The sequence below is a fragment of the Pelodiscus sinensis genome, chromosome 12 (assembly GCF_049634645.1).
Source record: "Pelodiscus sinensis isolate JC-2024 chromosome 12, ASM4963464v1, whole genome shotgun sequence".
Lineage (NCBI taxonomy): Eukaryota > Metazoa > Chordata > Testudines > Trionychidae > Pelodiscus > Pelodiscus sinensis.
Genome location: NC_134722.1, coordinates 22,018,171 through 22,090,259, shown reverse-complemented (window position 1 = coordinate 22,090,259; position 72,089 = coordinate 22,018,171). Strand labels below are relative to the sequence as shown.

General features: G+C 43.6%; 1 long non-coding RNA gene across 1 annotated transcript; it reads left to right on the top strand.

Annotated features, from left to right (window-relative positions):
* The first annotated feature begins 25,547 nt into the window (after nt 1-25,547).
* On the top strand, nt 25,548-57,601 carry LOC142831149 (uncharacterized). Its single transcript, XR_012906813.1, has 2 exons — nt 25,548-25,747; nt 57,029-57,601. It is a non-coding gene; the product is annotated as an uncharacterized LOC142831149 (long non-coding RNA).
* The last annotated feature ends 14,488 nt before the right edge of the window (nt 57,602-72,089 follow it).

Here is a 72,089-nt window from a genome sequence, read left to right as displayed (position 1 = left end):
GGTGACTTTGATCATGCTAGTAAGTAATATATTTACTACGTTATTGTAGGCTAGATCCTCTATCCTTGTGTGAATTCTGCCTTTCTTCACTGATGGTGGCAAAACTAATCAGGATTTAACCCAGTGAATATAAAAGTGAACATAACTTAATACTTACTAAACCATTACATAGAATCACATCATTATGAAATGGAGATACAAAACACATAATACCATTAAACAATAGGGAAAGTCTATCATAACAGGCCACCAAAACTGGTTCTTTGCTTCAGCACCTATAAATCTAGCTAATAGTGTGATGCCTTTTCCTGAAGTATGTCTAGCTGTCATCCCAAAATAAGGGTCGGGGCTCATGCCTAGTGCTGACTTTGGTAGCTTGTTAATATTTCCTTATGCAGAAATTCTACTTAAATTCTAACATGCTTTCAAATGAGTTGCCATCTGTTACCTTAAGAGTATCCCAGTGCCAGAGGGCAAGGGACTCACTGGTATCAGATAGTGAGTTTCTGCTTCCCCCAATTCACTTACTTCACAATTGTTATCCAATAAGTGTCATGTTAAGGTATCATTGGAAAAACACCCACAGAAATGTGAAGTCTGGGAAGCGGGTAAACAGGTTTTTCTCTAAACAAAGGAAAAACTGACACTTCCACCAGGCACAGTCATAGACAAGTGGCCATTTACTGGCATATTGTAGAGTGCAGGAAGAGATTAATTTGTATTATAGAAAGTACTGGCATGGAAAAAATCCTCTCCCTCAAAGTCCGTGCCACCTTTTCTCATAACGGGGGGCACTGGACTTTATGGATACATATCAAATGTATACTGGACTAGAAAAGAGAGGGGCAAAGAACCCAAGTGATCTTTCACCTAAAAAGACATAGGAATCAAGCAGTTTGGACTTTGTGAGAGATTCTGACCAAGAGAGTGTTCAGCCGTCTTGCTGGAAGCAGTTGTGGTAAGATGCTTGTCTTGAACCAAGACTGTAGTTTTGTTCAGTCTTAATCACTAGAAAGGGTTTTCCACTTACATTTGTTTGTAACTTTCTGATTTGAACTCAATTAAAACTTCTCTCCTTTTGCTTAAATAAACTTATTTTAATTTCATTCCAACCCATTGCTGTGTTTGACATGAAGTGATTATTAACTATGGTTAAAGCACCCAGCTGTTGTGTTTTTGTCTTTTTAATGGAGCAATGGACCTTGTTACTTCTCTCTGAATATGTCAGGAGAGGGCTGGACGTTTCAAGGCAGATGGTTTGGCGAAAATGTGTTGGAGTCTCCTGGCTAGTAGAAACCAAGACTGGTATAGACCAGAGTGTAGCTGTAGTGTAACAAGCAGGCTGCTGAAGTCAGAATTGCTGAGGGTTGGTCAATACTCAACAGACACTCCATGCATGCTTGTATGTTGGCTGGGAGTGTCCAGACAGGGAACTACAGCAGCAGGACCTTTAAAAGCACTCTGGATTATAGGGCAAACAGTGGCACAATGTCTCACTGCGCTTGATTGACCCCAAAATGTGATATCATCCCAAAGAACTTATTGTCAAATATGGGTCAACTTTGCTTTCTAGATTTTATTTGCCTTCATGTATTCTGGCTGCTTGCTGAATTATTCCCCTACTTTCCTTCCCTATGCACATGCAGGCCCCATTAGAACCCACTATACACACTCCTGTGAGAAGGGAGATGAGGCCCTATTTGAATGTTTTCTAAGCTTGCTCCTTATAGTGTCTATGCTGAAAAAGCAGTCAAGTTGCAGGTCTGTAGTTTTCTGAGTCCTTTTTTTTTCCTTTTCCTACTTCTAGGTTATCCTTCTGCTGCAGTATCTTGGTCATAACTCCCCAATAACAAAACAGCTACAGAGTGTAACATTAACAACTCATAGCTGCATGGCACTGAACAATTCAATGTTCAATGCACTGTAGTGCCTGCAGTGTCTTCTACTATAGGAGGTGATTACCATAGTGATAAATGCTGTCCTTTAAATGATAAATATATCTATGCCAATACAACAGGAAGTACATAATGTAAGAGCCCTACATGGCTTGCGACTATGCATATGTGTAAGTGGTTTGTTAATTTAATGCTTTTCCATAAGATGCACAAATATATATTTCTGCTGCAAAAATGGCCATTTTCTTCCCATCCTCAGTTTGCCAAATGTTGTCTGCTTGAAGGTTAGTAGAGGCTTTTGAAGCAGGGAAAGGCAATCATGGGAAAGTGTGCATGGGGAGAAACATAGTCTGAACAAAGATTACAGGTGCACGCAGAGTCACATCATTACCATATAGTGTTTGTATTGCCGTAGATGCCCTAGTCACTGTCCAGTCATTGTATTAGGTGCTGTACAACTGAAGAACAAAAAGAATGCCCTTGTCCCAAAGTGCTTACAATCTAAATAAACTGAATATTAAGAGAGCTGCAAATATTGTATATACATAGAAAATGAGGGAGGTTTTCAAGAACCTGAAGGAATGTGGCACATTGCATATGACCAAGGGATGTGGAATATTAAAATCTTTATCCTGGATTGGATGCTAAGAAATACTCTTCATTACATTATAGTTATTGTTTGTTGCAATACCCCATTATATTGATTGTTGCATACCCCATTATAGTTATTGTTTGTTGCCAGGACTATAGTTACACATATCAGGCCCACCCATTACTTGGGATAATCTTTTGCTGCAGGGTCAGCCCATTTGTTTATCTTTTAGACTATCATGTTTGATACGAATGTTTTAAAATCCAGGAGACGAACAGAGAAAACCAGAGTTCCTCCCTGACAATGATTTTCCTTTTTCCTGACTGCAATGGGTTATGACAGCATCTACTTCTGCTTTTCAACATGCATGCTCACAATACTGCTATTTTCAAGCCAATGACTTCACACTGGGCCAATGTGGGTAACTTGAGGCAAAGCCAAAATAAGACCTTATGTTGTGCTAGTAATTCATCCCTTCCATGCTCTGGTTCACATCTTGCAAGAAAGGAGTTAATTGAAGCTTTAGAATGTTTTGGGGTATTAGATATTCTCTGCTAGAGGTGGAAGGGGAGAAAAGGTTTCAAGTCAGGTTCTGCTGTCATTGGAATACACCTGAATGCCTCACACAAAGGCGAGCACTCTGCAGCGATCTTGAATTCTGAAAGTGCAAAGACTAGCGTTGTACTCTGTCTCTATGACTGTGGTACAAGAGGTAGGGTGAAAAGTTCCTTGAGTCCTCTCTTTCACTTGTGCACCTACCGAGCAACCAAGCAGTCACTCTCATTGTTCATTTTGCTACGTTATCTTTTCAGTTATCTTCCGCAAGGGGAGCCAACAGTTGTTCACATCGCCAGGAACATCAGCAGAACTGACACCAAGCTTGCAAACTTCCCATGTGGTACCTGTTTTGTGGATAGAGAACTTCAATCTCCAGGTGTACCAGTCAGGCACTGAATTAACCTGACTTCATGGGGGGATGGAATGGGAGTGGTGGGATATAGGAGAAAGAAGCTATGTCCATAAGAACATAAGAATGGCCATACGGGTCAGACCAAAGGTCCATCTAGCCCAGTATCTTGTCTGCCAACAGTGGCCAATACCAGATGCCCCAGGGGGAGGGAACACAACAGGTAATCCTCATGTGATCCCTCCTCTGTCACCTATTTCCAGACAAACAAAGACTAAGGACACCATTCCTATCCATTCTGGCTAATAAGTATTGATGGACCTAACCTCCATGAACGTATCTAGTTCTTTTTTGAACCCTGTTAAAGTCCTGGTCTTCACAACATCTTCTGGCAAGGAGTTCCAGAGGTTGACTGTGCTCTGCATGAAGAAAAACTTCCTTTTGTTTGCTTTAAACCAGCTACCTATCTGGTGACTCCCTAGTTCTTATGTTATGGGAACAAGTAAATATCTTTTCCTTATTCACTTTCTCCATACCTCTATGATATACCCCTTTAGGGTACGACATCTACACTCTGGCGCTATTTCAGTATACTTCCCCAAAATAGAGTATTACGCGTCTGTTATTTTGAAAGATACATTCGCTATTCCAACATCCCTGTAAACCTTGTTCCACGAAGATTAGGGGACATTTCAGAATAGCAGTTTATTTCAAAATTACTTGAAATAAGATATGCAATTTGCATATCTCAAATTATGTAGATTATTTTGAGCTATGGATGCAGTGTAGATGCACCCTGAGGGTACGTCTAAACTACATGGCTCTGTCAATGGAGCCATGTAGATTTGTTTTTTTGGCAAAGGGAAATGAAGCCATGATTTAAATAATCGCGGCTTCATTTAAATTTACATGGCTGCTGAGCTGAGCCGACAAACAGCTGATCAGCTGTTTGTTGGCTCAGCGCGCTAGTCTGGACGTTCCCCTGCCGACATGAAAGCCTTTTATCGACATCCCCTGTAAGCCTCATCCTACGAGGCATAAGGGGGATGTCGATAAAAGGCTTTCAGGTCAGCGTGGAGCGTCCAGACTAGCGCGCTGAGCCAACAAACAGCTGATCAGCTGTTTGTCGGCTCAGCGTGGCAGCCATGTAAATTTAAATGAAGCCGCGATTATTTAAATCGCGACTTCATTTCCCTTTGCCTATCTGTCTAATCTACATGCCTCCGTCGACGGAGGCATGTAGTCTAGACACACCCCGAAACTCCTCTTTTCTAAGATGAAAAGTCCAAGTCTTTTTAATCTCTCTTCATATGGCAGCCATTCCGAACCTCTAATCATTTTTGTTGCCCATTTCTGAGCCTTTTCCAATGCCACTATATCCTTTTAGATCAGGCGACCACATCTGTACGCAGTATTCAAGATGTGGGCGTACCATTGTTTTATATAGAGGCAATAAGATGTTCCCTGTCTTATTATCTACCCCTTTTATAATGATTCCTAACATTCTTTTTGCTTTTTTGACTGCCACTTCACACTGAGTGAATGTTTTCAGAGAACTATCCACAGTGACTCTAAGATCTCACTCTAGAGTTGTTGTAGCTGAATTAGTCCCCATCATTGTGTATATATAGTTGGGATTATTTCTTCTAATGTACATTACTTCGCATTTATCAACATTAAAATTCATTTGCCATTTTTGTTGCCCAATCTGTAAGGCTGAGATTCTGGTCAGTTGGGCAGTACTTGAACAGAGTTAGCAAGCGAAATCCTATAATCTTCCATGACCTCCTCCCCTTCCTCCCAGAGTACGAGACAAGTGAAACAAGAGGCTTTAGAGCAATCTGACTCACTAGATGAGTTCATTTTTCATAAAGGGAGCATGAAAAGGCCACCTCACTGTTGACCGCACTTTGGTAAAGCAGTTCCAGGGTTTTAGTTCCTCAGTAACAACAACAATAAATTCAAGATTGCAATAACAGTTAAAAAGATGAGACCAGTGGCTTGAGTCACAAGTCTGGCTGCAGAGACTGCTGATCCCAACCCGGGATTGGCACTGGAGAAGAATAGGCCATAACATCCCTAATCCCTGGGGCTTCTGCCAAAGGGAAATAGTTCTAACTTATTGACAAGGCTCCATTGGATCCCCATTGACTGAGGTTGTCTGGGGTGAATTGAATTAATGAGGCTCTTGGGTGACTTCTTGGCCTTATCCACTTTCTATGCAGAGCTGATCACACTGGATTGAGGATCCTACCTAGCTCCTTTGTAAGTAGACTTGTCACCACTGGAGGCTGGGAACAAAGTTAATCTGCCCCCATGTGTCAAATCCTACTTCCTTTCTCCCACCCTATGTCTTGTCTGTTTAGGCCCTGATCTTTCACATACTGATCATGGCCATATTGTCACTTTAAAGAGTTGCCATGGCTATGTATTAATTTTAGAAGTGAAGACAAAGCCCAAGTACTATACCAGTTGCTACATTCATTGTTCCCTCCTCTCTCAGCTCCTTTGCTCTTTCTCCTCTATCTGTGATAGGTGTGATGCTACAGCAGAGGTAAGTTGTTCCTGCTCTCACCTCTTCCTCTGCTATTAGTGAGATGGAATCTGAAGTCAGAGGAAGAGAGTGGAGAAAATGATTCCCCTATAAGAAGCTATCCCATAACCAGCTCTCTGGTGAGTAATGGCATTGCAACATCAAACAAAGAGCAAGTGTGTGGGAATAGGCACAAGGAAACATAGGCCTCACTAGGTGTGTATATTTATCTATACACATATATTTATAAGCACATTTTAATTTCTCATCATCTATCTTTTTTTATATACGCACTGGCATGTACATTGTATGTATATGCAATATATTTCTTCTAAGACCTCCATTTTGTTTTGCAAACTCCAAACTACGTTCAGGGGGAGTGGGTCCAGCCACCCCAGTTTCCAGCTCTCCCTAACTACACTGACATAACTTCTTGTAGAGGTGGAGTTGTTATGTTGGTGTAATATGGCACTTATGTCAGCTGGAGCAAGGCTATAGTGTAGAGAAGGGCACAATTAGGTGGATGTAAGCTGCCTGAGATTGACCTAACTATGTAGTGTACAACAGGCCTGAGTAATATGTATCACTAATAGCTGGATCCAATTTATAAGGAGCTAGAAGCAAACAATGGTGTGGAAATTAGATAAATAATTTCTGTTGAAATAGTTAATGATTAGTTATGACACAATCTCTCAAAGCAATCCAAGGCTCAGAGGGAGACTAAAGAATCCCATTCACTGACTGAGTATGATATAATACAAAGCCAAGTTGCCTCATCTTTCTATTCATATATAGAGGACACTATATACCAAGGGCTCAATGGGACTGTGACAATTTTCAGAGGCTGAGAACTTGCTGCAAGCAGTGTTTAAAATGTTTTCTGTATGTTTAAACCAAAAACGTTCCTCCCTAGGGAGATTATCTGTGCTTATTGCAAACATACACTGTTGTCATATGGCCTGTCCTAAAATTAAGGCAAGCTAATGTTCAGGCTTTATGGCCATGTCTGGAGCCATGAGGTAGTCAGACATTATGGCAAACTCTGTTTATAGGATGACTACATACAATTACACACAGAAAAGGAAAGGAGGAGAGACTGACAGAGGAAGATATGACAGGAAGAGCATGTGGTCCACACGACCGCACTTCCAGAGTCCTTGATGTCAGCTTGCTGCAGGCAATGCTGGCAGCAGAATAATTTTCATTCTGAATGATTTATGGCTGTGTTTAAAAACTTCTCCTTTACCATTCAGTGATCCAGAACTCAACTGTGTGCTTCCACTGCTGCTTTTCCAAGGGCCAGTCTTATTTGTAAAAAATTTGTTATCTTGGCAATAATAATAATAATTAATAATAAAATTTCATTTTCAAAAGGCTTTGCAAATATTAACTGACCAATCCATGTGACGCTACTTTGAAGTAGATATTACTGCCCCTATTTTCCACATGTAAGTGATCTCCCCAAAAATGGTGTTTCCAAGTCTTAGGATTTTAATTCTTAAAGCACCAGCTCCCGGTAGCACAAAATCATCAGAGAATCTCAGATTTCTGCTTTTCTGTACATAAGTTTCTAGTTTTCCTATTTGTGAAGAAAAGCCTGCCAGTAACCCACGTGCACCACGAGGCCCAGAAAACAGGAAGACAAATAAAAAGAATTCCAGTTTTACTATTTAAAGATACCTCATGATCATAGCTGTCTGGTAGCCTAGGTGGGGGAAGTCTTTGCCTTCCCAAACCACCAGGCTCAGCCATGCCCACACTCCACCCCTAGAATGCCTGCTATAGGCATTCTGGTGGCGGAGTGTTGCTGCCCCCAGTATCCACCCTCCCTGTGATCCTGACTCCTCCATCTGCAGGTGCTCCAGAGAGGCGGGGGAGCCGTGCCGCATGCAAGCACCCTCTCACCTCTCTTCCCCTTTTTGTTGCTCTGGGGGGAGGCTGGAGTGCACTCAGTGCACTGCTCCACATCCTCCCCTCTCTTGGAGGGGTGGGGCCTCAGATGAGAGGGCAGGGCTGTAGGTGGGGTTGGGGGCCTGTCTTTCCCCAGCTGCACCAACTGCCCAGTCTCATGATTTTAATGCCAATCTCAACATTTTGGGGGCTGGCTCATGATTTTTAAATGCTCAGAAGATTCTGGCTGCCAGAAATATACTGCACCCTCTAGATTATGTTGCTTGATATTAACGAGTGATGCTTACCTTAATGCTTTAACACAAGAACATCCTAGCTGCCGTGCTCAGAAGACCATGGGCCATCTTGCCCAGTATTTTGTCTCCAACAGTGGCCCATAGCAAAACTTCAGGGGAAATGTGCAGAACATGGCAGTTATTGGGTGACTACCATCTTCAGGTAGTCAAAGATTTATGGTTGCCCTGAGCATGAGGCTGTGACTCTGACCATTGTGGCTTCTAATCTTTGAAGACCTTATCCTTCATGACCTTAGCCAAAGACTTCTGGCCATCACAACATCCCATGACAATGAGTTATACCAGCTTGCTGTGCATTGTGTGAAAAAAAACCCCTTTTGTTTGTATTAAGCCTGCTTCCTACTCATTTCAATGAGTGATTCCTGGTTTTTGTTTTGTGTGAAAGTGTAATTGGCACTTCTCTAGTCACTATTTCCACACCATTCATTACTGTATAGATCTCTATCATATTTCCTTTTAGTTGTCTCTTTGCTAGCTTAACAGCCTTTTTTTAAAGGTATAGAAGCTATTCCATACCCCAGTTCACCTGTGTTGATCTTCCTTTAATTTTTTCCAGTTTCACTATATCCTGTTTGAGATGGAAATGACCAGAAATTGACACAATAGTCAAGATGTGGGCACAACATGGATTTATGATTTTTTTTTCTTTTATTTCTATCACTTTCTTAGTAATTCTTAAGATACTGTTAGTCTTTTTGATCGCTGCTGTGCATTGAGCAGAAATTTTCAGAGAGCTATCATGGTGATTCCAAGATCTCAATCTTGGGAGTGAAGGGTTGGTAACAGTATTTAAAACCCATCATTGTATAAATATAATTAGGATTATTTTTTTCAATGCTGAATTCCATCTGCCATTGTATTATTCAGCCACCCAGTTTTGTGAGATCTCTTTGTATCTCCTTATAGTCTGCTTTGGGCTTCACTATCTTGAATAATTTTGTGCCATCTGCAAAGTTTGTCACTTCACTGTTTACTCCCTTTTCAAGATCATTATTGATTATGTTGAACAGCATAGATCGCAGTACAAATCATTGGTGGACCCCACTGTTCATCTCTCTCCATTCTGAACACTGACCATTTATTCCTACAAATTGTTTCCTATCTTTCAAACTGATCCATGAGAGATCTATTGCTATTATTCCATGGCTACTTAATTTATTACGAGCCCTTTGGCAAGGCACCTTGTCAAAGGCTTTATGACAATCCAAGTACACAGTGTTGATCCCTCTGATCCACATGCTTGTTGATGCTATCAAAAGAATTCTACTAGATCAGTGAGACATGGCTTCTTTTACATGGAACCAGATCATGGAGCCATGTTGACTCTTCCACAAAAGAATTTGTTTATGTGTTTATTTGTTTGTGTTTGTTTATTTGTTTATGTGTCTGATAATATTGTTCTTTACTGTAGCTCCATACCATAACAAAATTATAACAAAAGTATAACAAAATTAAATGATGTTGCATCATAAAAGTAGGACGAGGAAGTGAGCAAACACAACAAAACTCCCTTTCTCCCATCCTTTGTCTCTTAGGCCCAGATCATGCCTGTGCTTGATTTTACACATTGTGAGTAGTCCCATTACTCAAAAAAGTGTAACGTTAAGCACACGCCTAAGTTTGTACGGGAGCAGAGCTTTAGACTGGAAGCTCTTGGGGAAAGGGACTGTCTTTTACTATGTGTTTGTAGAGTTTTACCACAATAGGCAGTAATCTCAACTAGTGTCTCTTGGTGCTAATATAACACAAATAATTAAAAACAAGTGCTCAAATTTGCAATGGTAATAATGTGCTAAAAATAATTAAGAAAACTTGAAAAGCTTACAGTGGGAGCTTCTTTCTTGTGAACCAATTGTTCTGAGCTTGGAAATGGAAAAGCACACTGAAAAGCAGTCTTCTTGAGTTTACTCTTTGCATTTTTTGTTCCTTTCTTTATTATTTGTTATTCTTACCTGTTCAATTTCCCCATTCATGGCTGGAAGGCGGGTAGGGAACTGAAAAGGCCTAACAGACAGGAAAATGTTTAAATGCTTCCTCTTAATTTTTCTTGATTGCATAAGTAACTGGGGGCTGAAAAGTGGTCTTTTTGTATCATAGAATCATAGGGTTGGAAGAGACCACAGGAGGTCATCAAGTCCAATCCCTGCCCAAAGCAGGACCAACCCCAACTAAATCAGGGCTGTATCGAGCTAGGACTTAAAATCTCTAGGGATGGAGATTCCACTGCCTCCTTAGATAACCCATTCCAGTGCTTCCCTTCCCTTCTAGTAAAATAGTTTTTCCTAATATCCAATCTAGACCTCTGCTACTGTAACGTAAGGCCATTGCTCCTCATTCTGTCATCTGTCACTACTGAGAACAACCTCTCTCCATCCTCTTTGGATGTATTATTTCGGCAAGGAAAGCAAATCATATTTCAAACCAAATTCTTGAGTTATTTTAATTATTATAAAATCATTTTTAGTGTTTACATTACAGAATCAGAGAAATTGGAAGTGGGAAAGGCCTGTTATTTCAGTTATTTCATCCCTCTGCCAGTGCAGGACTGGATTGATCGATTCGATTTACTATTTGTTACTGTCATTTGCTTATTGTCAGAAAGTTTAGCTCTGTACAGTATCCAAAAACAAAAACAGTTCCCACCTACACCATAAGGTCCTGATCCTCAGACTCTTTCTCTGGCCAATTCCTAATAGAGTGAGTTGGAATTTTCCTGCATAAAAATGGAATTACTACCTCAGGTTTGGGCCTTAAAAGATGAAGCTGCGACAAAGCAATAAATACACGGATAGTCCCATTCTCCAAACTGATTTGTGGTCTCTCCAGTCTAGTGTCATGCCCCACCACTTCCCTGGGAATAACTTTCTCCAGTCAGCTGGATCTCACTGATTGGAAGCTTTTTTATATATATTTGCCCTACAGTTTGTTTTTCTTCTTTCTGTTCTGTGATTTCTGGAGAGATGCACTTGTTGCCCCCTGATCAATTAATCATTCTTACAAGAGGGAGAGTTCTGTCACCCTCCTTATGAAGCTAAGCAATACACATTTAACATCACCCTCCCACCCAGTAGTCATGCTTGTTGCTTTGTCAGCATTCCCTCCCTTTTCTTTGCATCTTTCTGCACCGAGCTGCCCAGCATTGCGCACAGTATGGAAAGTGGAATCATAAGAAAACAGTTGTAAAGACAGGATGTTTCAGTACTGAGGTGTGCAGTGATACACTACTACACCTTCTCAGATTGAATTGCCAATAAAATCCTTCAAGGAGTTTTCTATGGCAGTCTTATATGGTTTGTGAAGGGTGTTTTTGTTTTTGTTTATTTTTTTTTACCCAAACCAGTCTATTGTAATGACTGATGAGAAAATCATTTGCTTGTTACAAGAGTTGACCACAAACTTTGTTCAGATGAGTGTTGTCTGAAACTCAGACTTCATATGCCGTGATCTTCCTAGAACCAAAGATTGTCAAATGTGTTGATGTATCTTGTCCAGTCCCATTGGAATGTAGCCACATGAGCAAGTTATGTTAGTTTTTATGAGATGATGAATTATATTTTAAGGGTGCAATTTACAAAAACACTTGATATTAGCCTAACTTTGCTCCCAATGATTATTTTGGATTAATTCAGTCAAAGAGGCTAAAGGGGATGTTTAGAAATATAAGTGGAGGCAAAGAAATACTAGAGAGAAAGCAGAGCCTTTAACAAATGAGAGGAAATCAAAATTTATTAAAAAACGGCTGATCTTAAATATTACAGTCACCAACAAAGATACCGACATCTGTATCAATACAGTTGTTGGGAATAGCATAAGTGAATCACTTGAGTCATTTGAATTTATAGTGGACAAAATACATGTTCCCAATTTATAGGGAACAAGCCTGCTTTGGCAAAGAATGGATTAATAGACTCAGCTTCTAGTGTAATAATAATTTTCCCATCCATTTTCAAAAGTAGACCAGTTCTTATTGGCCTGAAAGAAAGGTAAAAAGGCAAAATATATATAATTAGTTTTTAAATAGAGTGTGATTAATAGGATCAAATGAAGGGTTTTATACTTTGCTTTCTAGTTTGGAAGGAAGAATTATTAAAAGATCATGTTTTGAAAGAGTGTTGCAGGAAATTGTCCATGTAAAATATATTAAAAATGGATATTTGCATTTACACATGAGCTAACTGATTGCTTATCTACTTATATGTACAATTACTGGTGTGAAAATGAAGACATTTGCAAAAGCAATGGATGAGAAGGGGTTTGCTCCAATTCCAGTGGTTCTGTTGACTCTTCAGGGGAACCTTTTGAAGGCAGCACTCAGCTAGAGAGGAAGGGTGGGTCGGGTTATTCATGTTCTAGCCTGAGACTTGGGAAACCTAGGTTTAGTTTCCTGCTCTGTTAGAGACTTCTTCCTGCCTTTTGTAACCTTGGGTAAGTGATTTTGTCTCTTTGTATATTAATTATGTATCTGTAAAATGGGGATAATGGCATTGTTCTACTTCCCAGGGATGTCAGCAGATATGGGAAGTGATCACTGTCATGGAGACTGAGGGCTTGTCTCCACTACACTTTGGATCAACATTTCAATAATCAATCCACCAGCAGTAGATTTATCGTGTCTGTTTAGACATGCTAAATCTATCTCCAAGAGCTCTCCCATCGATGCCGGTACTCCATCAAGATGAAAAGAGTAGAGGGTATCAATGGGAGAGCAGCCCCGCTGACCCTACTGCACAGAAGACACTGCGGTAAGTATACTGACTTCCGTTACACTATTTACATTGCTGAAGCTGTGTAGGTGAGACTTACTGGGTGCTCTAGTGCAGACAAGGTCTAAGATAGATAACTAACTCCCCAGGGTAATATGCTTATAGAATATCAGTTTACAATGCTTTGCTGAACTAGAGCTGGAGAGGAACAGAAATTGCAGTAGCTCAGACAGTTGTCTTCTTTATGTTGGCACATAATAGGTTAATCATAAGGTTTCTGTTTGTTTCCTGTCTCCATCTTCTGCCATGTTGAAGAAAGATGGTTATTATGACATGCACGTTACAATGGATGAACACAAAACAATGCACATAAAATTCATGCTGTTGATTCTGCAACAAACATGCCAATACAAGAAAGTGCAATTTGTCTTTTACGGCATAGTATTCTGGCACTGAGCCAAAATCACCCTGGTGGAAGGCAATGGTAGCCAGTTGAGTAACACTCAGACAAGTCTGAGATCCAGAGAATTACATGTGTTTTCATTTGCTACATTAACCATTAGTTTTGCTTAAGGCTTTATTACTTTAACAAGTTTTAATTAAACTTAAATAAGCTTCACTGCAGTGTATGGATATTGACCTGCTTTCTACTTGTTTGTTTAGTGAAACGTCTGCATAACTTACTGAACAGTGTCAGATGTTATAAACAAACTTTGACTGCAGATGTGGGTTTAGTTTAGCTTTCACCCTAACACAAACCCCTTTCTTTGGAGTACAGAGCTACTCCCCAGATTACATCAAGCACCAGCACACAATAATTCTTCTCCACTTAAAAAATTAAAACTAAATCCATGTTATGGCTTCAAGTGTGTATTTTACGGAAACCAAATACTGTACACAGCCAGTTAATTTACTTGAAATTAAAATTAATGTAAATTCATGTAGATATTAAATTATATTGTAATATTATGATTTGTAACATTGTAGTTATTGGGATAGATTCTGACCTCAGTTTCATCTGTGTAAATCCAGAGTGATTCCTTTGACATAGAGAGTTATCCTAGATTTTTTCACTATTATTGCATGTTTGTGTGTGCTTATTTATAATGTGCCCATAATTGTTTTATCTAGTCAGCAACATTTATTGAGTGTCTGAAGATTTTTAATCCAACTAATAGTTCTAGAAAACAAAATCTATTGTCTTAAAGTTATCATTCTATAAACTCACCATTATCTCAAAAATGTAATATAATTTCCATGTTGTATCCCAACAGCTGTACAGTCCAGATCTGTGGTGTCCAACACACTAGCCACATATTGCTGCTTGGCTGGTGGACTGTGGCTAGTTGGCTTGAACAATGTGGATCTTTGGCCAGTTGAGTGAGGCTAGTTCACTATAGCAGTAGCCACTATAGTGATTGGACACTACGAGTCTAGATGAAGACCTTGGGGACCTGGATGGCTCAAGAGATTGTTCACAACATAAAGTCTATAGTCTTTCACTAATTCATTCAACCACAGCCTGAGTCAGAAGAGAACAAAACGTGTCTGATGGACATTCAGTGTTCTGTGTGAAATTAATTAATGACTTTAGTCCAGGTCCTAAAATCTGCATCACAGCTATGAAGTGGGTCTTCTAGAAAAGAGTTGAGGCTATCAGTGTAAAGATTGGCGGAAGCTTTCACTGATGTTACTCTACATCCTGTGAGCAAATAGAAATGTCAGAGAATGAGGATTACATTTCATAGAAGATTTTAAATTTGTTTTCATATCAATTTGGAACTCTACCCCTAAATTTTGAAATTTTCTGGAAAAGAGAATCCACTACTTGTCTGCTGTTGTTTGCATTGTGATCTGCTGTTGGTGGTAGAGAGTTGTGAGGAATTTAATGTGATGCTTTGGAATCTCCATGCCTCCCAATATCCTCCAAAGATCCTGGCTGGTGTCTAAGCCTTCTGAGTAGAGAAAGAAGCACCTGATCAATGGGTCACTGTATTCTCTGCATTTTTTCATTCAGATTTCATTCTGTGTGCTTGACCCCTCTGAATCCAGCTTGAAAGATTTAATTCAATCCTAGATTATGCAGAGCAGAACTTTGCTTGTGTGCAATATCAGGGAAATGGTACAATATTACTGCTCTCTGATATGTCTCCCTTCTTTTCATCCAATCCTCTGGCTGATTTCTAGTTGTCCATACATAATTACACATTTTCCACATAAGATCGGTACTACATTTGCCAATCACATTTAACAATTCTACAGGCATGTTATCTACTCTTGATGGTCTCCTAGGCTTCATTTTCATCACATCTCACACCACTTCCTCTTGCAGGGTGCCTGGCTCTGGCACCGTACTCTTTTTTGTCATCCTACATTATGAATGGCTCTGGTGAGGCATACAGATTGGCACCATAATAGCTCCACTAGTTTTTAATATCATTGCTCTCAGGGCAGACACTGCCATCATGATCTTTTATTATGTTTGACCACGGGGTAAATGTTTGGCCACTGTGAACATACCTTTATATAGGTAGCAGTGTGTTTAATGATGAAAAATTATACAGGTATCTTTAGCTTTTTATTCCGTCAGGAGAAATGTATTTGTCCTGTATTAGTGACATTTGCAACAGCAAGTTTATTGAGTGACGGACCTGATTACACAGGTCTGATGGGATTCTTCATGCTGGGTGCTGAGCACTCCACGGGAACAGCTGTTTGTGTCTCATTCTGTGCACCTAAAGCCAGCAGAAGGCAGATCACACAGGTGTGGGACATGTTGCTGGAATATTTTTGTATTCTTAGGCGATACTTGGGATATTTCATAGACTCTGGTCATTTTACTCTCAATCCAAAAATGACATCTTAGAGACGCTCTTTCTTTGTTGGAAATGCGGTATAGTGTCTGTACAATGCAGTGGGAATCAAAAGTACCTTTGAGTAAATGACTACCTGAGTAGATTGTAAGCTCTTAGAGCGGACCTGCCAAGAAGGGGGTAAAGGTAAATTACTCTGAGGCCCAGTGATTCTAAAGGGCCTGGGGTTCCAGCCATAGTCCCAGGCCCTTAAGAGTCACTGCTGTAGTGCTCCACCGTGCACTCCAGAACTGTGCTCTAGCTGGCTCTGAGGACTGGCAAGGGAGTGAGGTGGGAGGGTGGGACACTGGAGCTGGCAGCCTCAGCCCCACCCCTTCCTCCCAAAGCCCCACCCCTTCCAGGAACCCAGAAGCAGCCCTCCCCCCACATTGCCTAGGAGCCCAATGATCCAGTCTGCTACCCTTTCTTTGGGGAATGGGTTTTCATTTTGTTTTGTGTTTTTACAGTGCTAGCACTGGTTATTATAGGCCATGAATGCACACTGCAGGCCAGTTGGAGAGCTATGGAAAGAATCTCTCCAGAAGGCGAGAGAAAATTATAGCCTTTGGAACAAACTTAACTAGAAAAAAATTAAAAAAGAAAAGCTAGAGCAATTCTCTGGACTTAGTTGGCCTTTTATGTCTCTCATGAGAAGAGAGAAGATGAACCCTGCACTTGACAGCAATCTCAATCTCCTTGTTGAAGGGTCCGAGTTCCAACCTCTGCATCATTTGGCCTTAATCAAGGGCAGACAAATAAATATGAGGTTAAAATGTTTTAATTCCTCTGGAAAGTTAAATTTCTCTCATGGGACATTTATAAAATCAACGTCCCAAACAATTCTCAAAAATTGCATGACATCTTCTCAAAAGAGGAAACAATCTCAGCGATATTCTGACCTTTCTCCTCTCAATTACTTGAAACATGAAGTTTGTTACTTAGTGCAAAGCAGTTGCCACCATTTATTTCCTGCCCTAAGGCCTTGTCTTCTCTTTCTGGGAGATGTATGCTGTGGAGATTGATCTCCCCGGGGTTGATTTAGCAGGTCTAGTAAAGACCCGTTAAACTGATTGCTGGTTGTGCACCTGCCGACTCCGGTACTCCAGTAGGTTGCAAGGAATAAGGGGAATTGATGGGAGAGTTTCTCTCATCGATCCCCCACAGTGAGGATGCTAGTAAGTTTAACTAAGATGGAGTTGCTTATCTTAGTTCAATTTTGTCCCCTGGTGTAGACCTGCCTCAGTATCTCCATTTCAGGCCAGGAATTTATTGTTATGCCACAACCATAACTCATTTCCAATGCTCGTTCTAAAACCAAGAGTATCCTCAGAGTTCATGGCTAATCAGCGGGGGTGCATATAGACTGGCAAGATTTTGCGCAAAAGCATTCTAATGTAAGAATTCAGTGCTTCTTGTGTAAATACTTTGACACTCCCACTCAGGGACAAGCCCTCTTGCGCAAGAATGCTTGCGCAAGAGGGCCAGTGTAGACAGGCATCTCAATTTTTTGCACAAGAAAGCCCAGTGGCTAAAATGGCCATTGGAGCTTTCTTGCGCAAAAGCGCGTCTAGATCGGCACAGATGCTTTTGCGCAAAAGCGCTTTTTGCACAAAAGCATCCGTGCCGATCTAGATGCTCTTTTGTGGAAATACTTTTAACGGCAAAACTTTTCCGTTAAAAGTATTTCCGCAAAATCATGCCAGTCTAGACGCAGCCCGGGTGTGCAGAGTTTTAGGTACTTGGCCGAACTGGACCCTAAGGATATGTCTACACTTGCTCCCTATCTTGAAATAGGAATGCAAATGTAGTGTACCGAAATTGCTAATGAAGCGCTGGATTTAAATATCCCATGCTTAATTAGCATAATCACATCCGGCCGCCATTTTGAAATCACATTATTGCGAAATAAAATGCCCCGTGTAGCAGCGTTATTTCGAGAGAAAACCCAAGAGCAGGTTTTCTCTTGAAATAATGCTGCTACATGGGGCATTTTATTTCGCAATAACACGATTTCAAAATGGCGGCCGGATGCGATTATGCTAATTAAGCATGGGATATTTAAATCCAGCGCTTCATTAGCAATTTCGGTACACTACATTTGCATCCCTATTTCAAGATAGGGAGCAAGTGTAGACATACCCTAACAGTCCTCTTTACTTTACATCTTGCTGAGATGTGCCAGTAGTATGCAACTACTGCTGCAATTATCATATAGGGAACAGAAAACACAGCTTAGGAATCCATTTCAAAAACATTTTGGCAGAGTGAAGTTGGCCTCTCTGTATCTGCATAATACCTAAACATGTTTCTAAGCCCCAAAATGTGACAGCCTCATTTCACAACTCTCACCCTTTGGGTGGTTTCCCGTTTTTTCTTGTCTTTTGCTTCAAAATGAAGTACTATTCAACAGCCTGATATATCATTTCAGTCGAACATTATTTCATTCTTATCTGAGCCTGTGACAAATAAAGCAAACAGGAAAGCCAGGAATGTTACACCGTAGAATGTGAATAAACATAACTCAGTAACAATACTGAATCTGTGTAGTCTGTCTAATCGGCTTATTAAGTATGTTCATGGTGAAACCCCTTCTATGTACAGAGGTATAGAAACTGTCCACACTGCAATGCTGGTTTGAGGCAGTCAATATTATATAGCTAGGCTAACTGTACATCCCATTTTGGCTGGGATAGTGCTTTTTTTTTACGCCCTATCCCAACTCTTTTGGCAAAAGTGGGTATTTGTTCCCAGAGGCAACTGGTGAGAGGAAATCCAGGGGGTCACCAGTCATGTGATGGCTCCCCAGCCCAGGGAAGAGCTGGGAACAACCCCCAGGCCCTGCCTCTCCCGGCCCCTGCTCCACCCACCCTTGCTCCACCCCTTCCCCGCCTCTTCTCCCAATCAAGGTAGCCTGGGGGACTAGTGAGGCCAGGAGGTTGGTGCCGGAAGCAGGAACCTGCCCTCCCCCACATTTACTGGCAGGGGTGGAGTAAGTAGAGCAAGGCATCCCCTTTGCTCCCCTTGCTGCTGTGTTGTTCCACTTCCCGCCCGGTCCTGCCCTCTCCCCCAGAGCTGCATGGCTGGGAGAGCAAAGCAGTGAGGATACCTTGCCCTGCTTCCCCCACTGCTGCCGGTGAGTGTGTGGACTCCGCCTGCAGGCACTGCTTCCCTTGTTGCTGCTGGTAAGTGCAGGGGGCATCAGATTCTTCCCACCCCCCGCACTAGTCCCTCCACCAGCTGCTGGCAAGCCCCTGCTGCCCAGAGTGTTGGCGGCACACATGACCCCCATACCCTCTCCAAGCGTCTCCCCTCTTTGTCCCATTTGCTCTTGTCACCTTGATTAGGCAGGGCTCAAGCAAGCTGCAATGCCAGCCCCAGCCTTTGGAAATAGACATCTGAAGAAGTGGGTCGTGCCCACAAAAGCTCATGAAACCATCTACATGTTTTGTTAGTCTCTAAGATATGTCTACACTACCCCGCTAGTTCGAACTAGGGTGACTAATGTAGGAATTCGAACTTGCAAATGAAGCCCGGGATTTAAATATCCCGGACTTCGGGTATGTCTACACTACAGCGCTAATTTGAACGAACTTAGTTCGAATTAATTAATTCGAACTAAGCTAATTCGAACTAACCCATCCAGACTAAAAAACTAGCTCGAATTAGCGTTTTCCTAATTCGAACTAGCACGTCCACACAGAGTGGACCCTGAACTGGGGTTAAGGATGGCCGGAAGCAGTGCCGGCAGGGCATCAGATGAGGACTTAGAGTGTGGAGCTGCTGTCTCAGGCTAGCCGAGGGCTGTGCTTAAAGGGACCCGACCCCCACCCCAGACAGACAGTTCTCAGGGGTGCCCCGCTTGCAAAGCAGTCCTGGCTTGGATTGCCCGGAGTACCCACACTGGGCACATCACAGCACTCGGCCATCAGACCGGCTGCACTTGCCGCAGGCTGCCATCTGGGGAGAGAGGGCAATTGGGGGGCTGCAGGAGAGCTTCCACCCCCAGAAGCCCACAGAGCCAGCCCAGTTCTCCCCATCGGGGGCTCGTACCCCATTCCTCCCTCACCTCCTTCCACTTACCCCTCCCTAGCCCCCCTTCCTGATGTACAAAATAAAGGACAATTGTGTTCAAAAATAGAATCTCTCTTTATTGAACAAAACTGGGGGAGACTGGGAAAAGGAGGTGAGAGAGGGAAAGAGAGAGGGTGGGAGAGGGGAGGGCAACTACAATGATGAGGTGTTTGGAACAGGTCCCATATGAAGAGAGGCTAAAGAGACTGGGACTTTTCAGCTTAGAAAAGAGGAGATTGAGGGGGGATATGATAGAGGTCTATAAAAGCATGAGTGGGGTGGAGAGGGTGCATATAGAAAAGTTCTTCATTAGTTCCCATAATAGAAGGACTAGAGGATACCAGAGGAAAGGAATGGGTAGCAGGCTTCAAACTAATAACAGAAAGTTCTTCTTCACAAAGCAAATAGTCAACCTGTGGAACTCCTTGCTGTAGGAGGCTGTGAAGGCTAGAACTAGAACAGAGTTTAAAGAGAAGTTAGATCAAGTCATGGAGGTTGGGTCCCTGGAGTGGTATTAGCCAGGGGGTAGGAATGGTGTCCCTGCCCGAAGTTTGTGGAAGGCTGGAGATGGATGGCATGAGACAAATGGCTTGGTCACTGTCTTTGGTCCATCCCCTCCAGGGTCCCTAGGGTTGGCCGCTGTCGGCAGACAGGCTACTGGGCTAGATGGACCTTTGGTCTGACCCAGTACGGCCATTCTAAGCTCAGGGTCGGGGGTCTCAGTGGACCACCTTGATTTTCATGCAAACCTGCTCCTGGGTGGCCAGGCTGGCAGCTCTCCTGCCCTAGATGGCCACTTTCCTGTGCCTAGTGCGGAAGTCGTGGACAAGGTCCACGATGTCTGCACTGGACCAGGCAGGTGCCCGCCTCTTGCGGTCCTGGGCAAGCTCCCGGGAGCTGCCAGCCTGGTCCTGGGAAGAGGGGGAGGGCTGGGGGGCATCGGGTGGCTGGCTTGAGCCGTGCCAGGTGCAGGGTCTGCTGGCTGGGTGCTGGCAGGCGTGCACCTGGCACAGGCACCGTAGCCAGCCCGTGCACTTTTAAGGGGTCCGGGGCCTGGAGGGGGGCAATAGAGTTTCCCTGGTGTTGGCCAGAGTGGCCACCAGGGAAACCTGGGGAGGGCTAGCCTCCCACTAGTTCGAATTAAGGGGCTACACACCCCTTAATTCGAACTAGTAAGTTCAAACTAGGCTTAATCCTCGTACAATGAGGTTTACCTAGTTCAAACTAAGCGCTCCGCTAGTTCGAATTAAGTTCGAACTAGCAGAGCGCTAGTGTAGCACCTATCAAAGTTAATTCGAACTAATGTCCGTTAGTTCGAATTAACATTGCAGTGTAGACATACCCTTCATTTGCATGTTACCAGGCAGGCGCCATTTTATTGCAGGAGGAGTAACAGTTAATCTGAACTAAGGACTTAGTTCCGATTAACTTCTGACTGCCGCGTGTAGCCGCAGGCACTCAGTTCGAACTAAGGGGATTTAAAAATGGCGCCCACCTGGGAACATGCAAATGAAGCCCGGGATATTTAAATCCCGGGCTTCATTTGCAAATTCGAATGCCTACATTAGCCACCCTAGTTCGAACTAGGCTAATGTGCTGCTAGGCTATTTGTTGTTTTTTAATTTTTTCCGGTTATTGACTAACAGGGCTACTCCTCTGAAACTTGGGAAATATAATCAGCCTATCTAGTATGTGCATTGCTGCTTGCCTGAGCCCTGCCTAGAAGGGGGCAAGTGGGGCTTGGGACAGCCCCTTGTGTGGGGGGAGGGCCACAGGCCAGCCCTGTGGGAAATATGGTCACCCTCTATATAGTGCCTTTAACAGAACTAGATCTGTGCTACCATGGTTGTAGAATGCAGCATATTACACAGCAAGCGCAACCTGCTGTCATTAGGGATACCCCAGTTGATGGACTAACTCCCAGACACAGACTCCATGAGCTGGTGCTTGTGATCCTCTCCACCATGGAAAGCCATGGGAGAAGACACGCCCATGTTTTAACTTGGGTCTCCCAGCTTTAGCTATTTTTTTCCCTACGGGTAGCAAAAGTGGAGGAAAACCAGCCACGATAGAGCATGTGACACATTTTTATGCCAGTGAACAATAGCAGTACAGAATAGGGAATTCAGGCTGAGACTAACTTATTGTTTAATAGATTCAAAGGGTAATCATGCAAACACTACCGAGCACTGTGCTTACTACCATGAGTAGCGAGTGACTTCTCTATGCCCTAAGTACAGCACTAAGTTCAGTAGCATATGCAGAATTGGACTCTCTATGAGTTGGTTTTGGGACTGGATCCTGCTCCCATTCAAGTTAGCAGAAGTTTTGACCACGGGAACAAGATGAGGCGCTTAATTATGTCCTTGAACAGTGATATTGCAGGAGAATTCATGAAAACCTTTTGCAGGTGTCCGCAGCCCAGCAGGGGACTAAGTGCAGTCATCTCAGCCTTTTGATGCCAGTGATAAAGATTGCCTCATATCCATGGCCCAGCAGCACCTAATGCCAAAAAGCAGTGGCATCAAGCCAAAAGCAAAGGGAGTTTACTGAATTTTGCTCTTTCCTAGCAAGAGAAGCCAGGCCTGGGTAAAAGAAGGGAGAGCAAAGTGAGATGCAAGATCTTGCTAAAAGTCCCGATTTGACAAGCACCATTTCTCCTTGGGTCCCAATTTTCATGACTTTTTCCTAGCTGTTCCCATCCATGAAGTATCCAGCCAGTGGAAAACTGCTGTACCTGGAGCTGAACAGCTTAGTATGTTGTTTCCTTAAAAGATTCATAATGAATCCTTCTTTCCTTTAACATATGCGAGGAACTCTTGAGAGATGCTTAAACATAAACGCTGTGAATATCATAGGCTCTGTAACAAATTAGATCAAATTGAGCCTCCTGCCAGTGCGGTCTCAGAGCCCAGGCTCCTGCCCAAGTCCAAACATCGCTACGGCTACTTTACTGCCCCCCCAGCCTATGCCCCCCAAGCCTGAGTCAGCTACACAGAGGCTGGTCACTGGTTTTATTGCAGTGTAGACATATTCTGGGAGTCTTTCACTCCCAGATATAGAGCATTTGGGTGGTGGCCTGGGGCAGGAGGAGGTGGTGGCTGGGGCAGGAAGCTGTGAGGAGAGAGGGGGTGGGATGCCAGAGGTAGACTCTGGCTGGGAGAGGCTTACGCAGGTGGCTCCCAGCCAGCAGCCCTGCAGGAACCTGAAACAGTCTCCATGCCTGTATGCTTTGGCCAGAGGAGGGCAAGAGGTGGCTAGTGGGCTGAATTCAGTCCACCAAAATACTGGATCCAGCCCATGGCCACCTCACCTGCACCTTTATTACAGAGCATTTCACACTGCTTTAAACAGTAGGCTGTTAATTGCTCTGCAAACTGGGGAGGGAATGGAAGGTTTGTGCACTGTCCCCATCCCCTAGCAAAATCCCTACACTCCCATTGGCCAGTTTCCAGCCATTAGGAGGCCATCAAAACCTCCTCCCTCACTCCCCTCTCCTCGTGCTGGCTCAGCGCCATATGGAGCAGCCAGCCCAGCACACAGGCATGGAGACTGTCTCAGGTTCCTGCAGGGCTGCTGGCTAAGAGCCACCTATGTAAGCACCTCCCAGCCAGAGCCTGCCTCTGGCATCCCACCCCCTCTTTCCTCACAACTTCCTGCCCTGGCCACCACTCAAACACTCTATATCCCCTCTCCCCACCTCCTCCAGGTCACAACTCCCTCCCAGACCCTGCACTCCCTCCTACACCTCTCCCCCAGACCAGAATCCTCTCCTGCACCCCCCTCATTGACTCTGCATCCCAAGCCCCTGCCCCAGGTCACCACCTAAATCCTCAGCACCTCCTGTTCCCCCTTCTCCCAGGTCACAACTCCCTCCCAGCCATTACATATCATCCTATAATCCTCCCTCAGGCCAGAATTCTCTCCTGCACCCATACTCCTCCTGTGCCCCAAGGCCCTGCTCTGGATCATAACCTCCTCCTTCACCCAAACTCCCTTTCAGACCCCAAACTCCATCCTGCACCCTAGTCCCCTATCCCAAGCTCCTTTCTACACCCTACCAGCCATCCCAGACCCTACAGTCCCTCCTTAGAAGTGCAGCCCTTGCCCCCCCCCCCCCCCATTATCTTGGAGTGGCCGCCCATTATAAAGTATTGCCCACTCCTGGCATTGGCCCAGGTTTTTAAACACAAACAGAATTCCCAAGTCAGGTCCCAAATGGAAGCACTGGACACAGGGCTACAGATGCTTATTTTAAAGCCTTTTACTTCCTCAAACAGCAACTTGTTTCCCTTGCTTGAGACTTTCCTGTTTGAAGCAGGAAAGAACCTCCCCTGACTCTCTGTCAAGGCTCTGTCTGTTGCTGAACACTCAAGAAAAGCCGCAGTAGGTTTGATGTTGTTTACTTTATCAGCATTGCTGAGCAACCCATTTCAAAGCAGGCCTCAGAAGGGCTTCGTATTCCAAACACAAACACTCCAGAGTGTGAAGTGGTGACGTCACTCTATCACTTTTCCACTCCCTTTTTAAAAAGTTCTGTTCAATACAGTCAGGTTGGCTGTGACTTCTGCTTCTGACTTTCAGGCTATGTCTAGACTACACGGATCTATCAGAAAAATGTGCGTACCTTTTTCTGAGTTTTTTCAGAAGAGGCTTTTCTGAAATTTGGACCATCTACACAGGCCAAATTTTGGAAAAGCCTCCTCTTTCGGAAGAGCCCTTCTTCTTCGTGGAAGGAGGAAGTCTGGGCTTCAGAAAGAGCACGTCTGCTCTTCTGCAAAAAAAAAAAAAAAAAAAAGTGGAAGAGCAGACACGTTTCCTGGACGCGGGGAAGTTTTTCCAGGATAACCCCATAGTGTAGACATAGCCTCAATGGGTTTAGCCTCCGGAGATAGGAAAGACTAGTGCTTCATGGTGAAGGGGTACGAGATGACAAGGAGAACCATTATCAACAAATGAGAGTTAACACTTTCAGTTCAGTAGCTCTTTTGGTGGCTGTGTATAATACTCGTTGGATGTGTGCAAGAGAGAAAGAGTCCAAAGTGGCTCATATGCTTGCTAGCAAGGAATATGCTGGGTGACACTGAGGATCAAGGCTTCACTGTCAAATGGGCTCTTCACCTTCCATGCTCAAAACTATGTTGGCATGGAAAAATGGGTAACTGCACACAAAAATCAGGTAGTCAGGCATGTTCTGACACAAGAAATGAGAGTAAATTAGGACAAGCAGAGCCCTTGTATTTGTAACATGACCAAGGAACTGATAATATGGGGGCTCCAACTACTGGGGGTTCACAGAAACCAGACTGTAGAGACCAGAAGAAGTGGTGCTTAAAACCCACACTAGTGAGATACTTTGTACTCTGGCAGGTAGGCACATAGGTGATAGAGCCCCTTACCACCAACAGCGACTGGTTGATGTTGTTCCCCATTAGCACAGGAAGAGGGAATAGGAGAGGGAGCAGGAGCATATTGAGTGCAAGTATCTTCAGCATAAAATGAGTTGTTTAATAAACTCTGCACTTATCTCATGAACTACTACAAATCACAGTTAGGCTAGGAGAAATTACTTCTGTGTTTATGGAATCTGCCTGTTAATCCTAGTTTTAAATGGCCAGTAAGTTAAAGCACTCTGGTATGCTAGAAAAAACATGTCTCTGTGGAGTTTAAACACTCATATTATAGGCAGGGCTTGGTGGGCTAGCATTCCTGCACAAACAACTAGGATGTAAAGAGTCTGGGCTGGGGAACACTTAAACTGTTTAGGAAAACTTGTTTTGTGCAGATTCAGAGTGTCTCCGGAGGCTGTGGCCCAGTGCCATGGCTCCTGGTAAAGACTGTACTGCAGTAACAATAGAGCTTTTATGGGGAATCTGGAGCACAATCAGAAACGTCTCTGTCCCTAGAGATTATGGGCTGGGTAGTTCCTGGGTTCAACATGGCTGGCATGTTATGCACATTTCCACCAGCCTTCAATGGCTCGTAAGGTATGTGAACTGCTAAATGTGTTTCCATTTGTACTGTGTTTTGCCTTTGCCGGGTGATCATTCCTCTTCAGCCTTCAGTCAGAGGTGGGGAGAGAAAAATCCTTGGGGTGGGTTTGTGGAATGAGCGGGGTCAGAGCAAGATTCAGAAGCAGTTTGATCAAGCTCAGCGCCTGGAAGCATTTCCAAAGGGCTGGTATTTTTGAACTCTTGGTATGGGACTTAAAACCAGCTGAGTGACTAGAGTCATCAGTTACTCTGAATTTTGTTAGCTGATAATGATAAGAGCCCTACTTGTAGTCAGAAGAGTCCTGTAGAAACTGGACATTATCTTCATATACTCAGCCATTTCTCATGACGGTAATTGGAAGTCTGTCTACAGAGATGCTGTCTTGTCCCAAGTTAACATCATTTAACTTCAATATTTGACACTTTACATAGCACCGTGCAGCAGGAAGTCTCAATGTGCTTTCCAGACATTAACTGACTGATCTGCACAATTTACCTATGGCCTGTTCAGCTCTCCCACTGTTGTGGTGGTGATTATATTTTTAGCAAAACTTGTTAGATTGCAACTAGTGAATGTTAAAAAATGTAACTGTTTTTCAAAAAAATATTAATAGCACAGAATCTATTTATTTGCAGCAAATTCCCATGTCACAAAACTACCTCTATGACCTTAATTGGCAGAGGTGGGAAGGTCCGAGTGGGAACAAAAACTCACCAAATGCCAGAATTGTCCATCAGCACAATATAAACACTTAATCTCTGCAAAGATTTTAATATAATATAAATAGAACTAAAGGAACCAGTTTGAATTAGAGGCTGTTATGCTGACCTAGGCTTGCAATATCCACTAATTCATGGGCAGCTACAGGGAAGTAAATGACCATAAGACCATTGGGAGCTATTCCTTTTTCCAGCAGTGCTTGGATTTACTTGCATGGATTGAGGAAAGACTGGGCTCCAAGTGGCTGAAAATTTAAGCCTTCCTTTTTTTAAGATAAAACTGTTACAAAACAAAGTCACCCAGAGATTCCTTTCTTTTAACTTGAAGAATCTTTGAAACAAAAAGAAGAAGAACACATATCAAGTTTCTCTTCTTGAGTTCCCTTCCATTTCTCTCCTTTGCGTGATCTTCCCCTTCATTTGCTGTGGCTTTGCCTCAGGGCTCAACCCAGCTTGAAAACTGTGGTTTACCTCATGGAAACAAGGACTAGCCTTTAACAACTACAGCACAAACAAAAGCCTATAAAAGCAGGATTTGTGATTTACATGGGGTTAATTACCACAACAATCATGTTTATTCACTTCCCTCATAAATTCTTAAGGCAGGAACAAGTACTAGCTTGACCAGCTTCATCTTGTGACTGGATCTCCCTTGTTACAGTATTTGCAGATCTGGACGTGAAATGTATGGGGGTGGGGGGAGAGAGAGAGAGAGAATGAGAATGTCCCATCACTTAGTAATGATCTATAGTTCATGAGCTCTCGTTTCTCTGAACTGATCTCATCAGCATTTAATTCAGTGCTTTTGGTACATAACAGAGTCTACCATTACTAAGCTAAAAAAGGAAAGTAATGTGTACCTTAAATAAATGCGGGCTACACATCTGAACAATCTAATGAACTGATCAGAAGAAGAATGCTAGGTCAACACTAGTGCTGCTAAGTTATTAGGGCCTGTTCCTGTGTCTAGAGAAGTCAGCAGGAAAGCTCCAACTGACTTCTGTGATACAGGGCCAAATCCCTGCTAGGGCTACTGTATGTGCCATTTCATCCTCCTGAGCACTACTTTTCAAGGACCACTCTACAAACATTAATTAACTAGAACTGTGTTTCTCAATCAGTGGTATAAATACCCTTAGGGGTACTCAAGAGAAGTCTGGAGGGTACATCAACACAACTGAAATTTGGAGAAAACTGAATTTTTGTTTTAAGTTTTACAGCGCTTGATTATTTTTGTACTTTTTACACCCAAAATTTTCATCACCTGCCCGGCCACGATTAAGTTGTTTAAACAAATGTGTTGCAATGATAGAAATAAATTTTGTGTGTCTGAAAACTGTAGGTAGTAGGGGTACTTACAATTTTTTAAAGGGATATTTTATTAAAAAAAAGGTTGAGAAACACTGAACTAGAAGACTTACCCGGCATTGCCTGGATCCTAGGTTGGCCCAGAGCAGCAGTGGGAGGGGAGGAGTGCAGGCTGCCTGCCGATTTCTCCCCAGGGCTGGCCCAGGGCTGCAAGGGGGTTGTGCAGGCTGCCTGCTGGTTCTCTCTGGGACTGGCAGGGGGACTGCCCAGGACGGCATGCATGCCATGCAGGCCATCTGCCGGCTTCTCCCCGGGGTTGGCCTGGCATGACGGGGCGGAAGTCTCATGCAGCCCGGCTGGCAGCTGCTCTCTGAAGGCAGCCCAGGGCGGTGGGAGATGCACAGGGGCTGGCAGCTTCTCACTGGAGCAGGCCAGGGTAATGGGGATCATATTGCTAGCCAGTGGCTGCTCTGGGGCAGGGGCACTTGCTTTCCCCCTGTGGGACCATTAGTAAGTATAACTGTCCCTCCTATCACACCCTTCCCTTTCTGTTGGATGCATAACAATCCCATTCTATGCACATTCCTTTGTCATAGCACAACCAAACCCTGGCACAACCAAACTCTGACCTTGCTTTAAGTTACGATTAGAAGAAGCTGCTGACCAAATTTGGTGGCTCTAGCGCTTAGGGTACGTCTACACTTGCTCCCTAGTTCGAGCTAGGAATGCAAATGTAGCCGACCGAAATTGCTGGTGAAGCGGGGATTTAAATATTCTGATTGAAAGCTTTGGAAATCAATGGAAATGGTTTCCTTTCTGGGCCCAATCCTGTACAGTCTGCTGAGCTCTTTGGCCCCATTGACAACAAGTCATTAGAGGTTTCTTAGCCCTTCTCAGGCTTGGGCCCTACATGTAGGGCAGAACATTTCTTATGTCCATGAAAGAGTTGGACACCTAGCTGTGAAGGAAGTTGTTTGTGCAGATGCAAGAGTGAGGTGAGACAAGGCAAGCTCTTCACATTGATACATGCGCTACAGTTAGTCCCCTGAACGCATAAGATACAGTACAGTAAATACAGCAAACAAAAGGCTTACCATGATATTTACACTTGCCACTAAGTTAGTTTACAAATTAGGATTATTGGAAATCCAATAAAATAGTTCTGCTTTTAACAGAAATGTCATGTTTGGGAAGGTGCGTAGTCCAACATTCCTTCTTCTTTACCAGCCTGATACATTCCTGCTGAAAAGGTTTTTACAAAATTGTAAAACCTTTTATTTTCATGCTTTCCCTTAATAGTTAAGAAAAGCCTAGGGAAAAATAAACACTTTGTCCCTGATTGTTTATTCACCAGTCTCTTAGGAACCACAATTAAGTCTCCCAGGAATTGTATGTTTTATCATAATGTATATCTTAAAGAGCCACTTTAGGTAACATAACAAGGAGTGCCTTATAAAGGAAAATTGGATTCATTTTAAGACTCTTTTTTAACCCCCCTTCCCCCAAAGAATGACTCTTTGTTTACTACTTTCATGCATGTGGCAACTTGCCCAAGTAAATACTACGCTACATAAATACCAGAGATTGGTATTTATGATATTACATAAACATACTCTGAATAATGACTCATTGTTGAAGTGAAGAAGAACATAGGCAAGATAAGTTGCAGTAAATGTGTTGTTTCCCATCATACTAGTAAATACAATATAAATGTTTTAAGTAAAATTCTGTTGATGTTGGAGAAAAACAATAGAATCTCACTTAAAAGACTTAGGCCTATTTTTTTAAAGTATTTAAGTGTTGCTGTGCTCACTGTTGGAATGCTTACTGATTTAAGATCCTAAATCTGATTTTTAAAAGTGACTTAGGCACTTACTAACCTAAGGGATTTTTGGTTCCCAAGTGCCTAAGTCACTTTTAAAATAATATGAAAACTCCTAAATCGCTTAGTTATTGCAACACTGAGCAAAGCAATGCCTAAATACCTTTAAAAATCTGGGCCTTAATCTAAAAAAACCTCCCATAAACCCAAACCAGAACTTGGTGCTGCTAGAAATAATGCAAATTACTGGAATAATCAATAGTTTGTTTGATCAGTAATTAGATTTTTTTTTGTTATTATCATCTTTCATTTAAAAATTCATTTTCCAACCTTGTCTATGAAAATCTCTACTCTTTGTGCCTAGAGATCAAAGCAGCTAAAATTCATAACTTCTGCATAGGGAAAAAACCTTGCCAATGAAGTCAATGGAGATTTTGCCACCCACCACCATTAACTTGCTTTATGAGATTTAATTCTTGGTGCCTCATTTTATCTGCCTGAAAAGTTAATAAAATATTTACCTCCCTCCCAAAAATGCCGTGTGATGAAGGTTCTATAAAAGTACAAAAATCATCATCGTCATCATTCTTTTAATTATCATTCTTTTAGTTATTATTACTGATTAATAGCTCCCAGGCTTTGAGCTTCAAAGTGAAATAGAAGTTAATATCTCAACTATCAAATGTCCACAGTGATTCTTTGCTTTTTAACTTAGTTATGATGCTATCAAATCCTTATCTTTCAAATAAAAAATTCAGTGTTGTGTTGGCAGTCCGTCACTGATGATAATGTTGATATAGTCCCATCTATGGCTATGCGTATGACTACAAACCTTGGGGCACAGCTGTCCACAGTGAACATGGTAAATCCAAACCTTTGATGATACTACTCGATAGTACCTGGAGACTATTTCATCGATCCCATTCAAACCTCTTACGTACCAACTTAGCCAGAGATCACTAGTAACTCCTGCTTTGAGCCATTTGCTTGAGTTTTTTAAGATTGATTCCAGTCCACTGGAAGCTGCTCCTGAAGTTCTCTTTGAAGCACTTTTGAAGCTGAACCTTCTTTCTTTTACCTTGACTCAGCTCCCCATACAAGGTCTGTTTTGGAAGACAGTGGTCTTCCATTCTGATGACATGTCTGGTCCATCTAAGTTATGCTCTCAATTACATTTCCTCAATGCTGGTTATGTTTGCTCTCTCAAGCACCTTAATACTGGTCATTCTATCCTGGCAGCAAATGCTCTTTATTGAGCAGAGTGAGGGCATCTGAAGTTACGTAAGCTATTCAAAGGGTCATCTATAAAGAGTCCAAAATTGCCATGTCACTTAGAAGTCCATGTTTAGTTCAAATTGCCAGTGCATGATAAAGATGAATGAACATAATTTGTATCTTCTCTTTAAAAAGGGGTAATAATGATGCAGCATTTTATACTGGGCTTTGACTGACACCTTCCCTTTCCCTGTCAGCACCTCCACGTAGTAAAATATATTGATAGAAATAAAGGCTTGGAGTGGAAATGTGCTTGCAAAAGAGATGCTTTTTTCTCCCCAAGAAGTAGAGTCTTGCTTGGCATTCCATTCTGGCATTTGCATTTCATGATGGCTGGCAGGGTTTGCAAGCTCTGGTAAAACTTTTCCAGGGAACTGCAAAGTCGGAATTGAGCTTCACCAGTTCCATGCTGCTGGTATTTGACTGGTGGTAGGTTGGGGGGGGGGGCGGGGGGTTAGGGAGGATATGGCATCTCCATCATTGGAGATATTTAAGAGCAGGTTAGATAAATACCTATCAGGGATGATATAGATGGTGCTCAGTCCGGCTGTGAGGGAGGGGACTGGACTTGATGACCTGTCAAGTTCCCTTCCAGTTCTAATATTCTATGAGTCTGTGACCCACAACAGAAGACTTTTCAGCTCTGGCTCGGAACAAAGGACTCCCCCTATTTTCTTACTCGAGGCCTCACGTGGCTCCTCCTGTCCTTGGCTGAGGAAGAAGCCTGGGCTGGATATTCCCATTGAACTCATCAGCACTGCTCTATGATCAGCCATTGGGGGTGCTGCAAAGTTCCTGTTCTTGGGGATATTGGTGCACTGTTGCATGATCGAGCACTGTTAACTGTGGGTGTTAAACTGTAAGCTATTTCTTTGTTTCCTGCTAGTTCCTACTTTGATTTTGCTGGTACATAAAACTTAAAGAGCTCTACCCCGTGTTTAAAAAGAATTGCATTTTGAGTTCACACACATTCCTGCGAGCTGTTCAGTTTAATACATGGAGTTTTACTGGTGGAATAGATGTATTTACATTATGTTTCATTTATTTTTTCTTCCCATTCAGATTTTCTGTATGAATTAGGAGGGACTGTGAGTCTAAGAGACCAAAATTAGAAGAGATTGCTGTGGGTTACAAAGCAGTACTTGATTCAGTGATGTAAACTGGCTCAGTAGGTTGAACATGTGGCGGGAGCTTGTTGAGACCTTGATAGCAAGATTGATGATGCTCTTGCAACTGTGTGACATTCTATGCAGCAGGAGAGTGGAAGGTTGATGAATGGTCCATTTACAGAGAAAACTAGGCCAAGTGCTGGAGACTCAGATTCAGTAAACGTCTTCTTAAAGCTGGGTTTCTATTGGTGGAGAAGAAAAAAAGTAGAAAACATGAGAGAACAAACCACATGATAAACAGCAAACAGAATCACAATCTCTGTGAACCTGAAGATTTAGCTGTATTGTTTTTAGCACTGATGCTGAAGTATGTCCCTGAGGTTTCAACTGAGACCAGGATCCTGTTACTCTAGGTGCTGTACATAAGAAATTATGGCCCCAAGGTGTAGCTCCTTAGGTATTTGGAGTGCCTATCCAGTGTGCCTATCCCAGTTTCCCTGGGTGAATGCTCTGTTGAAAAGTATGACCGTTATGAAATAAACCAATTACAAATCCCCTATCATGCAGGACTTTGAAACCCTATTAGAGCCATCTCTTCTCACAAAAGCCTGGGAGACCAGATGGCAAGAGAACCCCATTGCAAAAGTGCAATAGTAATAGAGCCCAGACCAAATCTCACTGACTTAAGCCATGTCTTTGACACTGTAGCTGTGCCACTGTAACATGGATGCTTCTTCCATCAACAGAAATGGGGTTTCAGCCAGTGAAGGTAACACACCTCTCGAAGAGGTGGTAACTAGGTCAACAGCAGAATTTAGTTGAAAACACTATGTCAAACAGGGCATAACATTTTTCACAGCCCTGAGTAAGATAACCAGGTCAATCTAAGTATACACCATTCCATAGTGTGTGGTTAGTCAAGCCCAGTAGCCCAGAACGTTGTAAAAGACACAGAAGAAAATAGGAGAGTCGATTTGGGGATGTGTTAGGTCTTGTTTTTTATACAACAAATGCTTCGATTCAGGACTTTTCATAAAAATAGCCTTGTGCTCATGATTAACTCTATTCATAGTGTGCTCATGTGACAGAGGAAAAGAATTCGAAGATGCCAGCTGCTGCCATTTTGGAACATCCCTTTTCTGCCCAGTTCTTAGCAAAATAATTCAGTCTTTACCATCCTAATTCTCTTTCTCACAAGCAGATTTGTTACTCTGTGCGGAAAGGTAATCATATGTGTCACAGAAATATAGTGACTAAAGCAACGCAGGAACACAGTATTCCTTAACTGCTTCATTTTCTTATTACTTCATCTATTCAAAATGTTGAATAGTCACTAAAGCTGCAACTTCACATTGAAATGTAAGTTTCTCTGGTGTCCAAAAGTGGACACCAAGCCTCAAAGCAGTTTGTACTTTGCCTCTGTATCTCACGATCTTTATTACCATGTATCAATAAAATCATTGTCTTACACAAAAGGAGGCAGGCACTACTTTGCTAATGATTGTTTTGAAAACAAACAGCTCCCCGATGCACCTTCCCAAGGGGCAAACTAAAGAAAGATTGAATTTCCCTGCCTCTGAGTAAGTAAATTATACACCCCTGGAAGCAATCACGACATTCAATGCACTTGTAGAAGATTTGCTATGGACTACATTTGTGTACAAGCACAACACATATCCCAACAGGGCCAACATTCCAAGTGTACCACTGAGAAATCAGATTAATTTTTGTGTATTTAATAAGTTCAAACGTCTAACCCAAGCAATCAGGATTTGTCTCTTTCTACTAAGTGCACTAATGTGCACATCCAGCAGACTGTCAGCGACGATGTGTAATAGACAAAGTTAGAGTGTCGGGCTTATTTGCATGTGTTTAAAAAAGATCTGATCTTATAGCTCAGAGATGATCTCAGAGGCCTTCTGTGGCACTGCTTCCTTCTACCACTCCCAGCTCATGTAGCGAGTGGTGTTGAAAGCAGTGAGAACAGACAAGTTTGAACCTAGAAGTTCTGGGATAACTCCTGACCTGAGAAGGACTGCTGCTGGCTCAGCCTCTCCTTACCTCCCTCCTGAGGAGTTAGGGGATGTCAGAGACACCTTGTGCTGCCTGAGGAGAGAGGGAGAGGCAGAGAGAATATGTGAGAAACATTCCAGCCTCATCCTGGTTTCACCCATTTATCACCTATTTATTCCAGCTGAGGCTGGTGCCATTTAACTTCAAAGCCCTTTCATGAATTCCCATGCTATGGGAGGATCCTGCTCACAAGCCACCATTAAACAAGCAACTCAGTTATCACTGGTCTTTACCCATCTATTTGTGGGGCAGGGTTTATTGAGAAGATGGGGTTGGAGCAGCTCCAGGTGTATCTCAGTCTTGCAAGTTTTTGTAATCTTCAAAGTCTTTGCTTCTGTGTGTCAGGTTTTAAATGCAGGACCAGTATGGAGGAGCTATCTGTGGCTGCTGATGACTGTCTGAGGGTGGATCCCAGGAGTGTCCATGCTGATTTTGTTTAAACATAGCAGCAGCTGTTTGATGCCATTCATCACACATAATGTGAATTTGTTTACAGACAGGCCAGGCCATCCATGAATCCTGTCCCTCCCTCTGATGTGCTCAATACTTAGTGATCTTCCTAAAAGGTGCTTTCCTAGGGGTATGTCTACACTACCACCCTAGTTCGAACTAGGGTGGTAATGTAGGCAACCAGAGTTGCAAATGCCCGGGATTTGAATTTCCCGGGCTTCATTTGCATCTTGCCGGGCGCTGCCATTTTGCGGACTCCGTGCCGTGCGGCACGGACTAGGCAGTTCGGACTAGGCTTCCTATTCCGAACTACCGTTACTCCTCGTTTCCCTTCTCCCCTTCCGGTCAATGTCAATGTATTAAGGGAGGGAGTAAAGTTTTCTGGTCTGGCCTATCATCTGTATTCATAGAATCATAGACTGCTGGAAGTGAAAAGAACCTCAAGAGGGCATCAATCCAGTCCCCTGCATACACGGCAGGATCAAGAACTATCTAGAACATCCCTGACAGATGTCTGTCTAACATCTGCCTTGTGACACTCAGATTTACCTCTCAAATCTGACAACACTTGGATCTACTTCTCCTTTTTGTTTAATCATGGGACTGACATCTCATAGCTCTTCCCAGTATCTGCAGTGTAGACCTGGCCTAAAGCTAAATTACTACATTATAGTGTAGCATCAATTTCCTTTGATTTCTCTATTATTAACATTAGCTAACAACAAAAGATGTTGTTTCAGGGTCACTATTCATAGTCAGATACTAAAAAGCACAAGATGACTTTGCTTCCTATTGTAATATAAGATGGTCCTAGGTTGAAATACATAAATCAGCTACTTTTAGCAGGATTTATTCTGAAGTTAAAGCAGAGTACTACATTATAATGACATCAATATAAGTGAAGCTAAGGATATCAGTGTGTGTATATGTGTGTGTGTATTTTATTTAGAGAGAGATTTCTGTAACACTGATGATGTAGAAGAGGTTATAATGTTAGAAGTGTGCAAAGGACATCCCTAGGTTCTCTCAGAATGACTTCCCAAGCAATGTGGGTCACATAAGTCAAAGATGTTTTTCTAACTGCTGGTGATCTAAATTCAGCCTGGGATCTGAAAACCAGGCAATGTTCTTTCTGGTACTGAAATCACCCTTCTGTAATAAAGATTCTGCAACTTGATCTGATCTGGAAATGTAATTAATTGCATTGATACATCAGGGCAAGTAAAACCCAGGTCATTCTTTCTCAGTGGCTCTGAATTTCTATACAGTAAAGTTTAAAAAAAATCCCCTTGCTTTTGTCAGCTAAGTACTTATGACTTGAAACTAAAAGGACAAAATTCTTGAATAAGAAAGTGTCATATTACCAGTTCACACTTAACCACACTTTAAAATGGGAAAATTGAGATCAACCTCATTGATGCTGAATGGAGTGAGTCAGAAACCTGTAAGAGACTCAGAAAAGTGTGATAGCAATTTTGCTACACCGCAGGAATCTAGCTAGCATTATTTATGTACCATTAACAATGGGACATGCTCAGACTTGAAGAACTAGTACTGACCTTCCCTTGATAATCATTTCCACACTCCTTGCTCCACCTTAAAGTTTCTCATGAGTCAATCTATCTTTGAGAGAAAAAGTAAATCCCAAAGAATCTTGTAAATTTCCAAGTTCAGGATACACACCTTCAAAAGGGCATTATCTGCAGCTATAGCAGCACTCTACACACTAGCAGTGATTTTTTTCATATAGTTGTACCTCAATACAGTAGGACATTGAACATTACAGAATAGCTGAGAGGACAGGGACAAGAGGCTTGGTTCGATGGCCATCCTTCTGTTGAAGTCAAAAGCCAAAACACTCATTGAGACCTGTGAGATAAAGTTAAAGACACCTTCCTCCTTACCCCCTCTACCTCGCTCTCCACACACAACCCCCCCCCCCCAAACTGTGATAGGTTTATTAGAATCATGGAAGTTAAGAGGTAGAAGAGGGCTATGGTACTAGGTCTTTCAATCTGTGCCCTCAAAAAGGTTCCTCCAAAACAGGAGCACAGTGAATGTTAAAATTGATACTGTGACCACAGCCAAAATGCTTATTGTATGGAAAGTAAAATTGGATTGTAGCTCAGCGGAAAGAATGTTGTTTATTGGAAGCTATTTTGAAAGTCAGTATGGACAGAGCATGGAACTGGGAGACCAGCATTCTCATCACTCCTCTTCCACTCACTCATTAGATGGCTCTGGACAAGTCAGAGGCACCCAGTTTTTCAGAAAAGGCAACTCATTTTAAATGCCTCTCTTTTTGAGGGAAACGGTAGGAACACCTCAAGCTGAGCTTTCAGAGGAGAAGGTACCTCTAATAATTTTCACCTTTACCCCTCTCCATTGTTTTTTCTCCCCATCTGTGACTCTGGGATGACAATACTGTCTTTCCTACCTGCCTTCAATAGTGTTGAGAGGTTTTATGCGTAAATGTTTGTAAAATGTTTTGAACATATGAAGAAATGTGTAAGTACTAAGTATTAATACTATTGTTACTCTTTTATTACAGAAAACATGAATACCAAAACAAACTTCCTTGTTGGCATAACACTAAATCCCCACCTTCTTTAGCACATAAGCATCACATTTTGGAAAGAATGCTATTTAGTCATAATAGTCCAAAGCATGCTGAGCTGTGGCAAGTTTCTGTAGAGTGTTCTGGTAGGACACGAATTAATATTCATAAAATGTGTGCAACTTCAACACAGAGTTCGAAAGAGAAAGACACCCCTCTACAAGCACACAGGGGGTATGCAGGAATGTTGTGGGTTGTTGGTTCAGTGTGAGAGGGAAGCCTGAAATGTGATGCAGAGAACTCTAAGGAGTACCGGTTCTGTTTCTTTTCCTCCTTCCCATTGACCACACGCTTTTCTTTTAGACCCTCCCAATCTTCTTTTTCCTCTCCTCTCTTTTTCCCCCTCTGTTCACTTTGGGCCCAACCTTGCATACCCAAACTGTGTCACTAAAGATGGTGAGGATTTTAATGCACTGAGATGATAGAATTCAGCCCTTTTGAGTTAAACTGACTACTCCTGACTAATCTCTCTACTAGGTAGGCTCATGTCAAAAGATGCTAGATCCAAAAGGCAGGGCAGCGGGTAGGGAGGGCTTTACAGGCTACCTGGAAACTACTTGTTATTATTGACTCTCACCCCCTTCATACAAGACAGTATAATCTAGGGTTGTTCATCTGTCTTCCCCCTGCAGGATGGCATATGCCCCCACTGCCTGAGACCTGTAAAGAGGTGGTATACCCTGCGATCAATTTTTAAAGGCCAAACACTCATTGATGTCAATGGGGTTCTAGCAATGAACTGCAGCAGGAATAACTCCAGGGTGACCAGATGTTCTGTTTTTAAAGGTACAGTCTTATATATAAGCCTTACTGCAGGTGTCCCTACTTTTTTAAAAAAAAAAAATGGGCCAGCTGGCCTGTATCTTCTCTCTCTCCCTTCTCATCACTTTTGGTGGGTCCTTCTGCTGGCTGGCTCCTTGTTCACCAACTGCCTACCCACCAGCAGTGAGTGGGTGGATCCAGCGACTGATGATGGGATTGGGAATGCCATACCAGTGGTTGGGCACTGCTGCAGCATATGGGAGCCAGCTGTTCTCCCTTGATGGTCCATCAGTTTAGTCCCTGATGTGGTGCCTCTTCTTGGTCAGCAGGCCCCCTGTCCTATTTCCAGAAGGCACTGGCTGCTTGCTGCGGTGGCTGGTGAGTGGCTGGCAGCAGCTGGTTATGTGTCACCTCTGCTGCCCACCTATACATGCTTCCCTCTCACTGTCCCTGCTGTGACGGTTCACGCACGCCCAGCCCCACTGCTCGTCCATACCCCCCCACCAGGATGAGTTCCATTCCCAGCACTGTGCAGAGAACCAGACCTCGGTCAGATCATTCAGCTCACTAGCAGCCTGGTTGGCAGAATCCTTCCTTCCCCATTGCCTCTGGCACCCAAAGAAACCACAAGACCCCACAGCCCAGGTTGCTGGCCAGGAGGAGCCAATCTGTAGCTTGTGCCAAAGCTCCAAATAGCCTTGGCATGGGGCTATCATTAAAAAAGGGATAGAGAATAAGACAGAAAAAATCTTTATGCCTTTATATAAAACCAGGGTACGCCCACATCATGAATACTGTGTATAGATGTGGTCGCCTCATCTCAAAAAATATATTGGCATTGGAAAAGATTCAGAAAAGGGCAACAAAAATTATTAGGGGTTTGGAACAGGTCCCATATGAAGAGAGATTAAAAAGACTTGGACTTTTCAGCTTAGAAAAAGAGGAAACTAAAGGGGGATATGATAAAGGTCTATAAAATCACGACTGGTGTGGAAAAGGTAAATAAGGAAAATTTATTTACTTATTCCCACAATATAAGAACTAAGGGTCGCCAAATGAAATAGTCAGCAGGTTTAAAACAAACAAAAGGAAGTTTTTCTTCATTCAGTGCATAGTCAACCTGTGGAACTCCTTGCCAGAGGATGTGGGGAAGGCTAAGACTTTAACAGGGTTCAAAAAAGAGCTAGATAGCCATTGATGGACCTAACCTCCATGAATCTATCAGCCAGAATGGGTAGAAATGGCGTCCTTAGCCTCTGTTTCTCTGGAAGTGGGTGATGGGAGGGATCACATGAGGATTACCTGTTGTGTTCCCTCCCTCTGGGGCATCTGGTATTGGCCACTGTCAGCAGACAGGATACTGGGCTAGATGGACCTTTGGTCTGACCTACTGGCTGTTCTTATATTCTTATGGGAATGCTTCTCCACCCCTCAGCTAGGCTTTGCAGTGATGGGGAGCAAGCTATCACTAGCCTGTTTATACCCCGACCCTGCCAATTTCACAGTAGCTCCCCAGACAAGGGCATAGCACTCTCATCACACACGGCCCCCATCCTAGGTCCTGCCCCTAGGATGCTCTGTCCCCTAGGCACATTGGTGCACAATGTAAGGCTTAACCCCTTCCTACCTGTGCTTTAGCCAGGGAATAGGAAGTGGCTGGGTCAGTAGCCAGCTGGGAGGTGTTAGCTGCCTTTCAACACTGTGCAGACAGGAAGGGACTACTTCTAGCTACAGGGGAGCACAACAGAGGCGCAGAAGGGAAGAGATGGACAGGTCATCCCTCCCCCCCCCCCCCCCACCCACACCTCCATGCAGCTGGAAGCAGTTTCCCTCCCGCTCAGTGCTGAAAGGCTGCTTGCAGCCATGCTCTGCTGTGAATTCTGACTGAAATCTGTGGAGGGGGCCCTGTGACCCTGTGTGCCTCCCACATGTTGACTCCAGACGTGGTACCAGGAGAGGAAGGTCCATCCTACGGGCCCACCCAGGCATGCAGGATGAAGAGCGTTGGGCTGGGTCAGGTTGGTCAGTCACCCCCATCCCTGTGTGAGAGCTATAGGAAATGTGTGTGTCACCTCTCCCTGTACAAACTTAAGAAGGTAAATAAAAAGACTCCAGCGAAGCAGAATTTCTTTTTAACAGGCGCTCAGTCAACTGGATGTAAGTTTGAACATTTGTACTGCATACTTCTGATTGATTATTATTGAACTTGCTTGAATATGACTAATTTTACCAGGTGTCCTGTATTCAGCATAGGAAAATATGGTCACCCTAAATATAGCCCATCATCTGAGTCTGACTGAGCATTTCAGGTCTAACAAAAGTGTGAACTCACAAATATTTCCTAAAGTAAGCGAAACATGCAATAGGCAATAGCCACATGCATTTGAACAGAACAGAAAGAATAATGCAAAAGCTGGAGAGCTGAACCAGGCCAAACAAACAGGAAAAGCTCAGAGGAGTTCTGTCTGATAAATCACCATTTCAGTGGTTAACATAGACACGGCTCCAGAAAATATTCTTTGTATGCAAAAGATGCCACCTTTGACATTAAGGAGTATCCTGTAGTACAGCTGCTTCTGCTAATGGAAGCTCACAAGATACATGCCAGTGCTTTGCAAACAAATTTATGACCCTTCAGCTACATGCCAGTGACTTGTAAGATCTGGGCTTCCACTTCAGCACCAAAGCTGTGATCTGTGCAGGGCTGGCAAGAAGATTCCTTTTTTAAAATTATTTTTGATTTTTCCAAAAAGTTCCTACCAGGCACTAGGTATTAAGTCTCCTTTTCAAATAATAGGTCAGAATTACTCCATTGACTTTAAGAGACACATTTCAAATTTAGGCTGCTGAAACTAAGATCAGCGTTTTCCTTATTTTTATTTCGCTCGTTGCAGTTTTTACTTTCTTTTACCCACAGTATGTTGTAAGCTATTAAAAACTCCTCTAGCTACATCTGTCTCCCTGTGTTTTGTACTGACATTATATTGTTATTGTGTTCTTAATCAAGAACAGACCATTTCCAACTGGATTCAATGATATATGAATCCTAATTTTCTCATCCTTTGTGGCAAAACAGAATTCTTTCATATGACTTACTACAGGTTGTAACCTCCCTTAACCAGTTATTCTGATCTGGCAGCATCCATGTTCTAGCAGGACCACAGATTATCCTGGACCACAGAGTCCAGGTTTATGGAGGTCTGGCTACGGGCTAGGAGGTGGGCGGGGGGACCGGCAACTCAGCCAGGGGCCCTGTGGAGGTGGCCGCAGTGAAGCAATTGAGATCCTGGGCAGTAGCAGAAGCTCTGGCCCCGGCAGCAGCCAGAAAACTCTGGTCCCAGCTGCACAGAGCCAGCTCAGATGACAGCCAGGGAGCTCCGGCCCCCACAGCAGCAGGGCTAGTGGGAGCTGGTGAGCTCCAGCCCAAGGAGTGATGGCTGGCCAGGCAGCAGTGGGGCAGGCTAGAGCCCTAGTGGGAAGTGGGGGAAGGCAGCAGCGTTTTAGCACAGGCCAGGATGGGAGGGACCTCCTTTGGTCCAGCAAATCCCCCTCACTCGGGACCAGCCAGGTCCCCAGGGTGCCAGACCAGGGTGGTCCAACCTGTATTTTCTAATTTAACCTTTCCAGCCCAGGCTGGCTGGCTTTCCTGTTCTTCCTTTCTAAACTCTTTTTTCCCCCTCTAATCTAATTGCTTTTAAAATGCAGAAAATTGCTCTGAGCATTGAAAACATTTCTAGACAAAGTCTCCCCTCACCTCCGCATTTTGATTTGTTTGGTTTCTATGTCAGTAGAGTTTTGTCATCCTGCTCAAGCCTAATTAATGGCATCTATAGGAATGGGCACTAGTAAACTCAAGGCTACCTTCGCCTCCATACATTGCATGTGCACATATCATTTTGCTTAACTTGCTAAGTACCTGTTTATGCTTAGAAAGAGGAATTCCTTTTGCTCTCCACCTTGAAGCATCCTTTATCCCTTCACAACAAGGTGATCCAGAACTCATCACCACATGACCTTGAAACCTTTCACAATACCCATCAAAAGTGTGTGTGTGTGTGTGTGTGTAGCTTCTCTTATATTGATCTACTTTAACCACTGATTCAGCATACATGTCCAGAGCAGTGCTCGCATGGGAGAGGCTCATGCCTAGACAGGAACTGCAAACATAGGAAAAAGTTGGAAGGATTATTGGTATGACTTCAGAGAAGCAAAAGTTACGTGTTTCAGAAAAATGCACATGGACAAGTTAGCATGTCTCTAAGGTAACTGTACATTATGTGAGCAAAATGTAGGGAGCTAGTCCTGCTCCAACTGCTGTTGAGAGAAGATTGTGCCACTAATTCCAAAGAGAGGATCTTGGAGGTGGTCAGGCTCTGTGCAATGGCTTTGTTACTGACCAACAGTTACAGGTGAACAGATTTGGAGAATCTGGATGGACCCAGCTCCAGTGCTAGGAAGGCAGGGTCAGGGACATCCTCATGTTAGGGAGGTGGGGTGGATTCTGGAGGGGCCTGAGGGTTAGGGCAACCACCTGGGGGGTGCAGGGTGGTGGGCTCAAATCCCAGGCCCACCTCCTCCCCATTTCCCTTCTAACTCAGCTGGAAATAGAAAGCACAAGAAATCCCTTGACAGATCCATAAAATTTCCAGATCCATGAGATTAATGTAAACCTTAGGCAATTCAAATGGGCAATAATTTCTGTCAGATCCCATACTGTTAGCTGGTTAATACACTGAAGGGGGCAGCTGTACAAACCTCGTTGGGTTTGACAATGCAGAGTATGAATGTGCTGTAGCACTTGGTGCATGTGACAATAAGTTCATACTCAAAGTCAGCTTTCATCCATGTTGCAATCTTAGAAAATTAAAGGTGCATAATATATTTGGGGTCGGGAAGGAATTTTCCTCCAGGGTAGATTGGCAGAGGCCCTGGAGGTTTTTCGCCTTCCTCTGTAGCATGGGATACAGATCACAGCTAGAGGATTCTCTGCATCTTGGGGCCTTCAAAATATTTGAAGGCTTCAATATCTGAGATATAAGTGAGAGGATTATTCTGGGAGGGGTGGGTGAGAGTCTGTGACCTGCACTGTGCAGGGGGTCAGACTAGATGATCATAATGGTCCCTTCTGACCTTAAAGTCTATGAGTCTGAGTCCAGCAACTAGCCCTAGGTGTAGTAAAACAGGTGTGTCAAACATAGGTGATTTAAAAGCAACAGGGCTTTGTTGCCTTGACAATATTTTGTGTCACAAGTTCAGAGAGGAACATTCGTGGCATCCCATTTGGTCTCCAAATATTCCACCAGACCTCTGGAAGTGGACATGGTGGGAGGGTTGTCACCCTAACTTAGTGTCTAGCCATTTCTAAATGTATTTTTCTGTAATAATAATGCAGTGCAGTTTATATTGATATAGTATCCTTAATTCAAGGATTTCAAAGTATTTGGTAAAGTTTCATTCATTCTCACAGCATGGTTGTAAGGTAAATAGTACAATATTTATTTTTACAGGTGAACATACCAAACCCCAGGGATAAGTAATTTTCCCAATGGTCATTCAACACCACAGTAACCCAATTGGAAAGATATTCTTTATCCAGGACATACTGCTCACAGTGATTTGCTCAATGCTCAGGACCACACTCTCTCCTTATATCGCCAGTATCCTCTCAGTAGTCATCCAGACCACATCCCTATTCTGGTTTGTTATTCTGATGTGTTGACATTTTCCATGATACTGACCCTAAATCTCAAAACACTGAAAAAGTGAATAAAGAAGAAATGTTTAATACAGTTTGAAAGAGCCATTGTTTGAAAAGTGCATCCTTCCAAACAAATGTTTTGCAACCTCAAATACAGCAGCATATCTTTGTATTTCCACCGCACACACACACCTAGTTCAAAACCTTGCCATCTTTCATCCTTCGATATTAGTTCATGTTCAATTAAAAAATCGGAAAGAATAAAACTTCATTCTAAAGCACATCGACTGAAAGTGAGGCTATAGCGATATTTATCTAGTTTTAATAACAGTGCTTTAGATAGTCACAACCCTGTCTTGGGTTAGATAAAACATGATAGTTTAACCACAAAATTGCAAGATGAACTGACGACCAACATGGTGGTTCCTTGCAGTTAACCCCTTTATTTAACAACTTTGTTTAATGGTGTAAACCCACTCTATCACAAACTGTGAAAATGATTAGCCCAAAGATGACTATAGTCTATTCTTTCAGTGAGTCACAAAGATCCGTAATCCTAAAATCGTGTTAATTGCTGTAAAATTACAGTTTTTCATACATCCACAGGATGATATTTCAGCTTCGCCATGGGTTGTTGCTTGTCAGGGACTGCAAACCATGACCTCAAACAAGCACAGTTTGGAATTTTTGCCTTAGCTCTCAGAATTAGGCTGTCGGGTTAGTGATTCATGGCCTATGGTCTATATAGCATAAAGCTCTGGAAGAGTAGTCACAAGTGCTGTCCTGCTATATAGATCCACAGCATTTCCTATATGAGCATGGACAATTGGACAACATGGACTTGTCAAGAAAGCACACATCAATTTCATACTCATATGTGAGCTGGCAACAGCAACACATTATGGGTCCATTTCTGCATCGCTAATATGTGGTTGACCTCAACATCCATGGGAATCAACGGGAGTTGAGAGCACTCCGGTCCTGATGAGAAGTGGCTTCATAACAGTAGATACATTTTGGAAATATTGGGCTCAAATTACTACTTTTTCCCATCTTGAATCCTACTACAAACAACCCCAAAGACCAACCAGAGCCATTCCTATTGCAACGCGCTATAAAAACCCAAATCATCGCACTGGCAGCAACGAGCATGAATAAATCATGGTTTAAAGGAATGCATGCCACTTGCACTTTTGAAAAAAGAAGCACTTTGATGACTTGCCCAATCTTCTGGGAAAAGCTTCATTGCACAGGGGGCTGCTATGCGCCTGTATCCTGAACTCAGATTGAAATGCATGGAGCAGAACAAGTCAACATGAATGCACTCCCACAGGGACCTTTTCATTTCTGAAGTGTCTGCCCTTTTGCAGTGGGAGCTCCCATTCTGAAGGCTGAGTCAGTAGAGTATGTAAAGAGACACACACGACACGCTCTCTTATGGAAGTTGTAATTTAGTTCCGTGTTGGGGTACTTTTTTGTAAGCCAGAACCAGATCATTCAGAATGAAAGGACAGCAGTTCATTGCTCTTTGTGTAGGGAAAAACATACAATGGCCACAACTGTTGTTTTCCTACAAGCCTGGGTGATCATGTTACCAGAATTGGAACAACACTGTTGAATGGTGCCTGTTGTACAGCGCTGGATTGGCTGCCTTGGGCATGCTATCATCTTAGTCCAGGTCAGTGCCTATAGTGCTTGGTGCCATCTGTCAAGCCTCTGCCAAAGCCCAGTCAGGTGTTGTGGTGTCAGGCTGTTTTTATTGCAACACAGTAGTTCACTGGTCTGGAATAAATCTGTGTGGCCACCAGTATTCACAGACCCACTATTCCATGAACCCCACTACTGGTTTTTTAAGCATTGCCAGAGAAAACCAGTGACCCTTTGATACACACATCCAGCTACACAATTCCTGAAGCTTCCCTACTTCTTCTTCCTGGTTCTCCTTTCCTCCAGGGTCCTAGCTCCCACTCTCCTATAAACACAAAACACTATTTATCCTATCATTGGACACACAATCATCTTTGTTTGCAGTCGTAGATAAAATATCATTCCAATCATAGAGACTGGTTCATGAGTCAAACTGATGGCAGTGCTCCAAAACCTGCATACTCATGTATTTGTGTGTGAGAGAGCAAAAGAGAGAGATTCACTAAGCTAACAGTGGGAAATTGGAAGCGAAATAAATTTAATGTAAAGCAGATAATTATGTATAATTATTTACTGACTAATGATTGCACCTGGTACAATCTCACTGCAACATGAGATTAAAAATATAGGTTTGACATTTCTTAATAGACTAATGTTTACATTGATGTTACTGTCTTGTTGGCTGAGCCTCCATTTTTATCTTGTGTTGTTTCATACAGAGTATCTGTTAAAATGACATTTGTTTAGTGCCGATGAAGGGATTGACTTCCCTGGATAATGGAGCTCTCTACTCTTCAAATAATATGTACAGCACAAGCACAAAAACTTTACATATTCTTGCTACATACTAATTAGCCTGATGACGGATATGGGAGCATCACTTTTAGGTAAAGTCTACACTACATAAGTAAGTCAACCTAAGTTATGTCAATATACAGCCACCGCAGCAATTAAATTGGTTTTACATGTCTACATTATGCTACATGTGTCAGTGTTGCATGCCCTCATAAGGACGTTTTGCACTGATATAGCTGCCAGTGTGGGGCATTGTGGGCGAAAGGCAGCAACAGCTGATGTAAGTAACACAGTGTCTGTGTTGACATTACATCAACCTAACTACAAGAGGTGAATGGAGGGGATAGAGTTATTAAGTTGGTGTCGTGGGTAAGTAAAATGGATGGGAGCTACACTTTAGTGTAGACATTCAGGCCTGCTCTATATTAGACCATGAAAGTTGACTTAAGGTATATAACTCCAGCTATGCATAATGCATAGCTGGAGTCAGTTTGCCTTAAGACGAGCTGTGGCAGTGGCCGCACAGTGGGAGGCTGACAGGCGCAAATGCATTGGCTTCCTTTACTCCTTGCAGAAAGAGTACGACCAGACGCCAGTGGGGACTGCCCTCAGCATTTGATTTACCTGTCTATATTTGACCTGATAAATTGAACACTAGAAGATCGACCTCCAGAGTATTGATCTTCTTGTAAGTATAGACGTGCCCTAATTACAGAGTTAGGTCTACTAACTCTGTAGTGTAGACCAGGTCTTAGCTGGAATAAGAACAATTCACTCTCTATGCCCATTCAGTCCTTGGCCTACCTGCCAACAATGACACTGCGTAGGAACATGGTGGTAATAATGTGATGTGGTTACTTCTCTGGTCAAAGCTTCCCATGCAACAGCTCTCAGAAATTAACAATGTTCAGATACTACCAACCTGGGCTGGAGTCAGAAAGATGAAGGGAAAAGTTTCCAGTGATACAGGGAGCAATATTGGCCTAATGAAGTCGGTGGCACAATTTCCATCACCTTCATGGGGCCAGTAATTCACCTTTGCTACCGACCATTTCCTAAACCGTTCATACTCTTTTGGTAAGGAGTTTGGAAAGAGTTTTTTCCACTTTTATTTTTACAGCCCAATTCCTGACAGCCTGTGTAAACCAATAGAATCATTCAGATGTAGGTGCCACAGAGCCTGAGGCTTCTTTCCCAGCAGATGTGTGGGAACGTTATTCTCAGTGTTATAAAATACTCCTGCCTTTCAGCTTGAAAAAAATACAGATTGTAAAAAGAAAGAAACTTCTCCCAAGGATAACACTCTGCATTATGATTGAAAACACCAGAGGTCAGACATGACCGAATAAAATAAATGTACTTGATCTTATGTATAATGTAAGTCCATTTCCAATTCATTATTATCATTGTTGAACAGATTTTGATATAGACTTCTGCTGATAAGGCAGAGTTAAATTCTTCTGATAGAGAAAAACTAGATTGTGCTGCCACAGTTAAATCCAACAGCCTCTGCCCCATTACTGTAGTACTTGAACATCCCACAATATTTTAATGTATTTATCCTCACTACACCCCTGGGAGACTTGGGCAGGAGAATCAAGCCACAGGGAGCTAAGTGACTTACCCATGATCACACAGAAGGTCTGTCACAGCTGGGAATTCTCAAGTTCTGGGCATCCTTCGTATCTAGTAAATGCAAGATAATTTGGCCTCTGTCAGAAAAAAGAGAACCTATTACATCTGTGCTGCAGCAGCAGGTTAACAAAAATGTAAGCAATAAAAAGTGTGACTATTTGCTGTAATTTGTCATATAGTAACTGTTAAAAACACTAATTTCTCTGTAAGACCAAAGCCAACTCACTTTTCTGACACAACTCACTTTGCTTACACAAGTAGTCCCACCGACTAAAATGGCAGTCAGCCTGCATTTGAATTCTGGAGCCAGACTGTCCTTTTGTGCTGAAGAGCTGAGAAGCCAGAAGAACATAATGCATAAAATATTTGCAAAATAACAGTATTCAACACAGAGTATTATACTTTCTTTTAGGAAATGTCTTATAGAATCAGTGAGTCTAGTTGACTGCTATGTTATTCCAGATGGACATAGATAATGCTCCCTTGAAATTATCAGCCAAGTAGAAGCAGCACAACGGAGGTGAATCAGGACTTTTATTCTAATTTTGCAAAATATGTGTAGAAATTAAAAGCTCTTACATTAAAGTAAATGTTCTGCAAGAATGTTTCCCTGTGGTACTTATAAAATATGCAGAAGAAATAGGAAGGAATCTAGCCTGAGTTTTACTGCACAGAAATGTAAAAAATCTCCATAATGTTTTGTGCAAAGCACATTCAACAATATCACTGGGGCAGTGATTAACACTCCCCTTTATTCAAGGGAAGGTGCAATTGAGACAGGAATTGGAGTAGCTGTAAAAGAGACATGCATTTTGAGTGAAATTTACTCCTGTGCGGAATTTTAGCGCAAATGTCTATGTACCTTATTTTGTGTCCTCAAAATAAGATCAGTTCACAAACAAGCCAGCAGTTCTAATTTATTTATGAAAATATTCAGTTGAGAATAAAGGAGACATTCAGAGCAACTATGCTACAAAAAACAGCTACGTGCAGTAAATGAATGGTTTTCAATAAAGAATTCTAATGATAAAGCACATACATAAAAATGGGCTGCAGTATAAAAAAAGATCTAGACCCTGGAGCTGCAAAGACTTGTGTCTGCTATTAATTGGGCCCAAATCTTTAAAATGTTTCAGCAGTTTGAGACAGTTGTACAGAGACACACAACAGAGAGACAACCACTCTCTTCCTTTTCTCATTAGTTACATTAGTTTCACCACCATCACGTGTTGTGTGACAGAGTTCCTTCTCTGCTTAGGTGGGACTTGTACTTTGGGTGGACTGTTCAGCTCAGAAGTTCACAGGAGCCCTCAGTTAGACACTTCCCCAGGGGCACAAACAAACTTGCTGTTTATGTAGCCATCCTCATCATCGACCAGCATGGGGGAAAGGGAGGAGAACAATCCCCCCAGTCTTTGCTGCCCTTTTGAGTGGGTTGGGGACAGGCCAGATTCCTTTCCAGAGTATCCCTTCCCCTCACTGTCCAGGTCATAGGGAGTTGAGGAATGGGGGGAACCCAGTTCCACCTTCTACTGTGAATTCCAGCCCAGGGGTTCTGTGGGCAGCAGCTGTCCACCATGCCTCCTGAGCCAGTTGTGTGACAGCTATGGTTCCCTGAGCCCCTACCCCAGCACCTTCTTTATCCTTACTGTAGGGCCTCTTTCCTGGAACTGACAGCATTTATAACTTGCAGTCCCCCAGCAGCATGCCTTCTTACCCCAGCTCCTTGTGCACCCTGAACTAAAGGGAAGTACTAGCCAGTTCTTAATTGGCTCTGGATGTCTAGATTAGCCTGTCTTAATTGATTCTAACAAGTTCCAGATTGCTCCAAAGTAGCCCGTTAGCTTATCCAGGGACGGGGAAGCCAACAGAATTGCCAGGCCCCTGAGCAAGGTGTGGGGGAGGCTCTGGAAGGGGCAGGGACTCAGGCAGGAGGAGTGGGGCTGAGGGTTAGCCTCTAGGGTTGCCAGCTGGTTTAACCAAAAATACCGAATACCCTCCCCCCCCCCAAAAAAAAGAAAACACCGGGGAAAACATTATGTTGAGAAAAAAAAGGGGTAGAACAAAGTTGCTGAGAAAAAAAAACAAACCCTGAGCATTATTAAGCAAAAAAAAAATAAAAATAAAAACCCAGCGTGGCCCCTTTAAGAAAAGCTTTTGAGGTTTTTTTGGTCCCTAACAGGCTGCCGGTGGCTGTCCACCATCTTGTCTTCCTGCTTCAGGCCAGACAGCTCCTGCGGAACCAGGTAAGCACCCGGGATTTTCACCTCCTGGCCAGGAAAAAAATCAGAAAATACCGGACATTTTAGGTGTCCGGTATTTTCTGCATTTTTTTTTTACCAGACAGGAGGTGAAAATACTGGACTGTCCGGGTCAATATCGGACACTTGGAACCCTACCTAGCCTCCCCCAGCCAGTCCTCCAGCGCAGTCTGGAGTGCTTTGCTCAGGGCTCCGCTGTCAATTTTAAGGACCCAAGGCTCTGGCTGCTGCAGCTACTAAAGCAGTGGCAGGGAGCCCCAGGCTTTATGAATCATTGGGCCCCGGGGCAGTTGCCCCCTTGCCCTTCCCAGCCCGTCAGGGGGCCTGCTCAGGGAAAAGGGACCTGTCTCCTATCGCCCTCCTGTAGCTATTTGGCCTGATTCTGTCATAGTTGTTCAAAGGTAAAATAACAGCAGCTTCTTGTTGTTAGGAGGAGAGTTTTGTGCCGGAGATTTCTCAGTGGTGTTTGATGCAGATTACTTTTGTGGCTCTGCAGGAGTGAAACAAAAGGATGGAGTCCATACTTCCCGGGGAAATTCACTTCACCTCATAAAACCTGCAAGTAAAGCATGTGGAGGATGGAGAAGCCAAATCCACTTTTCTAGTCCGGGTCTAGAGCTCAGCCCTTCTAGGCTAGTTGCATAATGAAGGATTCTGTTCATGGTCCTCTCCCCTGACCACCTTTCCTTAAAGGCAAATGCAGATGCTTCTCCCAGCCATCCACTCAACTGTTCTGCCCTATGGGGGAGCTTAAGGAGTAGAAGGCTCTTGCAGTCTAGGTCCACACTAGGGAAAATGTTGCCCTTCCTGAGTATAACAAATGGGAAACCACAGGATTGTTTTTCCATGGACAAATGCAGTCTCTAAGGCTCAGAGCCACAAAAGGTATTTAGAAACCTAACGCCTACTGAAACGAGAGTCTCTGCAGAGCGGCTGAGGAGCAGAGCAGGAGAGACCTCATGTGTCAAGCTTCCTTCCAATTATTCCAATGAGCTTCATCGCTCATTTTAATATACCATTAGATTCAACAATCTGGCTTACTCCATTATAAATCAGGACTAATTCTGACAAAGTCCAACTCCAAGTATAAAGCTCCCCTGAGTGACAAATCCAGCTATTATATCTATGGCCCCAAAGTAGCAAAGGATGTACTTAGCTTTCCTCACTGCACTGCACTGCACTGCACTGCACTGCACGTTCTTACAAGATAAGTTTTTGAGTAGTCCAGTTGTATTCAATAGGACTATTAATATGCATATAGTTAGGCATGCTAAAGTGTTTTTGCTAGATCAGAGTTAATTACAATATGTAGTTTAAGCAAGATGGTTTTGCACACGTGAAGATTAATTTAGAAATTGTATCTAGCAGCCTCTTTTAAAAATATATAATGATTTCATACTGGAAAGACAGGATCTGCTCCAGCTTCTAAATGAAGTCAATAGTCTCAATTTCCCTTGAGTCGAGTTGTAACTGGAGAGTGCTAATAAAAAATGCAACTGATTACAAGAGTAGTTGTCAGGCTTTTAATAAAGCTGTTGACTGATAAAAATCATTTGATGTAACTATTTCTAAATGTTTTTATGCTATAAAAATTCTTTAAATGTGTGATTCAGGGAATTTTTCCAGTAATGCAAATACATATAAACAATAGCAGGACAATGTTTCATCATAAAGTAACAACATTTCACCAACTGTATATTATTACCTGTATTTCTTGTTAATGAATTGATCATATCACACTACACATGCCCTTAGATTGACAAATGCACAGCGAACTGCAATTCAAACAACTCATTTTAACCCATTTTCTACTGAGCACAAAAGCAGCAGCAATATCTTCCCTGGACACGAAGCAGTGAGAGCAACAGCAATACACACTAGTCCATTTAGCCAGGACCTCTAATTACGAAGGGTTCCAATTCTGCTCTGATTGCAGTCAATGCGGCTTTTCCCATGGATTTCAAGAGAGGCAGAATTAGGCCTAAAGGTTTTTGTGACAGGACTCCAAGGCTTGATCTACACTATATGGGAAGGTCAAAGTAAAATATGCAATTCCAGCTTACATAAATCATGTAGCTGGAGATAATGTATCTTACATCACGTTTCCGCACCATCTACACAGCTGGAGGCTGTCAAGAGCAAACGCTCCCGTCGGCTTCCCTTACTCTGGACGAGGAGCAGGAATACTGACATCGATGGCGGGTGCCCCTTGAGTTTGATCTAGCGGGTTGATACTAGTCTCGCTAAACTGAACCCAGGAATGTTGACTGCGGCAGTGTCAATCTTCCACATAGTGTAGATGTGCTCTTGCTGTAAAGGTAAATTGGTGTATCTCCATCTGGTCCAGAAATAGTCATCCCTTTCCCTTCCTAAGCTGCCATGTGCAATGCGTCCCCTAGCCTGCTTCTGCTCTGCCTAAATCAATGCACCTCGTACATATCATTAACCAATACACTAGCACACACTAGTAAAATTCATGTGCATTTTAGTTCAGACTATGGCCAATGCTGCAGGAGAAAGTGCATGCTGAAATAATGTGCCTTAATTGTGCAATGCAGCAGTTGCATAAGAATACTAGTATGTTCACAATACAGTATAAAGTCACAAGGGATAGATCTAAATTGAATGACACAAGCAGTACTCACATGAACGGTTTTGGCTGGACTGCTAAAGCAGAGGCAAAATGTGTGGAAATATACACAATGTACATTGTACAGGATATGCCAGTGTTAATTTTTGTTTATCACATTCATCACTGTGACATCCACATCTGTGTAGGGAAAGGAGAAGCAAGACATACAGATGTACTAATTCTTTCCTACTACCCTCTCAATCATTTCCTTTAAAAGCCTGGAACTCCACAACCGTTTTGCTTTCTATTTACTGTACATGGTGCCTTTGCTCCAAAGAGTGCACAGTGCTACCAAATATGCACTCTATGTGGTCTATATATGATGTCCACCTGATGCATAGATTCATAGGGAAAAAGATTTCTGGCTCAACTCCTCCAGGGTATTTAGGTGCCAAACTTCCACTGACTTCACTGAACTCAGTGGGAATTAGGTGCCTAAACACCATTGAAGATATGGGCGATAGGCCAGAATGTACCTTTGTCATACAAATACTCCCAGTGGACTCAGATGGGACAGCTCACGGGGGAATTCCCCCCTGTTTGACTGATGCAGCCTTCAAATTCTTGAAATAGAGCTTAAAAGGTCCCAAGAGCTACATATCTCTTACTCTGGCCATCAGAATAGGGATGATTTCACTTTCAGAGAAGAAAGGGATGACAAATATAGTGATTGCAAAGTCAGACAGGTCAGAGTCAAAATAGCCCTTTTGAATTGTGATTTACAGACCCCTTTCTAGCTACTTTCTGCAAGGAGGATCTGTGCATTATATTAATCTCCCTTCCTGTAAATAATCACCCTAAATTTCTTGTGAAGTATGTATTAGCATGCTGTGTAGGCACTCAGAAAATATGGCAAAGGGAGGTACCTAAACTATATTGAGTTTCAGTGGTGACTCAACATTTCACTTCCTTAGATGCCTTTAAAATCAGTCTAATATTTTGAGTATACTATAGATGATAAATGCCAGTTAACATGTAACTGACACACTATACATGGAGAAATCTTTCAAGTTTCAATATTTTTTCCTGTTTCCCATTCACAAGGTTCATACTATGTGATGTGTGATATTCAAGATTAACAGCTTCAAAAAAAGACAGCTAGGTCCCAGAACACTGGGATGGATTTGAAAAAGGGGCAGTTCTAGTAACTGAGTCTGTGCACAAAAAATTCCAAAGATGAGGGAGATGACAATATACTTTTTAAAAGTGATTTGTTGTTGTTATCTCTTGTTCCTTTCACAAACACTGCATTGTCTAACATGACTGCCACTAACCTTGTCAGAATAACTTTCAGGAAACATCATCACCATTAGTTGGCATTTTGCTTCTCCCAAACAAATGACATTAATGTTAAAGGCAATGAAGTTAGTATATTAAAAAGTAACATTCATTGAATTGTTCTGTATCGATTCTCCCATTCTACAATGCCATAACTGCTCTATTTTCTCTGTTAATCCAGGCAGCATAACACAATTTGTTCATTATTTACACTCCATGTCAACTGCAGTTTTTTTTTAAGGTTACTGTATGTCAGCCACAACTACAGAAAGATGAATCACTTTTTATACAGAATTGCTGTAAACTCACAGCTTTCTTTGCTAGCTATAGCGATTTGCTCTGAGCCTGATCCTGACACAGGTAGTTGACCCACGGAAGGGTATATGAAAATAGAATTTACATTCTGAAATGGACCACGGGGTTGATTGCACAACTGATTTTATAACAATAATTTGATACATTATCTAATCCACGTGATGCATTGTCTAATCCATAACCCATAGCCCATTGCTATCAATGAAAGATTTCACTAAACAAGGACTTCATACTTTAGCTAACATCAGCATCATTTTTTAATGTCATTTGCTTTTTCAGACAAGGAGGCCAAATCACAACACCCAGCTACAGCTTGAACTATAGATGTGAAGAAGAGAAGCTGGGGGTGGCTATCCAAGCTCATTTCTAGGTTTTTCTAGACTGCATTCACCTCCAGCTCAGCAAAAGGCTAGGACCCCAGACTGCAAGAAATGCAAGATGGAGCTGGAGAAGAGGACTTGCAAACAATGTGTCCAATGAGCATAGAGACAAGGCAAGGCAGGTGGGAAGTAATTGAAAGGGAGCTAGGTCACATTTGGATTTGGATTTTTTTATTTGTTGGTTTTGGCCAAGTGAGGCCAAACCATGATGAGAAGGAACCAGAGAACAGGGAAAGCTTAAGGAGAAGAGCAATGGGGATGACAGTGAGGAAACAATGATTAGGAGGAAGGTGCAAATAGGTTTCACTTGGACATGTGGAGGGCTTGTAAAAAGCATGAAACTTCCATGTTACACATTGGACAGAAAAAGGCCAAGGTATCAGAGGGAGATGAAAGGGAGGTAAGGACTCTGTTAGAAGGACAGCTGAGCACTCAGACCATATGTAAAAGATACCGTGATGGAAACTTTAATTGAAAGCTCTGAACAAACCTCTTATCAATTTTATTCTTTCCAATATGAAAAAACTTCAAAGAAGGGCAGGGGAGAGTGCACAACTGCCAAGATTTCTTGCCTTACTGCAATCTTTAAAAAGTGAAGAAAGGATAAAAATTATCCATTCTGCTATGATCACCTCACAAAGGCTGTGTCTAGACTGGCAAGTTTTTCTGCAAAATCATCTGCTTTTGCAGAAAAACTTGCCAGCTGTCTACACTGGCCGCTTGAATTTCCGCAAAAGCACTGACGATCTCATGTAAGATTGTCAGTGCTTTTGCGGAAATACTATGCTGCTCCCGTTCGGGCAAAAGTCTTTTTCCGAAAATCTTTTGTGCAAAAGGGCCAGTGTAGACAGCCGAGATTTGTTTTCCGCAAAAAAGCCCTGATCGTGAAAATGGCGATCGGGGCTTTTTTGCGGAAAAGCGCGTCTAGATTGGCCACGGACGCTTTTCCACAAAAAGTGCTTTTGCGGAAAATCGTCCTGCCAATCTAGATGCGCTTTTCCAAAAATGCTTTTAACTGAAAACTTTTCCGTTAAAAGCATTTCCGCAAAATCATGCCAGTGTAGACGTAGCCAAAGAGTTGTGGAAATACTCTTAAAAGGACCTTACATATCACAACAGTGAAGACTATATACTCAACAAGCTGCCTATCCCAGGAGGAGACGTAAAGACAGAAATAAATGCTAGTTACTGGCTGTGAATCACCTTAACATCAGAGTTGCCAAAGGTCACTTTTTCTGCCTTCTAGCTAGACTGAACGCAAGAAATAGCAGCTGAGAGATAGGAACAAAGAGGTATAAAGGCATAAAAGCTAAAACCAATAATTATAACCAAAAAACCAACAAACTAATAATTAAATGACTTAAGTAAATATCGCTACAGTAAGCATCAGATAGAGACATCAAGAGATGATGCATTCACTTTGTAATGATTCTGAGCAATGTGTTGCATGTTTAGCACTATAAAGGCAAACACTGAAACCTCCAATGAATAATAGAATCTAATAACCAATGGGTGGAAGTGATTTGGTGGCTTTCATATATGAAATCAATGAGAGACCCAAAAACATACAATGGTGAATGGAAGAATGTTTTACGTTTTTGATAGATTCTAAACTGCACATCAAATCTCTTGATGGTAGGTGTGTATTAAGCAAACGAATTGTGTAGCTGTCAAGAAAACAGGAGTGTACATCAATATGACATACTTCAGGAATGTACCCGTGACTTAGGCTATGTCTACATTCACAGCTTCTTGTGCGAGAAATATGCAAATGAGGCTAAGCGTGGACTATTGCCAAGCCTCATTTGTATACCTAATGAGCCGCCATTTTTGCAGAAGAGACTCTTATGCCAGAAGGAACTGTCTACACTGCCCCTTCTTGCACAAGAAAAACCCTCTTGTGCAATGCTGATTATTTTTAGGAATAACGGCATTGCGCAAGAGGGTTTTTCTTGCGCAACACAGGGCAGTGTAGACAGCTCCTTCTGGTGCAAGAGCCTCTTCTGCAAAAATGGGGCTCATTAGGTATGCAAATGAGGGTAGGCGATATTCCACGCTTAGCTTCATTTGCATATTTCTCACTCAAGAAGCCGCGAGGGTAGATATAGCTTAGGGGTAGAAATGTGCAGGTGCATGCACTTATATTAGCACTATAGACCCTACAGGTATGAACTAACTAGTAGCATGAACTAACTAACTTCAGCTAAGGTTCAATTATGCAGATACATGTGGTTGGCTGGATATATGACAAACTTAGCTATGCGCCCAAATGTTGTGTCAGAAAAAATTAAACAACAATCAGTGGCACATTAGACCCTAATTTGGTAAAGTACTTAAGCATGTGCTTAAAATTAAGCCCATGAGTATGTCCATTTAAATGCTTTGCTTAGACTTTTGGTTGAAAGCTATCAAATTATCTTCTGGCACTGCTGTAACATAGTACTCTGTCCTGGTAGTTTGCAAATACAAACAATAATTTTATGTTTTAACACTTTCAGAAGCTGAAATTGGTACAAGCACAGAACTTTCCTCCATAGACATGCATGGTTTTCAAGATACGGTAGAATATGAGAAGAGGATCATTTCATTTTGCTAAACTGAGAAATCAAAACGTGGAAGATCTGAAATGGGACACTGGTTAGGTCTTGTGAATCGCTGTTTACGATACAATTTAGAAGTGATTTCTTGGTCTCCTTTTCCTGGTCTCTGTGTTAATGCTATAAAAAGAATCTGTGTCACTGGGCCGCTATCAAAAAGGTAGCTGAAAAGTCTTAGAGGTGGCACTACGTGTGTGAGATCATTTTGACCTTTACACAAAGAACACATGAAACTGAGAAGTGTTAGTAATAAATTAACCACCTCTCCACTCCATTTCATTGCATCACTAATAAATGCCTTTTAATAATTCAGTAACTGGATTAGAACGATAAATCCATATCAGAACTACATCTGCTGAATCACATTCACATGGTTACATTAAAAGATGACTGAATAATGTAGGCTTCCTCTAGTTAGTATGACCTGCCAAATACTGTCTGTGTAAGTATTAAAGTAACAAGTACTTTTGTTAACATGCTCTTTGGAACCATCTTGCCTCCCCCCTCATTTGCAATTACAAGATCCAGCTACAGTACCAGGGGACATACCTCATCTGCCAAGCCTCATCCCAGATCAGCAAGTCCCTATAAATCCTATCAATCCCTCCACGGAGTCTGTCCATCATTGTGCTGACCAAGCATTTCCAGCGTCCTGCCTTCCACGGAAAGGGAGTGATTTATAGGACTTGCAGGAGCTTTGTTGGCTGGGAATGGGCCCCATGGATGAAGCAAGGCAATTGGAGCGGAGTTCAGGTAGGCAGGGGAGTGTGCCATTTTGGAGCACTGGGTGAAAAGCAGGCACCTTTTCCCTTATTCTGAACCTGACATATACCGGCTGGCTCACCAAACCATATTAAAACCATACTATGGCTGTTGTGTCTAGAGCTCCTTGGTGTCATACTTTGACTCTGTGGGCCAAATTTATCCCCGGGGAAACTCAATTCACTATTATGGTCCATTGTGTAAATGTATATTTTGGCAAATGTTTAAGCACTTATATTGACTTAACCATCCACCCACTCTACAGACAAGTGCCCTTTATTGAGGAACTGGACCCCTTCCTTCTTTCCTCAGCCACTAGCTGGAACCACAGCTCCTTCTCTACCCCTCCTCCTCACCAGATTGTGAAATACCTATCACCTCCCTAGCCTTTCACCCCACTCCCAGTGCCAGAGTCTGTCCCTTCCCTGTGAGCTGGCAGCATAGCACTCTACAGTCCCTCTCCGCTTGGCCTGTGGCCCCGACTCCCTCCTGGCCCACTGATCCCTGCTGGTTGCTAACTTGAGGCCCAGGTCATGAACTATCAGCAACGGGTGGCTTGGAAAGGCATAGACCTGGGAGGGCATAGATGTGTTCTGGTTACACTGACTCGTCCCTGCAATTTGGACCTGCTTAGCCTCTTGTCAGAATCACCTACTCCCCCCACCCCCCCACACACACTACATTGCTAGTAGCCTCAGATAAACCCCTCACAAGTGGACTGCTCCTCACTGAGAAGCTTGAGCCAGCGCATTGACAGAGAGACAACAGAGCATGATGAAGAACTAGCTATTTTGTAAAGCAGGTGTCCATATGGCAGCTGACAGACTTGCCAGCCCCCGGGGCAAGGTGAGAGGGGCTCAGTTCCATGCTCCCAGAATGGTGGGGCCTCGGAAAAAGGGGGTGGGGCTGAAAGCAGCCAGCCCTTAGTGCTGCCCAGAGCGGGCCTTGCAGCCCACCCCCAGACCTCAGAATCACCCAGTGTTCACTGTGCCGTGCTCTGGAGGTGATTTAAAGCAGTGTTTCTCAACCTTTTTTTATAAAATACCCCTTTATTAAAAAAGATTATAAGTACCTACAGTTTTCAGCCACACACATTTTTTTCTACCATTGCAACACATTTGTTTAAACAACTAAATCGTAGCCGGGTGGGTGATGAAATTTTTGGGTATAAAAAGTACAAAAATAATAAAAAGCTGTAAAACTTAAAACAAAAATTCAGTTTTTTCCAAACTTCACTTGTGTTGACATACCCCCCCAAGAGTTCTCTCGCGTACCCCTATGGGTACTTGTACCACTGGTTGAGAAACACGGATTTAAAGGACCCAAGGCTCCAGCTGCCACCATGTCTATAGTAGTGGGGGCAGTGGCCAGGAGCCCCTGGACCTTTTGAATTTTTGGGCCCCGGGGCAACTACTTTCTTTTCCTCCCCTGTTGGCAGGCCAGGGGGTAGCTCTTGATCAAAGTGAGTTGCCTGGCTGGATTCAATTTTTACTGAAAAATAATGGAAGCAATTATGCAGTTAATAGCGCCAGTCAATCACCTCCCACTTCTTACTTCTGTTTTCCATATGAAAGAATTCCGTGCCGTATAAAGTGCAGGCTGGTAAAAAGGCTGGGATATTTTTGCTCTTCCAGGTTTTCTTTTTTCGGGGTCATATTTTCAGTTGGCCTCTTTCAGTTGCATCAAAGGCCAACCAAAAGGACCTAGGGTCCATCTCTAGCACAAAGTTACATTTGTATACATGCATTGGGGGTCAGCTGGTGTGCTCACAGCCCCACATGCCTGGCAATTTCCTTGTGCACAAAGGAATACTCTGGCTCAGTATTCAGCTCTGATGAGCTAAGGGATAAGGAGTCCTCCTGCCACCTTCACTACCCTCAAGCTCTGGGGAGGAGCCAATTCAAGTCCTGGTTCAAGTTGGAGCCCCAAGTGGCTGATGTGTCCTTCTGTCTGCTTTGTGCTGCCAGCTCAGCAAAAGGCAGGCGGACTGAGGCTGGAATTGGACCTTACATCTGTAAGAGCTGTGCCTGTGTTAATGGAACCAAAAATTTGGCCCAAAATGGCAAAAGTAATTGTATGTTTTGAAAGTTTATACCATTGCCAGTAGCCCACAGTGAACTTCTGGGTGAACTTGAGTCTGCTAAGTTTTAGCATCTTATTTTGAATAGAGATGCCTCTGCAGCCTTAACATAGCACTCCCAGCCAGGGCATGTGCTACTAGAAAAACCTCCTTTCGCTGTAGCTGTGCCTATAGTAGTAATTTATAGCACACCCAGCAAACACACCCTTCTAGGACCTATGCAAAACTAACCAGCCTACTTCTCCTCCAACTCTCCACACCCAAAGCCATCCTTCTAAGTACCTCCAAATTACCAACACAGCTGCTTCCTTCTAGGACTCTGGGGTCAGGGCCAGAGCTATAGGCCTCTCTCTAGCGAATGTGTTTCTACTTGTACCTGGTTGCTCCATCCTAGGAACAGATGGCAATAAGCACCTAGTTCTCCAAAACTCCTAAGTTAAGTGATAGGAGAAAGGACCACCTTACAGCCAGCTGGGCCAAGGCCATACAATGCTGTGTAGGTAATTACGTACCTCTGCAATTGCCCCTAGATATAGATCAGGACCCAACATGGAGTAAGAGCTCTGTTGCTTCAGGCAAGCTAACAGACTTGCCAGGCCCCTGGGCAAGGTGGGGAAAAGGCCTGGCTCCATGCTTCCAGAAGAGATGGAACCTCAGGTAAAATTGTCAGGGCTGGGGCAGCCAGCCCTCAATACCACCTGGACCGCAAACCCCTTCCTCCCCCTCCCGTGCTGTCTGGAGCTCTGCAGCATGCTGCACTGGGCTTTAATAGCAATTTGAAGGGCCTGGGCTCCAGTGGGAACCCTGGACCTCGTTGAATTGCCAGTCACTGGTATAGTTGCCCCCTTCTCTTTGCCGCCACCCCGACCCCTCGGTGGGGCTGTGTTGCTCAGTGATTATGAGAGGATGCCCTTCTGACTAGCCTTTTGGCTGAATCCTCTGCTAGCTGATTCCCATCAAAAACCTGCCAGAAGCTTCAGCCTGCTAATTATGACATATGGGAGGAGGTGCACAAAATGTCTCAGGAGAAGGAATGGGTGGGACTGTCAGATGGAGAAGAGGGAATGCCCTGAGTTAAAACAGAGAACACATCTCATTAAAAAATAAAGAAAGACAGCATGGAAATAAGCCAAAAAGAGGCTTGGTGAGGTTTCTGGGATTGCCAGGGGCCATCTGAAATTAGTTTACATTAGAACAGGTTGCACTTGATTTTTCTACAGCAGTTGTCATGCTTGGTAAGAATAACAAGACGTTAACATGGCAACTCAGCCAACATTGTAGAGCATATCACACGCATACGGAGGCTGCCTAGAAAAACATCCCTATAAGCAGACTGACTGGACAGGGCAATTTTTAAAAACTCTTGGAAAGATGGGATATTTGGTTTGTCTACAAAGCAAGATGATGAGCTCTGTGAAGGGGGGTGATTTCTAAACTGCATGAATGTTACATATTAATCGAGCTACAATAAGTCCTCTGGTGTACACTAAACATTCCCCCATACACAGCAGCAGGGTCTATGACAATCAATTAATGTGCAATAGGTTTGTGTGCATTAGGAAATCACATGCCCTGTAGAGTGTGTTATCCACCATATAGACAAGCCCTCAGTATCCATTCCAGGCATCTTTGTGGAGGATTAGTTCTGTTAGTGGCAACTTTTCAAAGAAGTGCCAAAATGTATCCAGGTTTGCTCTCAAAGAGGCATTTGCATATATAAAGCAGATATCTCCAGATTTTTAGGACTCTGGATATGAAATGTGGGCCCCCATCCACCTGTAAGCTGCAAACATAGTCTGTGGCTATCTGCAGGTCTCAACGCGTATTCATTGTTACTCAGCTTGTGCTCGTGTACCCCACACACCTACTGGATGTGGTTCACTGTCCCATGTAGCTACACTTAGACCTCTTACAGAGAGAATGAGACTAAATCAGTTAGCTCTACAGCCCTAGCTAATAGCCTACTGGCTTTTAGCTCAAGAGTTAAGCGCCAGAGATTCCAGGTTTGGTTTTGCCTAGTTGTGTTACACATGTATCTCTGTGAGCATATAAATATGACGTTTTCACAAGTCTCTTAATAAATGTTCTAAACTGGTAAAAATTGTTTTAAGAAACAATCGTGGAAAATGTATATTGTTAATCTTTCTGTAGAAAACAGGGAAAACCCCATTAATTTCCCCAGAGTCCACTCATCAGGACATAGGTGCCTTCTAGACCCACCTAAAGAAAAATCTTGGATCTTGTAAAACTGGTAAAAAATCACCCTGGAGACTCTCAGAAAGCCAAAATGTTTCTCATTCTTAATTTGTATTTTCTTAGGAAGACAAAAGACATTTTCACAAACAGAAACCGGCACAAATTGGGCCATGTCTCTGTGGAAACTTCATACATCCAATTGGTACAAAGTCATAAAAGTTCACAAATTTTGTCTCAGCAGCTGAACATTTGCCAATTTTGCTGCACAATGCTATTTTTCCTATCAGAGAAATAGAAAGGCCTGCTCTGGATCAAAGGCATAAAATATCTTGCTTTTCTTTTCAGCATTTGTGTACAAAATTTGTTCCTAATTTTCATGCAGCTGCTAGTCTTCAGTAACCTTTCCAGGTTACATTTCAACTTCTACTACAGCAATATGCACCCCTTACGCATTCCTTCAGAATCCACTTGGCACACTCAATAGAGAACAGTTACATACACATGAAACAAATACTATCAGGCAGAAACTGCCGGTCAAGTCACTTACCATAAACGTTTCAAGGGTTCCTTCTCCTCTTATCATTGGATGTGGGAACAGCAGGAAGAACACAGATATTTACACACTCACCACTCCATTGCAAAGAGTTGAGGCCTCTTTCCCTTGACAAACTCAAAAATGAAAAGAGAATGAGGAACAAGGTGCAAAATGGGTAAATCTCCAGGAATTTGGTGCTTAGTCAAAGCTGACCCCAAACTTCATCTTCTGCTCTGCAACAAGGTCACACTTGTGCTCCTGTGACAGCTGCCATCTTGAATACTACACAGAGGACTTGCAGAGCTAAGGCAGGAACTACTACAGTTTGCTTGCACTCAAGTGTTTTCACTAGAGCTGCCCCAGTGCCATATCCTCTGCGGACTAACACAGTGGGGGACATGTACCTTACACTCACTTATTACATACCCAGTTCCTCTTGCCCACAGCAGGTAATCACTGCATGTTGCTGTGGCCCATGCACAATATCTGGAGTCAAAACAAGCCAAAGATAGTTTTGCGAATGATGTATGGGCTGTTTCAGATGTATAATGCCTGTCTACACTGTGGCAAAGTCCTGAAATCAGGGGGAATTGTAGACGATCTGCACTCAGTTTTGACCTCCAAATGGAGAGGTCCCTTTACACAGTAGACCAGGGGGTTTCAAACTTGGATTGCGGGCCAGCCAGGGAAAGCCCCTGGCAGGCCTGCAACACTTTGTTTACTCTAAAACTCCTCAGCCATGGAGTCTCACTGCTCCTATTGGCTGCGGTTTGCCGTTTCCAGCCAAGAGGAACTGCAGGAAGCAGTTTGGACCAGATGCCACTTCCCGCAGCTCCTCTTGGCTGGAAACGGCTCCCAGGCTCTGTGGCTGCAGAGTAAACAAAGTGACCCAATTTGGAAACCCCTGCCGTAGACTTGCAATAGACTGAGTCACAGAGCCAGGGATCTGAGTGCCTCCAAAATTGGATCTGAATTTTGCAGCTTGGGCCCATGACTGTAGAAATGTAGCACTGCAGATGCTTGCCATGCTTACAACCTCCAGTGAGGTTATGAATATCACCAATGAGGGAACTGACTGAGGAGGAGGAGTTCATTAAAATTCAAGCCTGAGCCAGTTCTGAACTCACACATTAGTAAATGCTAAGATGCAGCAAAGCACAATGCTTATGGAAAAAATACATGAGCAGAATGTTCTGCCATTGTCTGTGTCATCCCACGTACATCCACATAGATGCCAGAGGCAAGGTTTCAGATGTAAGCACACTGACACTGCTAACCCAAATGTGATGTGAGCTGCAAGTTTCAGCAATGTGACTGCCATATTGCGACTCATGGCAACGTTTGCATGGGGTTATGCCACTCAGTGAAACTCAATGATGACATTAGGGGGAAATTAACAGCCGGTTGTGGGAGAGTTCAGGAGCATTTTTGTTTCTTGCTGTGATAATGGGCAACTCGTAAGTTTCTGAAACCACCTGTAAACATTCCCAAGAGTCCCCACTGCTTTTCAGCCGACACTATTACAGCTCTTGATCAATCCGTGGGCTGCAGGTGGCCTTGTTAGCACACAGCTGCAGCCCAGCTGTGTGCTAAAGACACCCAGACCCAGGTGGTGGGGTCTGGGTTACTGGTTACCTGGCTGGATGGAGTCACTGGAGTCATTTAGCGATGGTCCAAGATCCAGTGCTGCTGGCCAGCCCTGCCAGCTTTGGGGTCTGGAGCTTCCACTAGGACCCACAGGATTGGGGGCTCAGGGCTGCTAACCTGGCCATGCAGGGTCAGGGATCTAGGGCTGCCAGTTGACTCCAAAGGGTAGGGGGCTTAGGGTCTGGGGCTGCCAGCTGGTCCCACAAGCAGGGGTCTAGAATCATGGGCTGCTGGCCAGTCCTGCACAACAAGAGATCCAGGGTCAGTGGCTGCCAGCTGACACCACAGGGTTTGCATCAGGGCTGCTGGCCAGCCCCACAGAGTTGGGATTCAGGATGTTGTGCAGCTGCCCTGCCACCAGGGCCAAGGTTGTGGCTGTCACCTGGTCCCACATAGATGGCTCTGGATGGCACCACCCACCCTGCATTATGCTGCTGGCCCCATTTTATGGAGGGCACTGGGGCAAGGGATCTATGGGGAAGAGGGGTGCTCAACATGCAGTCCAACTAACACATTGCTTATGCATCCCATAATGATAAACAGGTTGAGACCTATTGCTTTAGAGTCATGTCCAAAGCAGTGTGCTTGGTTTTCACTTGGTTCTCACCATTAGTGGGTGAAATACAGCAGAGCCCAGACAGGCAGTACCTTCAGGCATTTAATGACATGGGAAATAATATGATTCAGTGATTAATGCTTGGGCTGGGGGCTCAAGTGACTTACTGGTTCGCTGCATGTCCTTGGGAAAATCAATTACCCGTCTTCTGCCTCAGTTTTCCCATCTGTAAAATGGAGATAATTTTGTCACATGCTGGAGCCCATTGGATGACAAGTGCCATGTTTTATCATTGCTAAACTCTTTTATGACGCTCTCAGCAAAGTGGTGGAAGCTGCCCAGATGACACAGAGCAAAGAGCAACAAGTGGTGATGGCAGAACACCCAGGGCTGGCACCAGATTGTTCCATCAGGCCTAAGTGTTCTCTATGGCGCAGAGGTGGGGCAGAGTGATGGACCTCCAGTTGGTGAGTAACAGGCATGTGCATTCACATGTGGCTTGACATTCAGCAAAGGCTGCCAGCTAAGCACACTCAGTGCTCCACTTGCCATCCAGGTACTCCCGACTTGTCCTATGGCAGGCCAGAGCACAAACTGCTCATCAGACCCTGCCCGAGGAACATAGGAATGCATATCTCCTCTCTGCTCAGTGATGTTTAAACCAGAAAACATCAGCCTAGCTCCTCAGCACAGCACACCTTGGTGTGAGGAGGGAACTGTGAGAAGTTGGCCATTGGCCTCCTTGGCAATCCATTAGCAGTTCTGGGCCAATTCTCTAGCACAAATTAGAGTAGGCTGGGGGCCATTTTGATTTGCAATAGCTGGCAATGGTCCTAAGGAGCCAATAGTGCAGCTGGAGATGACAGGAAAGCACCTTTGCTTTTCCTTGGCCCTGGTCCCTACCCTCCCATCAATGACACTAGCATGTCTCCAGCTAGGCAGACAGTAAGTGATGGATTCCAAATCCATCCTCTTCTGGCATCCAAGACAAATTGGGAGAGCAGACAAACACTTTCTGAGAGTTGTGAAAGTCCAGCTCCGTGCGCTTTCCTTCTGATCCCAGCCCAGTGTGATGGGCCCTCTAGCCCTTACACACTTTCTTCATGGTGTATTATTTTTACATCAGACGCCTTCTGTCACCACACCTTTGGCCCTGAGGTGTCCTCTTCAGGCACAACTGGACGGCCAGGGCAGTCTCTTCTCCTGAGCCGCAGTGGACAACTGGATGGTCCACACATGCACTCTAGTACAGTGGCCCAGTAATCCCTGGCCCTTGGCTTTTCAGAAATGTGAGCTGCCATATAGTGACTCCTCTGCCTCCATTCTCCAGCGAGCCCTTAACTTGACTTGAGGCTAGGAAGAAATTAGAGCAGCTTGGGAAGGTGACGGGCCTTGAGAGTGAGCTACAGAGTATGGAGTGAGGCTAGCAGAACCTCAAATATTTAAGAGGGGTAGTTGTTTTAGTCTGTAACTACAAAAACTTAAAGAACAATGAATGATCCTGTAGCACAATAGAGACGAACCAAAAAATATAGATAGTATCATGAGCTTTCATGGTCACAACCCACTTCTACAGATATTTAAGTTATTCTGACAAGTTTCAGGTATTATATCCAAAATGTAGGGCACTTATTGGAACTGACCCTACGCTCCCCTTCTGAGGTTTGCTGATCATGAAGTGTTGTCCCACCTGCTTTCCCCATCACTGTGTTCTGCTGCATGCTCCACCATTGTCTATGGCACTTGTGTATCTGGAAGAGGTAACAGCTGTATTTTGGTAACCTCTAAGGCATCTGACTCAAAAACCGATACATGACTGGACCTGTGTTCTGAACTGATGTGTTTGCATATGTTTATGTACATGTAACATCCTCCTTCTATGCCTTAACATGAGTGTTGTGAGCAAGACATAGGGGCTGCGTCTAGACTGGCAAGTTTTTCCGCAAAAGCAGCTGCTTTTGCGGAAAAACTTGTCAGCTGTCTACACTGGCCGCTTGAATTTGCGCAAGAACATTGACGATCTAATGTAAGATTGTCAGTGTTCTTGCGCAAATACTATGCTGCTCCCACTCGGGAAAAAGCCCTCTTGCACAAATGCTTTATTTGCGCAAATAAGCCCCAATGGCAAAAATGGCGATCGGGGGTTTCTTGCGCAAAACCACGTCTAGATTGGCACGGATGCTTTTCCGCAAAAAGTGCTTTTGCGCAAAAGCGTCCATGCCAATCTAGACGCTCTTTTCCGCAAATGCTTTTAACGGAAAAACTTTTCCGTTAAAAGCATTTGCGGAAAATCATGCCAGTCTAGACGTAGCCGAGAAGTAATTCGTCCACTCTACTGTGCGCTGATTAAGCCTCAATTGGAGTATTGTGTCCAGTTCTGGGCACCACATTTCAGAAAAGAGGTGGAGAAATTGGAGACGGTCCAGAGAAGAGCAACAAAACTGATTAAAGGTCTAGAAAATATGACCTATGAGAGAATACTGAGAAGGGACATAATAGCAGCTTTCAAGTACCTAAAAGGGTAGTACAAGGAGGAGGGAGAAAATTTATTCTCCTTAATGTCTGATGATAGGATAAGAAGCAATGGGCTTAAACTGCAGCAAGGGAGGTTGGCCATTAGGAAAAACTTCCTAACTGTCAAGGTGATTAAGCACTGGAATAAATTGCCTAGGGAGGTTGAGGAATCTCCGTCACTGGAGATATTTAAGACCAGTTTAGATAAACAGCTATCAGGGTTGATCTAGATGGTTCCTGCCATGAGGGCAGGTGACAGGACTTGATGACCTGTCAAGATTCCTTCCAGTTCTAGCATTCGATGGTTCTGCAATTCCATGATTTTTATGTCAGTGGTAGAAACATAGACCACTGCTCACAATCAATGAGAGGGCATTCTGGAGAAGCTGGAGCTCTCTGTAAACTACGTCTTGCAAGTATAGTTGTGTGGGCTGCAGTACGTTAGGATGTAGTGTTGTTGCAGCTGTGCTGGTCCAAGGCTGTGAGAGGGACAAAGTGGGTGAGGTAATAGTTTTTGGACCTGCTTCAGTTGGTGAGAGAGAGAAGCTTATGAGCCAGACAAGTTCTGTGTAAACTTGAAAGCTAGTCTCTCACCAGCCAGAGTTGGTCCAATAAAAGATGTTTCCTCACCCACCTTGTCTCTCTATTGTAGTTGAAGGCCATGAACATTAGTGCTAGAAATGACAGGCAGTGTCAGGCAGACTAACTGGACCTCTGGTACAATTTTGTGTGTGTGTGTGTGTGTGTAGAGGTTTGGATGTATCATTAACTGGCAAATCCTTCCCTGGGACTATGGACTGCATCTTGCATGTGGGGCCGCAATAGGAGCATTCCAGCTGCTTTCTGAATTACTGCGTGGGGAGCAAAGACAATCATTGGCAGAAGACAATAAAGGAGCCCGTGTTTCCAGGTGGGAAGTGCAGCATGCACGCACATCAAAGACTGTGAAAGAAGGGTGTTGGCTAACGCCCACATTTGAATTTTAACTGCAGCCCCAGGTCCAGACCTCCGGACCAGGGTCAGAGGTGGTGTAGATGGCTTTGTAAGTTACACATCAATAAGTCAGTGGGAGGGGCTGATTCAGCACTGCTGGGCCTTCTGACAGTGCTATGGTGGTGCTGAACCCACTGACATTGCATCTGAATTGGATTTCAAAAGAGAATTTCCCATGAAAGTAACACTGTCCTATGTTATGCTTTATTCTTTGGGTGCCTTTACTAGGTTAATTAAAGAATGTCACCAAATAGCAAGCTTCTTCCATTTCCCTTCCACCACCCCGCCTTCCAGTTGTATGCCCTCTAATTGGGCTTTGAAGAGGGTGAAACTAACAATAATTGAGACTACAGATTTTTTTTTAATTGTTGTTTCTGTCGGGAATCCCCAGCTTGCAATGATGGCGACGGCGAGAGGGTGACTGACTGGGCTAGATACAGTAAAGCCGTGTTGTACTTTAGATTACTGATTAACAACCAGCTATGGGGCTGCCTTGACCTTTTTTCATTTGAGCAAATATACTCTTCCCTGCCACTTGTAAACAGCAGGTTCTGGTAACTGAGTCACGTACTTGTCACACCATCAAAGTTAGTGTTCTGTTCATCTCTGGCAAGAGTTTTTGGCTTCCTGAGTTTGCCGGTCTCAGTAAAATAATTATTTAATATTATCATCATAGCCGTACTGACGCTCCTGTAGCAGTAGAGATCTGAGGACCTCAAAGTGCTTTTCAAGCATTAATTAAAGAAACCTGACAGCACCCCATGAGTAGGGAGTGACTGTGAGCCCCATTTGAGATCAGGAGAAGGGATGAGTTAGTTTAGAAAAATTCCTGGATGGCGTAAGGCAGCAAAGTCGGAGTTATGGGTGCTCCCCCCCCCCCCCCTTGAAAAAACAGGACTGAAGTCTGGGCACCCAGCATGGCCTGATAGAAACCTGTGGCCTGAGGACAAAGTTGCATAAGAAGCCAGTGGGAGAGCTGGGAACTACACCTCAGAATTTAAGGAGCCGAGACCAACCCACTAGAGGCAAAAGGAATTTTTCCATTGACTTCAGTGAATTTTGGATTAGATTTATAATGGGATATTCAAAAGTGATAAGGCATGTAGCTGCCATTGAAATCAGTGAAGAGTAGGCCCCTTGGCACTTTTGAAAATCCTTCTCTTACTGATTCTCAGACTAGCTGAAGAACTGACAGTGTGTCAAGGGTCTGCATACACCTTGATTATGGTTCTATGGACACCTACCCCTCAATCAGGTTTTATGGTAAATTGCACTGCATGGGGTGCAGACACAAACCAAGGAAGTCTCTGCAGCTGATTGCAATACTTCCTACCTGCTCCTCTATTTTCCCTGCCTTCTCTCACCTCACTGTAAAGCTTTGCACATGTCAGCTATTTGTGTTGGCTGAATCAGTGTCAGGGAGATTGTAGCATTCATCTTAGCTGAGGGTTGATTTATCCTGCAATTAACTGTCCCCTAATTATCATTCTGAAGCATCAGCCACGCAGCAAACAAGGTGAAAGTTTCCCCTAGATTATTAACCAGTCAATATCATCTGAAATTCTTCATGGCAAAGTGTAATTATTTGTATCAGCTACCTTGGGGGTAGCTTATGTCATGGATATTCAGTGAATGACTATAATCAGTGAATGACTCTTGATTTTCTTGTTTCTTTGATTTGTTCAAAAATCTTTGGGACACACTACTCACCCAAGCCAAACCTGAAGGTGTATTTGGAGGAAGGCCATCCAGTAGCTAGAATACTAGTCTGAGAATAGGGAGACTTGAGTTGAATACCCCAAGGTGTCAGGCTCTTCTGCAGGAATGTCAACACTGCGCACTAAAGCTGGGTCTGTGGGGCCCGGTTGTGTGGCTGTGATATTTCCAGAGCCATGTCTGAGCATCCACACTGCAATGTCAATGACAATTGCTGGACCCAAGTCTCACAATCATGCTTATGTGTCCATACGGCTCTACACAGATCTTCTGACATGAGGCCAGAGCCTCAGCTGGTGCAAACCAGTGTTGAAGCTACTGGCTATTCACATCAATGGTGTAGTAGGGAAGCTATGAGGCTGTGAGCACAGCTCATGAGTTACATGATGCCAGTGCATAAGAGACACTGACTAAGCTGCAAATAACCTCAGTTTCACACAGGGCAGGCCAACAGCAGCGTATGTTTATCCCCTCCAAAGCACGCAACACCATTCTGTCCCAGCCGCCCACGGCCAGGGCTGTGAAATGGCTCATTCATCCCTTAAGCAAGCAGTCTAGCCCTGGGAGCCAGTGTAAATGAAGCAGCAAGACAGCACATTCACTCTTGATTCTGATGGCTCAGGTCTCCATGGAGATGGCCCCGAGGGCTACACTGGGATGACTCCACAACAGGCAGGCAGGAGGGGCTAATCAGCCAAATTAACCTGTTATGCTTATGGGCTAAGCTGCACCACAGGAGAGGTCAATGCCATATGCAGAGAAACCTTCACCCTGGGCAGGACTGAGGCCTAGGCACTCCCAGAGGTGTGAGCCTTCATTACACGAGTAGCTCTCTTTTCTTCAGAGTGAGCTTCTGGCAAAGAGAAGTTCAAAACCGTGAACAGAAGGCTCTTGATGCAGGAGTGTCTGCCTGAGCCTGATGTAGCCACTCTGCGAGGGATGGACAGCCCCTTGCACCTCTGTGCATCACTATCCACATCTAATGCACTTGGGGGGGAGGCTGTGAACATCACCACAACAGCGGGCCTAGTGTGTGGCAGAACAGTGTAGAAGGCCTGGATCCAAGCAGAAACACTCCAGCTGCTGAACTACGAATGGGGACTCCTTCAGTTGCCACCCCTGCCTTGCAACCTGCTGCAGATTCATGGGGAACCCCACACCAGGATGAGTGTGAGGCCCCCAACTGCCCATGAATACAACTAACAAGGTACAGACCACCCAGTAGAACTTCATCACCATTGGCATGCGTCTACAACATCCCATCTCCTCTCCTTTGTCTGCTTTTGACTTGCAGGTCCAGCGGACAAGTGCTCTGCCTTCTTGCTGTAACCCTGTGGAACAGGGTCTACTGTGCACACTGTCCCAGAGCACACTCTCACCGCACAGTGGCACATCGCAGCAGCTTTGCCTTCTCTTCCCCTCCATATTCTAGGACTTCATCCTGCCCCCCAAAACTTCCAGGCTGCTTCAGTGGTGAAGTCCCCCAACTAACTCACATTTAGTCCCTGCCCTCCCAGGATGTCAACACGCACAAACTTTGCACTCAGGATTCTTCCACTCTGTTATTCAGACACATGACTGTCCTCCGCCCATTGGCTGAACCTACCCTGTCACTGAAGTGCAGGAACAGGGCTCTTCACACCCCTTCGCTCCAGGGGACTACAATATTCCCAGGCAATACCTGGCCCTCTTGCAGCACACTAGTCATAGGCGTGCACAGGAGCTTTCCCCAGGTATTTGCTAAAAGAGAACTAGCAGCCACATGACACTGGCTTTCCTCCACATCGGCAATGGGCAGACACCCTGTCCCCCTGAATCTCCTCCTCAGCCAACTCACTCCAAAGAGCTCTGGAGTGGCGACACTCACTTCCTGCCCTCCGCCAGGCTACTTGCCCCCAGAGGAACCAGCCACTTTCCCTGACACTCCTTGCAGTTGGGCTTTCTTCCTTTGAAGTTCCACACC